The sequence below is a fragment of the Setaria italica genome, chromosome II (genome assembly GCF_000263155.2).
Source record: "Setaria italica strain Yugu1 chromosome II, Setaria_italica_v2.0, whole genome shotgun sequence".
Classification (NCBI taxonomy): domain Eukaryota; kingdom Viridiplantae; phylum Streptophyta; class Magnoliopsida; order Poales; family Poaceae; genus Setaria; species Setaria italica.
This window is the reverse complement of record NC_028451.1, coordinates 14,081,527-14,153,077: the sequence shown is the minus strand read 5'-3', so window position 1 is coordinate 14,153,077 and position 71,551 is coordinate 14,081,527. Positions and strand designations below refer to the sequence as shown.

At 45.2% G+C, this 71,551-nt stretch overlaps 4 protein-coding genes across 5 annotated transcripts; 2 read left to right on the top strand and 2 right to left on the bottom strand.

The window, feature by feature from the left end:
- Nucleotides 1-17,915: 17,915 nt before the first annotated feature.
- On the bottom strand, nt 17,916-22,916 carry LOC101759936 (heterogeneous nuclear ribonucleoprotein Q). 2 transcript variants are annotated; one of them, XM_004956065.3, is made up of 10 exons: nt 22,152-22,916; nt 20,139-20,228; nt 19,816-20,052; nt 19,499-19,720; nt 19,141-19,405; nt 18,770-19,050; nt 18,630-18,692; nt 18,491-18,550; nt 18,310-18,401; nt 17,916-18,217 (listed from the first exon to the last, which is right to left on the bottom strand). In XM_004956065.3, the coding sequence occupies exons 1-10, from the start codon at nt 22,683-22,685 to the stop codon at nt 18,088-18,090; spliced, it is 1,974 nt and encodes a 657-aa protein (XP_004956122.1). In that variant the 5' UTR covers nt 22,686-22,916; the 3' UTR covers nt 17,916-18,087. The 2 variants fall into 2 exon arrangements, with proteins under 2 accessions (XP_004956122.1, XP_004956123.1); XM_004956066.3 differs by having other exon boundaries at nt 17,916-18,214; nt 22,152-22,915.
- Nucleotides 22,917-50,349: 27,433 nt separating this feature from the next.
- On the top strand, nt 50,350-51,761 carry LOC101759527. Its single transcript, XM_004956064.3, has 4 exons — nt 50,350-50,485; nt 50,631-50,684; nt 51,329-51,398; nt 51,499-51,761. Exons 1-4 carry the CDS (start codon nt 50,405-50,407, stop codon nt 51,546-51,548), a joined length of 255 nt encoding a protein of 84 aa, XP_004956121.1. The 5' UTR covers nt 50,350-50,404; the 3' UTR covers nt 51,549-51,761.
- A 297-nt stretch (nt 51,762-52,058) lies between these two features.
- On the bottom strand, nt 52,059-55,671 carry LOC101759120 (atherin). Its single transcript, XM_004956063.2, has 5 exons — nt 55,108-55,671; nt 54,016-54,111; nt 53,887-53,935; nt 53,303-53,428; nt 52,059-52,436 (listed from the first exon to the last, which is right to left on the bottom strand). Exons 1-4 carry the CDS (start codon nt 55,618-55,620, stop codon nt 53,337-53,339), a joined length of 750 nt encoding a protein of 249 aa, XP_004956120.1. The 5' UTR covers nt 55,621-55,671; the 3' UTR covers nt 52,059-52,436; nt 53,303-53,336.
- A 12,103-nt stretch (nt 55,672-67,774) lies between these two features.
- Nucleotides 67,775-68,176, top strand: LOC106804152. Its single transcript, XM_014804694.1, has one exon. The coding sequence runs from the start codon at nt 67,775-67,777 to the stop codon at nt 68,174-68,176; it is 402 nt and encodes a 133-aa protein (XP_014660180.1).
- Nucleotides 68,177-71,551: the final 3,375 nt, after the last annotated feature.

Genomic DNA, 71,551 nt, shown 5'->3' with positions numbered 1-71,551 from the left:
CAAGGTCAAAGGTGTGAACGCATCGGACTAATTAACTGAGAATGGCTCTAGGATGCATGAGCAGCGTTAGCCGCTGCTGCAAGGTCAAAGGTGTGAACGCATCGTACTAGTTAACTGAGAATGGCTCTAGGATGCATGAGCAGCGTGACTACATGCTTATTCTTTGCTAATCACCAATTGAGTCAAGTCTTGGTGAAAAAGGATTGGGCATAAATTAACTCATCAAGCCTCTTGCCGGTCTTATAAATTACAGAAATACTAGTTCTATAAATTACTTTCTCCATCCCGAAATAATTAAAGTTTACATAAAAGAAAGAATAACATTTACTATATCAAATGAATATCATTAAACTTATTATTATTTTTAGATTAAGAATAATTATCCGGCCTCCAACATTCAAAAGAGAATGTGTACGGCCAATTACAATCACTGATCCACACCGGATACATAGGCAGCACTCAGACTGCTACTGAAGCAACTAGACTCCAACATTGTTCAGAAAGACATTCAAACTTGACTAAGAAAAGCTCTAAGCTTGTAATCTATTTCTGAATTTCCAACCAAAATTACTGAAGATCTCCATGACTGTAACCTCCGGCAGATGAAATTTTTCTTTCAGAGCAGCTTTCTCTTCCTCTTTAGACAGCAGCTATCATTAAATTTACTATGAAATATGTTTTTATAGTTTAGTTCTTTGATCACTACAAGTAATTACAGTTTGGATTGCACGAATATAATGAGTTTTCAGCTGGACATCAGTGGCTCTTTTAGTCGGTCTGTTTCCTGCTTATTATCTACTTCTGCCAACCCATGTGTAGTCTCTGTTCTTCCACTGTATGATTCCTGTTGTAATTGGATTGTATCCAAAATCATTACCAGTATGTTGGAGTGTGCTTCAATCTGCGGCGGCATAACCACGCATGATGATATGGTCTCGCACCACTGACGGGAACTGGGAAGGATACAGATATACTACAATCGTGCAAATAAAATGAATCAAACGCCTAACCTGAATTCTTACAAGCCTTTCATCAACACTGTGTTTATGGCTAACAAGTAAATATTTCCACTATCATATTTATTTGCTAGTTTGGACTTTGGACCAGCTGATGCATAATCAACATCCAGTACCATTAATACATCAATGAACTATTTCACCTATGTGCATGAGTTAATTAGTTGCATGCACTATGGATCCAAGGTAGTCCATGCAGGTGGTTGATTCAGACTAGGCTTGCCACTGGGAAGGTATAGGGAAACCCACTCTTGTTCACACCCAAATCTATATAATTATTATCCACTCCTTACCCTCCTCAATTCAACCCATATGCAATGAATAATTAACTTTATACTATATATATACACACACTGTATATCTATATTTCACCTGGGTGCATTCTTTGTACAAAATGCACCCAGGCCAACCAGCGCACCTGGTTTGGCCAGCCCGAGCCGCCCAATTAACCAGCGCGCAACCGCTTCCGCTTCTGAAGCCACCCGAGCCGTAACCGCTCCCGCGCGCCCGTGCGCCTAGACCAGATGCACCATAGCATTTAACTCCCCCCCCCCCCCCCGAGGGGCCCCACCCACTTCCCTATCTTCCTCCCCTCTTCGCCGTTTTTTCTCCGCCGCAGTTCTCTCCATTACTTCTCCCTCCCTTGCCGCGCGCGCTTGTCGGGATTCTGCCACGCATCGCTCCTCGTCGCCGGGGAAGCTAGTTGTCAGGGCTATAGGAAGCCCCCCCTGAAGGAGGGACAGGGTCTCGCGGTCATAGTTCCTCTCCCCGCAACCCCACGCCCGAGAAACAGCGCCATTGTCATAAGGATGTTGCATGCGGAGCAAGCGCCGCTGTTGTTGGGGGGCGCCGCCGCGATTTCGCAATCGTTGACGTTTCATTCATCTTCCTGAAGGTATTCCCCTCATCCCCCCTCCTCGGGTGCGCACCATTCTCCCAAATCGTGACCTAAGGTTTTGTATGATTTCCAATGTGTTGTTCCTTTTTATGCGAATGTTCCTAAATTAATCTCTATTTTATTCTCATGGTGACCCCCTGATTACTTGCCCTGTATGTTGCAATTTATGTTAATTTGTAGTTTCTAGTCACTGTATGATGGGACTGTATGATTGTGGTAATTCTAATGTTTTATTGTGGCATTTGAAATTTGTGTGATGCGCTGGCTTTTTTTTATTTATGTGTATGTTGCTTTAATGAATTTCTATGCCCTGGGACTGCTGATTTACTTGTTTTGCAAACTAGAGCATGTTGCAATTTGTTTTTGGTTATGTGTTGGTAGTTACTGGATTATTTTTTGCCCCTGTGTGTGTTTGATTATTTGTGTTTTTTGCAATTGCAGTTTGCAACTTGTACACCCATTAGTGCCATGCAGTTATGTCTTTTTAAAATCCTATTATTACATTGCACTCCCTATCATCATTTTTGCAAAACACACACTAACTGTTTTTTATACATAATAGCCCTCAGGATGGAGCCTGTGCGATCGTCCCCTTGTCTCAAGATGAAATACAGGAGGAAAAATCTAAGGCTTCCTGATCCTCCATACCCTCTGCCAAGCGACGATGATGAAGATGATGATGATGATTTCATTCCAGAACCCATTGAAACAGTCCCATCGCTCGATGCGCACGCCACTAAAAAAGGCAGCATGAGGAGGCCAATTCCAGCGTACATTACCCAGTAGATCCTGTTGAGGTAAAAAAAAATTTGATGTACTTTTTTGTTTATTTTCTATCTGAATATTTTATATATGTTCAATATTTGAATGATATTGCTTTTTTTTTGCACAATCCACATGACACAAACAACGTTGATGATGTTAGATAAGATAAGAAGATTAGGCCAGTCTCGCTTCGATGTTCTCCTTCCAAATTCGCAGAGCTTGTCGCAACAACTGATAGACTATGCGGCATGAGCTTTGGTGGGTTGCTAGAGTTCAAGCCAACCATATTGGACAGGTCCTGCTTATATGGCTCATGGAAAAATTCAATCCATATACTATGAAGCTAGAGCTCAGTAGTGGCAAAGAAATTGAAATCAATGAGCACAGTGTCTAGTGTGTCTTCCTGCTAAATAAAGTAGGAGATGACCCCCCATTCAAGGAACAAAAGGAAGCATGACAGATAAGCAATGATGTGAGGCTTCAGTTATATGGACAACCAGGGAGTAAGATACTACCCAAGTTAATTCAGGAGAAGCTGAAGTTTTGGACTCTTGCAGGAGATTTGGCAGTTAGGCCTTTTCTGATGCATGCATTCTGCACATTACTTTTTGTAAACACCGACAAGTACATCAGGCTGGATGATGTGGTTTGGACTGAGGATCTTGACAGAATTGGTGGCATCAACCGGTGCAAAGCAGTTGTTGACAATCTTAGGGTTGCTGCGCGGCTGTATAGGCTTAAAAAGAAGACGAAGGGCTCCAACGCACTCATCACTAGGTGTTGAATATTCCTTATTGTGAGTTATCTAACCCTTCTTCTTTTTTCTATCCCCATACATGCAATTGGGTTACATTCACACGTGCAATCAGTTAGTTTTTTTCTTAGCTTTTTCGACACATGCAACTATCTCACAGAAATTATTGCAACTGGTGCAGAATTACAGTTGCAACCGGCCATATTTTTTACACTGCAATTTTTTGTTTTGTAGTTTGTCGCATATATGCAATCTACTAGTTTTTCTTTTATAGCTTCGCAACTATCCCCACCCTAATCATAGAATTTTCTGGGGCAACTTCTATTTTTTACGGTTGTAATTGGGTTCCTTACTTTTTTTTTGTTTCTTTTAAACATAAATGCAGATGCTATATGTTGACCCCCTCCAGCATAGGCTAGACATAGACCAGGCCAGTTTACCCCGATGTTTTGTGCTGGACAACAAGATTATTGACAGAATAGCAACAATGGATCGTAGGGGAGATGTACCTTCTGGAGCGATCGAGTACGACAATCTCGAGGTGATTTTCTTTTTTTTCTCATGTACATGTTTGTTTTTGCAACCGCTTTGGCATTTGTATATTGCAACTTGTTTTTTGTATTTTTATAGTTGAAATTTGTTATTTTTCCACCCGTGCTCACTGTGCCTCTGTGTGTTTTTTGTTGACTTCAGTTGAGGATTCTATCAAGCACCTACTATGCTCCCCCACCTGCTGTCGCCCCCGCACCCGCCCCTGCGCCCGCACCCACCTGTGCCCCATCTGCTGTTGCAGCTGCTACTGGACCTTCTGCCCCTTCTAGCAACACCATGGACGCACCTGTTCTGTTCAACTATCCGAGTTTCTTCTCCAGTTTTGGCCAGAGCCTATGTGAGTTAGTTGGAAGAAGCAAGAATAGTCAATCTAAGAAGATTATGAGGAGCTATGATGCCAGCACTGCTAAGGCTCAGTCGATGATGAGGAAGGCTCATAATCTAACAAGGACAGCTGGCGAGCTAATGGCAAAAGCCCACCATGAGTGTTACATTGGCATTAAGAAACTCTTGAATAATGCTCGTGCTACGAGGTTGGCAGCCAATTTCATTCAGAGGAAGAAGGGGAAGAAGCATCATGTTTTAGGAGTGCAGAGACGTCGAGTGCAGCATGGCGAAGCATATGGTTCAGCACACACTGAAGGTGAACATCGCCCCTCAAGCCCACACATTGAAGCAGACGTTTCAATGGAAGACCAGCAAAATCAGGATTTAGAGGAATCCTTTAATCGACTGTTCGGAACACCCAGCCCAGATCCCCATCATGATATCCCCAATACCCAGTGCATGATGACAGCACTGAACAGCAAAGTACGGCTGATTTGCCATGCACCCAATTTTAATAAATTTGCATGCTAGTTTCTGCATCACAAATCCTTTTTCTTACACATTTTTTTCACTCTTGTATTTTTGTTTTTTTCTGGCAGCACCGCCTGCATTACGTGGGGAATCCTAGGCTGTGGAAGATATAATGGGCATGTTCCAATCTCCATCACCCTGCGGCAGTCAGGATGACCAGATTTCTTCTCTTTTATTTTTGCATTTTCCCCATTCTTTTCTCCAAATGGCCTTTTAATACAAGCGCATAGGATGTTGATGTTGAGAAGCAAAACAATGGTATTGATGGAACTGCATTTGGTGCGAAGGGTTTGATTTCATGGGATGCACATGACATCGTTGACACTGTAACAACTCTATTCTCTTTTTTTTGAAAAACATTCATTTGTTCCCTTTTTCTTTATCTTTTACTGTAGGCGTGCATGATATTTTTCTTTTTTTATGCCACTCAGGACCCACCGATGGACAAGGAGGCACGTGCACCATGACGTGTAGCTACCAAGAGGAAGGCTCCCGCAACCCCGATAATGAGCAACAGAGCGAATCCGAGGTAAGCACCTACTGCCAAAAACCTCTGTTTGTTCTGGGTTGCAACCAACCTTGTCTATCACTTTGCAACCACACACTCATTTATGTTGCAACTCTTTTTTTTGCCCAACTGTACACTAAGATGCAACTGGATTCCATCCAGATTAGCAACTAATCCTTCTACTAGTGTGCAGCTACACCTTTTTTCATGAAACCTTTTTTTCCACGCACACACTTTCTTTTTCAAGTGCATACTGAGATGCAACTATCTTCCCCCAAGATTAGCAACCAGAGCATTCCCAGTATTGCAACCATCATCATCCATTACTTATCAGAGCTTTCTTTTCTACACTTTTTAGGGAGACACAAACTAGGACATAGTGGAGCACGATGTGTCCCATGAGAACCAGATTGAGCAAGAAGACAGAAGTTTAGAAAACCAGAGTGAACATCATGTAAGCATGCATACACTTCCTATGCAACTCAGTTGATATTTGGGTTGCAATTCATATTCTTACAGACTTTTTTTTGCATTTTTTATTTGAGAAAAAAATAGGAAGTCAATGCCCCACATGTCTCACCTGAGAAGCAGTCAAACGCACCTAAGATGGACACATGCGGACAAGGAGCCCATACAGATGATGTAGCTGCCCTCACAGACAAGGCTTCTGCCCATGTTGGTCCCCAGCAAGGTGATGGATAGGTCATTGTCACATCTTAGGCATTAGCATAGAAAATGTAAGCATGACAAGATACAACAAGCAAGCAAGCAATCCAGTATATTATTGAGTCGCAACCAGGGTTCATATATTCTTTTTTTTTCAATTTGTGTATCAACAGGTAATTCTAGGTCTGCCCAGGATGCATGAGGATCCATCCAAGCAACCTGCCCAGGCTGTAGTTACATACATAAGAAGATTTGCACGAAGTACAAGGTCTACTATTGCTACAAACACAAAGAATGCTGAATCTGAAAAGATGATGAAGAAGAAGCAGGCAACTAAGATGAATGAGGAGAAGATGCGGGCAGCTGAGATGAAGAAGTTAGAGAGAGAGGAGAAGAAGCACAAGTTGAAAATGGTAGAGAGTTAAAGAAGAACACAGCTGGTATGAAGAAAATGGGGGCGAAAGGCAAGGCAATTGCAAAGAAGAGGCTGCAAACTCTAACTGGAAGAGAATATGCTCTCAAGCGTGAACAGTATGAGAAACTTTTGGAGATGCTCTGCTACGAAGCCCAAGCAGACATTGCTAAATTGAACAAGAATGTTGATCACTAGGCAGGCCCCAGCTCATCTACAGAAGAGATCTAGTTCCCAGGAGAGTCCGATGATGACATCAACAACTTGACACCACCGGTTCGACTCTCCCAAGAAAAAGTATCACAAGGTTTGGAAGATTTCAGTGAGTTTCAAAGGCTAATTTACAAGCAGCTTGGTGATAGACTACCGAAGAGGCCAAGGCAGTACATATCTCCTTTCAAGATCCCACGCAGTCGGCCCGACGTACCCCTGGAAAAGGCTATTGCATTGAGGAGGAAAATTGCAGAAGATCCTAAATTGCAATAGTATGCCCATGCACATTGTATCTCTTAGTAATTTATCCTTGCAATTCACACTCACACATCCTATTTTTTTTCTTTGTCATTTTTTTTAGTAAGACTTTGATACAGTTTGGCCTCCTTTGCAACTTTAGTGGCGAGGATCTCCTAGCTACCTTTGCTGATGATGCATAAGGCGAGTCGGAGATCATAGCTTTCCTTGTCCACTGCTTACGACACAATGACATTGTACACAAGGTGGATTCTATCGGCTACAGGGTGGTCGTCACCACTGCTTCTTATGTGAGTTATATTCTACGCTTCGCTTTATTTTTTCCATGGGTTTTTTCATCCATGTGGCATAACAATTAATATTTTGTGTGTGCTTTTTTTACGACCAGCCCCCTAATCCATTTTTGAATGATGTTTCTTTTTCACTCCAAACACAGTTCAATGTTTCACAGGCTGAAAGAATTTTGAACGATGACAAAACTAAGACGGTGGGTTCATTCTCATATGGAAAACTCTGCAGAGTGAGTTAGAGAATTATGACTTATCGAAGGCAAAATTGGTTAGCAGTCTTTATACACTCTGCTTGTTGTTCAATACACTAGCATCACTACCAATAGCAATCATTCTACGCACATATATGCAACTGGCACCTTTTTTTTTACTTTTTGTTGTGTGTGTGTTTCATGGGATAATCACTCTACTTTTTTTTCTAGATATTCATTGCAATCAGAGACAGATATCACCTTTTTATCTATTGTTTCAACATGATGCACCAGCGGATAGACGTCCTGGATTCAAACGACTACTTCTTGAAGTGCACTAACCAGCTAGAGCGTCATGAGTCTGTTTTTGCCAAGAACCCCAATATTGATGCTGTGTTCCGGAAGGTTTCCAACTTGAAACTACCTCGAGTTCACAAATGGAAGAGGCCATTTGTTGATGTACCAAAGCAGGGAGGCCCGAATGATTGCTTGTTCTTTCTCTGGAAGTACATGGAGTATTACGACGGGGAGTCCCTAACTAAGGAAATCAACCCGGTGAGCTATATTACTACCACTTTTTTTATCTCTTTTTATTTTGCATTTTTTTAGCTAGCCTGTTATGTAATATGTGGATTAACCTTTCAAATTCCTCTATTCTTTTTGTTTGGTCATGTAGTTCAAGGGGATGATATACAAATGTGAGTTGATGCACTACCAGTTGTTTCATCCCCTCAACCAAGCAGAGATTCCTGAATCGCTGGACAAGTTTAGAGTTGGGGGACGCTGGGTTGATTGGGATAGTGGTGGCAGTCAATAGAACTTTTCGGTTCTTTTTTTTAACATGGTGCACATGTGGCTAGTGGAACTAATGTTTGTGTCTGCAGAAGTTGTGCAGAATGATAACAGTGCTAGAAAACTGTCAGTTGTGTATATAAACGCGCATGTCACTTTTGAATTCCAAGCGCTTTAACGTAGGTTATCGTGTATATAAACTTGGGTGTGCTGCACTTTTTTCGCATGTTAATGTGGGGGCAGGGAACTATGTAATCACGTTGAACCATCTGGCATCTACCTATTTTTTTTATGTTATCAAGTTATTATTTTGTTTAGGAAATTTTTTTGTTTTATTTTTTAGAACCCACCTGCTTTTATTTGTGCAACTATTCTATCACACGAGTTGTAACCAGTCTACAATGCGATATCGCAACCAGCCTACCACACGAGTCGCAACTGGTCTATCACCAGGGTTGCAACTGGGGGTGCTACCATCGTAGTTGCATTTTGTGTACGACGAAAGTTGCAATCGGCTGATCAGCTGAGTTGCAACTGGTTTGTTTTCTAAAACTAGCAAACAATAGTTGCAACTGTGTATAAACAAAGCTGCAACCAGCCGACCAGTGGAGTAGCAACTGACCTACCCAACCGAAATTCAACTGGTATACCATTCCATCCTCCCCCTCCCCCCCCCACACACATAATATATATTTTTTTTGACATTTGTGTGTCGCACCAAGTCTACCATACGCTACCGCAACCAGCCTATCACATGAGTCACAATTGGTCTACCACTGGAGTTGCAACCGGGGGTGCTACCATCGTAGTTGCATTTTATGTACGATAGAAGTTGCAATCCTCTGACAGGAGGGTTGCAACTGGCCTACCCAACTGGAATGCACCTTGTATACGACCGAAGGTCACCAACATTCCGTCATTCCCCCCGCCCCCCCTCCATCCACAAACAATTTTTTTTTTGCCATTCATGTGTTGGACCAGTCTACCATACGATGTCGCAACAGGCCTATTACACGAGTCGCAACTAGTCTACCACCACAGTTACATTTTGTGTACAACAAAAGTTACAATCGGCTGATGAGCTGAGTTGCAACTAGTTTGTTTTTGAAAACTAGCAACTTGGAGTTGCAACTGGTATATAAACGAAGCTACAACCAGCCGACCAGTGCAGTTGCAATTGGCCTACCCAAATGGAATGCATCTGGTCTATCACACGAGTTGCATTTTGTGTACCACCACAATTTCATTTTGTGTACGACGGAAGTTGCAATCGGTATATGAGCTGAGTTGCAACTAGTTTGTTTTCTAAAACTAGCAACAGAGTTGCAACTGGTATATAAACGAAGCTGCAACCAGCCGACCAGTGTAGTTGCAACTGGCCTACCCAACCGGAATGCAACTGGTATACGATCAAAAAAGTTGCAACTGGGGCATCTGAACACATCATTTGCACACATAATAATAGTTACCACTTGGAGTTTTTGCAATTGGTATGACAACCAGAGTTGCAATTGGTGGGTTATAGTACATTCAGATTCAGTTGCAACCTTTTTTATCATTGGAAAGAAAACAAAATAAACAATGATATTATTATGGGGGAACATGTAACTACACGCATTTAAGTACATGTAGATTCATTCAGATTCATAGTCGTTGCCATCACTGGTTTCTTGGTAATTAACACGGCTAGATGTCTCATTGTGGCGGAACACCTCGAATTAACTTGGCTAAAGCACAACTAAGTCGCCTAACATGCGATCTTATGCTTTAATCAAGTTAACTCGGCAATCCGTTGGATTTCATCCGATAAAACACTTATACAGGACCGAGTTAGCATAGCTCACACGAAGATGAGTGGTTCCAGAGAATACAACAGATCATTCACTTAAACAAGTACATTAAGTTCTTCAATACTGGTTCGAAAATCAAAGTTTTACAAGTTCATGAGTAGCGAAAAAGGTAAAACAGAATGGCGGAATCTAGCGTCGGGTCGGATGTCCCTGATGAGGCTGATCAGGACATCAAATATACCTCTCCTCGCCATTCGAGGAGGGATCCCACTCGACCGTCCACCCAGGAGGAAGCTGGGGTGGCCAAGTGCCAATAGCAGCACACTCAGAAGCTTCAACTTCACCTGAAATAGATGCCACAACCAAGGCTGAGCTACTAAGCTCAACAAGACTTAACCGACCGGTAGGAAAACTGCTCCACCAACTTCTAGACATGCAAGGCTCTTTGGCTGAGGGGTTTGTTTTGCCAAAAGCAACTACAATAGGTCCTTACTTTCAATATTTTAGCTCCGGTTCTAAGTTTATTAACCAGTCTATATTTGCAACTTATGCTAAACAAACATAGTTTCCAAACAAGATATATATCAAGCATCAAGTTCATATCATCATCATGTTCCATCTTTACTCAATGTAGCATAGCGATCAAGCAGTCTCAAACTGTGAGAGGTAGATGAATCGATTCGAGTTTCTTAACAATGCATGGCAAACCTAATCTCACGACATCCGCGCACCACCGAGGGTCGCTTCCTGTGTCGGCCGTCCCTATCAATCCCCTGACCCGTGTTGGGCCCTCTTCTCTTGGTGCAATGTTCCACAGACCCAGCCTCTACCATTTGCCACCACATGCGGCCGCAAGGGAAACTCTGTTCCAGAGACAGTGGATCGAACTGCTCACGTCCAGTTTCAATCACGTACTAGGCTTCCCAATCCCATACTAGGTATGAGATTAGTACTTTCAAACACTTGATCACGAACACCACCACTTTCAGACCTTACAGATTTAGGTAGACAGATGGGGCGATCCACCGACCACCAAAAAGAGTTCACAAGGCCCTATCCCGTCCATCGTCCTTATAGTTGTAACCAGAAAGAGAACAAGCAACTCCTATAACTCGCGAGTGACAGGGAATCACTCGACTTTTACCGAGTCCTGTTAAGCATTGCAACTACTCGGACTTATCAGACTAGTGTTCAGATCAAGGGAACTGAGTCATGCATCTAGGGTTTCAACCAACTCCTATAATGTAAATGCACATACACACACAAGAAGGCATGCGCAAGTTTAGATAGTTGGGGTCATGCTCCGGGGTTGCCTTCGAGCGGGGCGGAGGCAAACTGGTCTTCAGCGCACTCGGTTTCAGCTCCTGCGGTCGGCGGCTCAGCTACCGCTCCGTCTTTTGGCACCGGATGCAGCTCGTAGGTGCCGTCGGCGAGATTTAGTTCTACATGAAAATGCAAATGCAGGGGTTAAATATTTAGATGGTTATTTCAACAACATTTGCACGCTTTAGCTCAGAAACTTGTAGCAAAGCTACAGGAAAAGGTGTGGAATTCCAAGCTTCAGTTAATAGAGAACAAGACAAAAGGGTCGAATTAGGAGAAACTTATGATCTGACCCTCAGACCTAAAGAATAACTGTACCAGGGTCCTCAGACTTAACACAGAGAAGTCCCCAAAATTTTACACAGATACCCTTGGGTTAAAGAAAAAGATACAGCCAAGCCCTCGGGCGAGGCGGACAAGGTTCGGCGAAACAGACAGGGTCGGGCGAGACGGAAAAAGGGGTCGGGCGAACTGGAAAGGGGTCGGCAGCTTACCTTTAGGCCTACTGGTGAAGTCTTGGGGTCGGGAAGGAACAGACTTAGGCGGAAGGACTTGAGGCGCTAAGGCTTGAGCGGCGGCGGGGTCCGGCGGTGCTCCAGCGGCGGCGGTGCTTCTTGTGGACAACAAGTAAGTTCTAGCACTGGGCGGAGAAAAACAGGTGGCTGGTGGGTTGGGAAAAGCGGGTGTTGAGCGGAGAGGGGAAGTTCCTCAAGAGCTTAAGCGACAGCGCTTGAGTGCGAACAGAAGAAGGTGCAGCTAGGTAACAATGGCGAAGGGAACTCCGGTAGAGGCTCTGGTACTCCCTTTTATAGCTGCGTAGAACAGAAGGAGTCCGAGCAGCGCGAGGATCGGTCGAAGGGGATGGAGTGCTCTGCCGGGGTGGCGATTCGGCGATGCCTCCATTGGTCAGTGAAGCGGAGCTTCGGGGATAGGGTCTTCGGTCATTGGGCACAGGAGACAGAGCTTGTGCAGGCGCGGTTTTGCCGGAGGGAAGGATTGGCGAGGGCGAGCGCGGTTCTGGTCATGTCAAGCGACGGATTGGGTGCGGCGGCTCGACTAGCGTGTGACAGCAAGGAAGAAAGGGGCACTGCAGGCGAGGGCGCTGCAGGCGAGGTGACCGAGCGAGCGGTGACGCGAGCAGGCGCAGACCAGCAGCTTTGCCGGGGCACGCTACTAGCGAGGTGGGAAAAGGAGTTGTCACTGCCGGAGCCGTGGTTGGCGAGGGCGGTATCGTCGCGGGGCACGCGCGTGGGCAGCGCGACTGAGGGGGTGACGGAAAAGCCGGAAGGCATCGGAATGCGCGGCCGGGGATCCGGGTGAGGAGATGTGCGCGGGAGACGAGGCGGTCTGGCGCGGCAGCGGCCAATCCTCTGTTGCAGCGGCGACAGGGCGCCTGGCGTGGCCGGCGAGGTTGCGGGCGGGACGAGGCGAGGCGGAAAGGGCTGCAGGGCGCTTCCGCGCGCGATTGGGAAGGAGGCGTGCTGATCTATCTTGTTGCGGCCGGCGACTGGGCGAGGCGGCGCTCGTCAGGGAGGTGGAGCCACGCGGCGATGGGACTCTGAAGCGGGGCGCATGCTAGCTCTGGCGCGCCTGATCTGAGAGATCTGTGAGATCTGTTCCGGGGTCCACCTTCCAGTCTCTGGCTCTCCCAAAGCTCCAAAGTTTGGAGGAACACTAGGTTTCGGGACTTAGAGAGAGCCGGCGGTTTGGCTGGGTTCGGGCTGAGAACCGGACTTTAGGTGATAAAGCTTAAGAAAAGTTGAGTCAACTGGATTAGGGACTTATCTTAAGATTAACTCGGCTGATTTAAACCTGGGTCGTTACACTCATCCTCCCCACTCTGGCCCCCCTTTGTTCTTCATTCAGTCCCCTCTATATTTTTGGCCAACCTCTCTTTCTTGGAGTCCCACCTTGTGTTTTGGCACCCCTGTTTTTCGCTCTGTTCTCTGCTGCTCTACTCCTGTTTGGGTTCAGCGGGCATGTTGTGCTATAGTGGCTAGTGTGTATGTGCTCCCATAGCTCCTTGTGTATGTGCTGTAAGAATTAACAGCTTCCTTAGCAGATTGACTTTCCATGCCAGGTTTCCTACCCTTTGTGCGCGACACCGGTGGCTCAGCCAGTGATATACCAGCTAGGTAGTTTGTAGAGGTTGGATCAAGGTTTGACTCAAGCTCAGGCTCATCGGATTCCACAACAGCTACACTACACTCTAGCGTCGATGCAGCAGCACCAACATTCTGGATTGCACCAACAGCCTCCAACTCACCACTTGCCCTCCCTGACGAATTGGATGGATTCATAGAAGAACCAACTTATGTGGCTTGGAAAAGCTCAATTCCAGGAGTGATCCTATCTATCTGTCTCACTGTTTCAGCTTAAGCGCGATCTGTTTTGCTTCCCGCTCTGCCAAGCCTCATTAACTTAGGTAGAAGTTTCGACATCGCGACTGCTCTGTGTCACCTCGTGGCCCAACTTGCAAAACATCATGTCTGTCCCATGGAACCACAGATCTCGCATTACCTGTGTATCATTTGATATTGTACTTTTCCAGTAAGCTCTGCACCTGTAGGTGGGTGAATGCCTTTATGATGTGTATGCAGAACAACCTTGCAGTTTTGCAGTATTTTTTGTTTAATATACAGAAACACCCAGGAACATTGATGTGCAACTGGATAGGTAACAAGGTTGCAACCAACTTACATGTGTGCTCCCACTGCTTGCATTCGCATTCATACAATCCTTCTCCCTTGTCCGCCACCACCCCGAAAAACATGTCGCACCCAGCAGAAGCTCCCCGTGCCCTTCTCATGCGTCACCAAGTAACCATTCCTCACTTCTAGATCAAGATTAGGCTCTATGACAAATGTTGTGTTGTTACCATATTGCTTTTTGTATTCCTGGTACACAACTCTCATGTACACCCTACTGAGCTGCTCATCGAACCTTGATTTGCAAGCTTGGATGACCTCAGCCTGCACAAATTTCTTTTGTGATCAAGATGCAACCAGCAGCATGAATGATTTGTTATTTTCTAAGAATAAAATACATGTGAGTAGTGCGTCTCACCAACATCCATGTGGTCTGTGTGCTGAAGCGAGTCAAGCACCCTCTTTGCAAACATGTGCAGGGTTGTACTATTGTTAACATAACCATCCTTCAGCACCTTGTTCTAGCTTTCTGATCTTTCTATGGATGTCATTCTCCCGCAGTACATCCCCTTGAAGTATGTTGTAATCCAGCTCTTCCTCTTTTCCCGCAGCGCAATTATTGCGGGGTTATCAACGATTCCACACTCATCTACTAGCTTCTTCCACTCCACCTCAAATTGTGTAGGTCCTAGCGGATAATTTATCAGAGATTCTAGCCTCTCCTTGAGGTTTTTATCTTTGTGTTGTGTGTACAGTTGGTCGACCTCATACTCCCAGACCCTTGTTATATGCCATCTGCAGTTCCTATGTTGTGATTTGTCGAACACTATCTTTATCGCTTCTCTCATTGTTGCATCCTCATCTGTGGCAGACAAAAAAAATATCAAACAATAGTTTCCAAAGGAACCAACAATACAATAGAGTTGCAACCCCATACAACACCTAGTTTGCAACAGGCAGACTCCATTTTATTGCATTTGTTCAATTATCAAGTATGTAACCAGGAATACATTATATGCGCAATTGGAGTAAAAGTCATACCAGTCAGGATCACATAGGGCTTGTGCCCCCCTCCATGTAGTTCTTGAAAGTTTCAAACAACCATTTGAATGATTCAATTATTTCATCCCGAAGCAGCGCTTTCCCAAAACTGACATTCTTTAGGTTGTTATTGGCCCCCACAAACATGCCTAGCGGCATGGCTTTTTCTATTTGTTTTATGGGTCGTGTCAAACGTGATCACATCACCGAAATCCTTGCACTCAGCTCTTCGGCTCGCGTGGCTCCAGAATATGCTCCTGAGAACCTTTGTTTTCGGATCAAAATCCACATCCCAATAATAGTACTCATTGCTCGCCTTGCTCTCTCTAAAAAACTGAAAAAGTTTATCCAGATCACCATCCCTACCCTCCCTTGCTTGCTCAACATTCCTGGAACATAAAAAGAAATAAGTACATTATTCTTTTGCAGCTATCAAGATACTTTTTGGAATTTTTTTTTTGATTGAGCACAGAGGGACCTACATGTTTTTCACATCCTTCTCTATGAATGGTCAGTTTTGACGGCCACCAAACAGCTCAGACATCACGTTCATCGCAGCCTAGTGCGCCACCCTATTCCTTGACATGATAGCAAACAAGTCATCCATTGCCGCCTCTCTTTGTTTATAGACATGCATGTACCTCACCATCCTGGGTGACGGGTGCAGCTTGTGGTTGTGTGTTTCCTCAACATGGTCAAAGTACCGTTACTTCCCTTTCTTATATTCCTTGACCTTAGCATATGCAGGGCAGCCCACTCTCTATGATGTCTTTTCAATCTGTGGTTGGTTATTCTCTTTATCTGTTTTCAGAAACCCCTCTCGATTGCAAACCTAGTGTATATTCTCCTTGCTAGTTCTCTTCACCCTCATACTAAACCTAGCCAGTCTTGCATAGTCAAAGTAAAAGAGGTAGGCTTCTTTTCTTTTCTCAAATGTCTGCCTTACCCTTGGAATAAATACATCAAGTATGTTTGAATCCTACGAAAAAAATATGTGGCGGTAAATATGAATGAATTCTGGCACATAACTAAAAACAGATAGAGTTGCAATCACAATATCACAACTAGTTGCAATCAAACTACAACTAATGTTGCAATCCTGCATCTAAAAAAGTCTTTGCCAGATCATTACCAAACATTGTCATCATAGATAGAGTTGCAATCACAATGCAGCCACTAGTTGCAATCACAATGCAGCCACTAGTTGCAATCAAACTATAAATAATGTTGCAATTCTCATCTGAAGTTACAATTACCACTAGTTGCATGCATGTACCTCACAGATAAATTTCCAATTAGACTGTAGCCATAAGTTGCAATCAAACTACAACTCATGTTGCAATTCTCATATGAAGTTGCAATCAACGCATCCGAAGTTGCAACATATATTAGGCACACCAGTTTTTTTAACCAGGTACAAAACAACCTATACACCACGATGCAATCCATGCAACTATTTTTTTTTTTACCAATTGCAACCAGACAGCTCCCCCAATCTACATCTAAAATCAATTTTGACTACAAACATCATAGTTTAGTTTTCCCATTTTGGGAGGTTGAGATTGTAATCACACTTCGAATGCTTCCAATCAAAAATCAAATTAAGCATGTCCTCCACGGAAATCGCAGTTACAATCAGAGGAGATGCTCACCGGGTGGAATCTCTAGCCAGGATCAAGTGTGATTAGTGCTCCATGAGGAACCGAAGCGGGAGGCGTCAGCATTATCGTGTGATGCAAGGGATCACCCGATCCGCGGGGGACGACCGCTCCCGTGACAGGCGTGATCGTCGCCGTAACTAGAGGAGTTGCGGCCGCAGATGTAGCCGCTGCCGGAGATGATGTGATCGGATCTTCACCGCCCACGACAACCATCACCATTTGCTGCTGTAGATTGGGCTGCTCAGCTGAAAGCGGCAATCCAAGCTGGGGTAGCGATGGCGGGGCCATTGGCACAACTGCAGATCAACTGAATTCCGAGGCTAGATTTTCCGGGGGGAGGGCAAGGTTAACGGCGGCGAGGGAAGGGAGGGGGCGAGGTTTGGCGGCACAGTTAACGGGGGCGAGGGAAGGAAGGGGGAGGCGCAGCTTATTTTCTATCGGAGTTCGGACTAGGGAGCAAGGATTCCTTTTTGTCCGGGCGGGTAGGGGGCGCGCGGGCCAGGCGGGCGCGCCGGGTCAGCTGATACATCTGAGTATATATATACATATCCAATTAATTAATCGTACCCTCCCCTCCTTATTTCTAATACATCCATAGCACTGACAGCTCTAGCATGTCCTCTAATACATCCATTGCACTGCACAGCTCCAGCATGTCCCGCATGCGCACGCGCACGGCCAAGTCGCTAGACGCTGCCAACTCCAACACGGCCCTGAGATCATCTTTGCTTTATCATGGTATTTTGTTTTTTGATTATTTGATGAAATGCATGGAATCCTGTACAAAGAATTCAAAAGTGACTGCAGAGTAGTATGGTCAGTTCCTCAATTCTTGTGCCAAATCTGAAACGGCTTATAATCTGAATGGAAGGGAGTATTAAACTTGACAAGAAACATTCGCAGCCGGTACTTAGATTTCACAATTCGATGCCTTGGAAAGATCGGTACGGTTTTCTTAAGATTGCAAGCTATCAAGCATCCCCAACACTCGTGGAACGGAGCACTCAGGGAAAGATGCACAACTTTCGCTCGTTTCTTTAGCAGCTACGAGAAATTTGTCTACGAGCTCGGATCAGGCCATTTTCTTCGATTCCACAAGTTTCTCGCCTGTTTGATCATGGTGTAAATGTCTTGTGAGTTCAGCTACCTCCGGTCATTACTGCTACTCTGAACAGGCCGCCATGGTCAGTTTTTCTTGTTGCGACGGATCAATGCGTAGCTAGTACACGTCACACATAAGTTCAGCATAACATTTCGAGAGATGCAACTCGCAAGCATGGGACCAAGAAAAGGCAAAAGATATTTGGTTATAACTTCAGAACGGTATACTGCTGTTCTTCAAGCAGATTCTGCAACGCGACAGGATGTCAAAAGCGCGATGATATCGATCATGCTACAAAATATCAGAAGCGAGCTGCTAGGAGATTTTCTTCTATCTTGTGACAGTTAGCCTATCTTGCTGGCCTATGGTGCTTCCTGGAGTGGGTACTGGACGCATCCCTGGAAGATGAATACCGGCTTCGGCTTTCCCTGACAGTGTACTCAACCTCAAAAGCAGACTGCTCATCGGGCGCAAGTCTGCTAGTAGACACAAAATATCGTAGCTACTTAGAACTCAGAAGTAATAGGAACAAATGCCATGATAACATGCTAACATTCTGAATGATACGCACCTCCGATGTTCACGAGAAGATTTGACAGACCGGCGATGAAGATTAGATCTAGTTCTAGCATGATCACTTGGACTAGGAGTTGACTCTTGTTCCTGGAATGCAAGTTTCAATTATAAGAATCTGTAATGCCATGGTTCGAGAAAATTCAAATGACAAAACAATGACTGCATATCCAACTTACAACAAAGCAATCATCACAATCACACATCACAGAAGAACTTTTAGGCATCAACTGATTGCCCTAACAAAAGTACGCTCCAATGGTTAGCAATAACATAAATCAAAGTATAACTTGTAGAAGGTAATGCTTATATACCAACCTTGCAGCAAGAATCCTCACAATGAGATGCTACTTGAGACGTTGAAGGCGTACGGTCACGGTCCTAAGAAACAGAACCAAACCATAATCAACATCGAGCTGCAAATAATAAAATACTAACAATTGAACTGTTGCCATTACCGTCTTATAGTAGGCCTGCTCACAACCACTGGTTGCAGAAAATTCCTCACCATTGGGGTAATCACAATTTTGACCACTCAAATTACATTCTGGGCAAGATGCTCCATGCACCCTGTCATGGTATGAATGTCCATATTTGCTCCTATGGTATGCATCTCGCTCCATATGTTCTTCATGCATTTCCTGCCTGTATCTTGGATATTTACTAGAGTATCGACTCTCCGCATAAGCTTCCCTGAACCTGGTTCCCGAATGTGTCCTTCCATATTTAGGGCTTGGGGCTGCAAAGACATCCGAAATAACTGTTAATTAGCATCAGGGGGTAGGAAGATGTAAACAAGTTTATTTGCTGTAGACAAAAGGAAACAAACCATAGGCTGCATAATCTCTTCGATAGTAATCTCTGTATCCACGCACAGAAATAGGCCTTTCATCAACATCCATAGAGCGGTGACGATGAGCATTATTATCTGAATAATCACGCCTTTCAAAATGCCTATATCTGTCTGAGTGGTGTCTACTACTAGAACTTTTGTCTACAAATCCTCTTCTGACACCTAACATGGAATTAGAGCCCTGCCAGGAATGCTTCTTGGAATTTTGTCTTGGCCTTTGTAAACAAGCTTTTATGAGAACCTGAAAATTTTGAACAAGTAATTATAATACACATCTGGATCAAATGGTAAGAAATGGTATCAGGGGTTAGAAATGGTACCAGAGAATAAATACCTTTCCACTGCCTTCACCAACACCCTCTTTATTGACCATTTTAATGCAATCTAAAGCTGACTTTCTTGTCGTGAAGCCGATGAATCCAAAATCTTTCCTCTTTGCTGTGAACATGTTTCTAGCAAGTTGTATGTTATCAATTTCACCAAATTTTCCAAACATTTCTCTCACTTTGTCTTCATCCCAGTGAGGTGGTAAGCCATCCAAGAAAACAGATTTCACCTGCATTGCATGATAAAATAAAAGCATTGTAATGCAATATCTGCAAGAAACAGATTCATACACGGTAACTAAATACAGATGGCTTGTTGCTGTACCTTTTCCATGATCTCATCATCTTGTGAAAGAGTATTTGAAAATGATATGTGTGCTCTAAAATCAGTACCAAGATATAGATCTCTTTCCTGTAGTTTCAGAAAAGCAGCCACAGCATCCACATGCGTTCTGAAGTCAAGAAATGCGTAGCCTCTGTTTTTCCCCCTTTTTTCTGGGTGCTCAATTAAGTTAATTCTATCCAGATTCTCCAACTCAAAAGGTTTCAGTTTCTCAGCTAACTGAACAGAAGTATCAAACATTACACAAAACAGAAATATGCTTACAGCAAATATTAGTATCATATCAAATAAGCAAGAAAGCTTACATCATCTCTTGACCAGTCAAAGCATATATTCCGTACATGAAGGGTCTCATTTTCACTGTTCTTGCATATTCCACATGCTTTTCCCTTAATCTGGAAAATGAAAGTAACATAAAATAAATGATATCAGAACTACTGTAGCTGTGCTGAATATATATGGATACAAGCATCCATTATGATAGCAAAAATCACAATGACTAGGAACCATTACTGAGTAAATATAGATAGGAAAATGCAATCCTTGTACAAGTAAAGAAAAAATATAATCGAGACAACAGAGAAATAGATACATCATGTTCAACTGACCTATAAACCTATTAAACATAATAAAAAAAATGGATTTGCATTCTCAGCTATTTCACCGGAATAATCTGTTCAAATAACATGGTTAGTATAAAAACACAGGTACCACAACTTGGACTTGCTACTTTTCAGCAGGGTAGACATCAGAAAGAGCTCATTTATGTTTATTGGTATCAACGAGGGGCCCACCTACTGCTGCCTCTCATGTTTTATCTACACAGATGCTAAATTGGGACATTTGAACCAGAACTGGATCAACAAGGATAGAAACTAGGATATCCAGAATTAGCCCTTCAATTTTGCTAGGATTGAAATTAGAACAAATGAACAATAATAAGTTCAGATCATGAACAATACCTACAGTATAAAATGTAGTGTAGCTTCCGACCTCTGCAAATGTTGGCAGAGTATTGGATGCACGTGTACCCAACTACGTGAATGCATGTGTACATGATTCTATATTAGGATATTTCAACTGCAATGAGGTGGTTGAAATGAAAAGGCTAGATACAGAAACGTAGCCTCATTTGATTTCTTTGAATTACACTGTTACTTATTAGGTATCACTAACTCAATTGAATAGACTACACGTGGAGTTAAAAACTCTGGCCGTGCTCAAAACATTTAATGAGTACAAATGCAGTAAATTTAGAAAAACTCCCCATTTTACTGGCCTAGCTTTGGATGGAGTGTAACTTCTGCCTATGTGCTGGAACAGATAAAAAACAACAGCCCTTTAAGACAACACATCATAAATACCAAAAGTTATTCCTGGCATCATTTCCTTTTTATTTTCTGTTCACTGCATATTACACACATCAACAATTCTGTCTATGGAGCATGAACTCATTTAACTAGACCATTCACGTAACAATACAGAAACCAGGTCCCAAATTCTTAAACTAACTAGACCAGACGAACCTTGCATTGATACAGTAATTATGCCATTAACATATGTTCACACTAGCACTTCCTAAAAACAAATGATCCTGTTACTATGATCCTTTGAAACTTCAAAGAAATTGATGAGGCAGCAAGAAACTATAAATCCACTCTTAAGGACGCTTCTAAGTGAGATGAAATGAACCAGCATCCGGTCCAGGGCATGCAAGCACGGTTGCTAAGGCCAAAATGCATGGCATCAATGCCAAGAGTTGCCAGCGGTGCTAACTGTAGTATGGAAAAAAATGGTAGAGAAACCACCTTAGCACCCATTATAGGATGCTACTCATGTACATGCTGTAAGGTACTACACTGAACCCCCGTCCAGACAGGGCAATCTTTTCAATATCCTATGCCTTGACAAACAAAGTAATCTGGAGGCTGAATGAGATGGCCAAATATTTGAGTTCTACATTCCAAATTACCAGCTCAAAAGACCTAATTTCACATCCATCCACTAATCTAAATCATGGACACCAGCATTCCATGGCATGAGACTGCAAGAACATATTTAATCTCAAAGTAGGGAGTAGTAAAACAATCTAAAAATCCTAGCTTTATCAGTTCCTGAACAAGACTGAATTAAGTAATTAACCCATTCCCCCAACCACTAGCGTAATCAATACAGAAACAACTCAGGAGGTAGCCAGAAGACATCAATCAATTCAACATCAGTAAATTCACAACTTTCCCCAACCACCTTGCCCAAGTTCAACATGCTAGCAATCGATGCGAATCTATATGTCGCGGCGGTAGGATTCGATGTCATACCGTAGCCTCGCGGAGGTCGTTGGCCGCCCAGCGCGCCTGCCAGGCGGCGGCGAAGCGGACGAAAGCGAATCCCTTGTTGAGGCGCTGGTCCGCCGGATCCCGCACGAGGCGCACCTCCTCAACGTCCCCGGCGTCCGCCAGCGCCCGCGCCACGTCCTCCTCCGCGGCGTCGTGCGGGAGCCCGCCCACGAAGACCTCGTAGTCCATCCTCTTCCTCCTTGCCCCCGGCTCCTCCTCCCCCACCTCCTCATCCTCCCCCATCACCTCATCCGATGGCTGCGGCGGCTGCGCCGCCGCTTTCTCCTCCTCCATGATCACCTCATCCGCGGGCTCCTCCTCGCGCTCGATCACCTCCTCCAGGACCTCCTCCTCGACAGCCGCCTCCTCGGGCTGCTCCACGGGGACTCCCTCCACCCCTTCCTCCGGCACTACCTCCTGGAACGCCTCCTCGGGCTCCTCCTCCTCGGGCTCCTCCTGCGCGACGTTGAGGTCAAAGAGGAACCGCCGCGGGGCGCGCGGCGGCGAGGATGCCATCTCCGTCGGCCGCCGCCGGCGGAGGCTAGGGTTTCGCGACGGGGCCTTCTCCCGGGTAGGGCTGCTGCTGTCTACTCCAGTCCACACCCCGTCCGTCTAGTGAGCAGGCCAGGCCTCGGCGGCGCGATGCGAATGCGGCGCGGCGGCGGAGGCGAGGGAGGCGGCTATATAGCGGCCCGTGCCGAGGAGGTGTGGTGTGGTCGGTCGCCGGAAAAACGGAGGAGGGTTTGGTTCATTTCGGCCAGGGGACGGCCAGGCCAAGCCTCAATCCAGCCAAACAATAGGTGGGGCCGCGAGCGCACGAGGCCCACATGTCAGTGGCGGCTCAGGGTGGGGAGTGGGGTACGGCTGTCAGTGGTGGGCGCCCGTGGACTTTGGATCACCGCGAGGGTGCGTGGGTGGCGCGTGCGCGTGGACGGCTCTGGCGGCGCGTGCGCGTGGTGGGTGACAGGTGGGGTCCTCTGTAAAGGCCCACTGTCAGGCACGTCATGGTCTTGGAGTCTATCTGTGGGCAGTTCCGTGGCAGGAGTTTTGGTTTGATCTCGTGGATGGAAGAGGCGGGTCGATCCAACGTGGGTCCCACTGCCCAGAGACCGAGGCGTGCACGCGAACAGATCGCGTTTCCTCCCGCTCACGGGACCATCTCACACCTAAAACGGGCTCGTCTGTTGGGTTGGAACATGTTGAAAGAGGCCCAATTCCGTTTTGCAGGGATGGGTATTAGGCCCAGTTCCTTTGTCGTAATGGACCGTGCGGGCCACAAAATAATAATCAAGTGCGCAGTTATGTAGATGCATGCTCACCGGAGGGTCCCAGAATTTTAATTGTCATTTCGATTTTGTCATCGGTCAAATTTCAATCTTTGTATAATTTAACAATAAGCAAAGTTTTATATTATGAAACTATTTCTCATAGCGAATCAATATTATGGTTTTAAACTAAATAAACTATAAAGATAAAGAAAATATTTTCACAAAACAAAAATAGAATGATAATTAATTTGAAACGGAGCGAGTTTAAGAGCAACTCCAACACATCTCCTTTTCCATCCCTTTCCACTTTTCAACCATAAAGGGGATTGAGGGGCAGAAAAACCCCTCCAACGATCCCCTTTCCATCTCCCTTTCACCTTTATTTTTTTCTCAAACCACTTTATTTCTTTCCCTCTCCCCTTTCCTTCTTTCTCTCCACAACCGTCCGATCTTGTTGCTTCGCAATTTCCTAGGCACTCGATGTGCCCCGCTTTCCACCCATGCATTGCCACCGGGAGACGTCGTGCGTTGGCCGGGTGCCACAGGCTAACGTCGATCCTCGCGGGTCGAGCGCCGCCCCCTACCACGGACAAGCAGGCACGCGCCATCGTGGCCCTTGCCAGGGGGGCAAACCAAACGCTGCCATGGCCTCGCCCCACGCACGAGCAGCCAAGCACCGCCATGGCCCTGCACCCCGCGCACCCACATGCACGAGCAGCCAGGCGCCTCCATGGCCGTAGCCAATAGGGGGGGCAAAGGAGAAGAGAGGGAAGAGAAGGAAGAAGATGATTTGCTCCCTGACAGTAGGCCCCGCATGTTAGTGGATAGAAAAGGGGAAAAAGGATCTATTGTGCACTCGTCCTCAAAATCTAAAAACTGTGAAAGGGAATTCCCCTGCAGGAGGATAAAGGGGAAAGAAAAAAGTCAATCTCTTGAAGTTGCTCTACTTTATGGTTCATACATGGGTTATAATAATCATTCTTGGACCTTTGCGGTCAGGGGCGGATCTAGGAAAAAGATGGGGGAGCTAAAATAATTAGAGCTATATAGGCACAAATACGGATATGATACTTGTATTAGCATTTAGCTGACACAGATACACTATTTCCAAATAAAACTATACATGAATAGTGTTTCTATTTTTCAAAAAAAAGTAGCAAGAAAATGGTTTTTCAAAAAAAACTAACCATGATAGCAAGAACATTGCCATGAGGGAGTCTCAGTAGTAATAAATGCCTAGTCTCAAGCTCGCTGCTCCTACAAACTAACCAGAGCTCGCCGAATCGATGTAACCATTTTCAATGCAACAAGCGCTGATGAGCTGCTGCTTGGACGCCCGGACCTATCTGTTTAACGTCGAATAGAAAATGAAAGAAAGATGATCTGAGAAAGGGAAATGGGGAAGCTCAACGAGATGCCGCTTGGAACAGCACGTCTGTGCGCTCTTCTGGGTAGGGAATAGATAGGTTGTTGCCTGCTAGGCTTGCTTGTGGGCTATTGCTGAAGGCTGAAGCCCAATAGCTATTCCTCTTAGCCTGCTGGGCCAAGGAAAAAGAATAGGACGCTCAGGGAGGCCATACGACACCACAATTGGGTGAAGGATCTAAATGTACTTGAGTGCTTAACAGTGGGCCACCTCTAGGAATTTTTGGAGATACGAGCCATTGCTCAAGAAGTTCACTCGCAGATGATCAGTGGCATGGAAGCTGACTCCCACGGGGCTTTATTCGACAGCATTGGTTTACCGTGCTCAATTTATGGGATCCACGTCTTGCAATCTCCGATAACTAATCTGCAAACTGTGGGTGCCTTCGTGTAAATTGTTTGCATGGCTAATAATTCACAATAGAGTATGGACAGCAGATCGGTTAGCTATACGAAACCTACCAAGAAACCATGTCTGCCTTTTATGTAGGAGTGAGCCTGAGACAGCCCACCACATCCTTGCTGAGTGCCGATATTCTAGACGGATTTGGTTCATGGTGGCCTCTTGGATCTCCTATAATCAAGTCAACCTGGAACAGTGGGCACACGCGTCAACTGTCAAGGATTGGTGGACACGCATGGGCACTCTAGCGGGAGTTTCCTGGAAAGGACTGCGCTCCCTCCTCCTGCTTGTTTGTTGGCAGCTGTGGCTAGAGAGGAACGATAGAACGTTTCAAAGAATCGAGCGGCCCATGTTCTGCTATCACATATCAAGGACGAAGCTCGTATATGGGAGAGTGCCGGCGCAAAACACCTGACTGCCTTAATTGAAGAGGCATAGCCTTTCGTGGTGTACATAGTTCGGGCGGTTGCTTGCCCTGTGCCTTTTTTTTTCCTTTTTTTCCTGTTGATCAATACCTGTAAATCTCTTCTATATATGAATAGAAATGACACGCCGTTCGTTAAAAAAAATTATGCAATTTCTCCTCTTCTTCAACCTCTACCGAGGTCACTATCTCCATCCTCTCTACCATGGTGTTAAAAATTTCCAAAATTTCAGGGGGATCCTCTCTCACTATTTCCAAAAGTTTGGAGCCAGCAGGGGGGGGGGGGGGCTCGAGCCTCCCTAGCCCCCATTGGATCGGCCACTATCTGCTGTGGCATAGACACTATATTAGCCCTTAGTGGTAGCCGTCATTTGCAGTAATCACGCCATGACTATTTGTTTGCGTAGGTGATGGAATTTTCTCTATTGTCTGCACGGGCGGGAATGGCACACAGCCGGCCCAACTGCGGCCCATGTTCCATTTTGTTTCCTTTTCTTGCTTGTCTTTCATCTCCCTTCATTTCATTTTTCATTTCTATTCCTTTACTTCTTCCTTTTCCATTCTTTCCTTTTATCCTTAATTCTCAAATATATGTTTTTTTATCTCCTTTCATATTTTTTTGGAAGAGAATGCCGCTACTCCTATTTATAAGAAAATATTTACAAGTTACAAGACCATAGGCTCAAGAGGAAAAAGAGGGAAATTACATCAGATTGCTCAGCCCAATGGTGATCTTCTCGCTGACCGACGGTTACGCCCTTAGGGTAGCCGTTTTAAGATCATCCACAAAACAACTCTTCCAATGAGCAAAAGAAAGTGTGCGAGCAGAAGAAAGTGTGCCACCATCAAAGATGACACTATTTCTGTGACATCAGAGGGCCCATGCAGCAACAATGACAATTTCGCTGAAGATGGTAGAACCAAAACTCTCTCGTGCATGGATGATCATGTCTAGTGGTTGCAAAGAAGTGTCCCAATGAATATCCAAGAACAACTAGCAAACTAGCACGCTTGACTAAAAGGACAGTCAAAGAACAGATGGTTGTCCTCTATGTTTTTAATACAGGGAACACAGCTATAACTATCCAGATGCATATGCTTTCTTCTCAGAAGGTTCCTAGTGTTCAACCTATCCCTGAGGAGCAACAAAAAGAAGAACTTATGTTTTCTTTTGGAGAAATTTTAGGTTGATCGAAAAAAATAAGAGTCATCCATCCCGAAAAATCTAACGATGGAAATAAGGAAGTACCTCGAAGTGTCTATACCAAGAAATACCAAGTTAGTGGGACCAAGTAAAAAAAATAGTTTTAAATTTTTTTAATTATTTTTTCAGATTAGACGGTGGAAACATAGGAGGTACCTAACACTGATTGGTACTTTTAAACCACCGTAAATTAGCTCTTTGAACAAGGGGAAACCTGGGAAGGAACACTGCAGGCATTCATATGCTTTCTTACTTGTGTAAACACTAGAGCCCCAAATATATGACCAGACATCATTGTGAAGTTCATTCAGGTTCAACTGCCCAAGCCAGAGTTGGAGTTCAGACAGCTGAGAAGAAGTTGAGATAGAGGCAACTAGAAAGTTCTACTTGATCTCCTTTTACAATTCTTATAATCTATTTGTATTTGTATTTTATCATTTTTCTTTGGTGTTCACAATAAATCCGATTTGTGGTCAGAACATTTTCCTCACTTAGAACACTTCTTTTTGTTCAGAACATTTTTATTGCTGCTCAAAACAATTTTCTATTTTTTATTAAAACCTGTTGTTGGCTCAAAATATTTTTCCTTTGCTTAGAATGTTTTTCATTTGTTTGAAACATTTTCCTAGGTGCTCAAAATATTTTTTTTGTTAGATTCTGTTTTTATGCTTAGAACTGTATCATCTTTGCTTGGAGTATTTTTTTTCATGTTGATGGAACATTTTTTAAGTTATATTATAGAAACAAATAGCATCTATATTTTTAAAAGAAATATTTAACCTAATTATTTTTCTCATGAAGCTGAAATATCTTTTTATTAAACTAAAACATTTTATACAAACTTCGGCCAGATCCCTTCCACCTAACTTGGACTTTATGTTGGCGGATGGAACAAAAACAAGTAAATTGAACTGGGTCGGAACGGGGTTTATTGGTCCCCTCGTGTTTTTTCTTTCTTCGTAGAGCACTCCCACGCACTAGCCTTCAGCAACAAGTCGTGTCTCTGAAATTATCGCGGATACATTATCGTATTTGCATCTATCTACCACTAAATTAAGACAAGTACTCCGTTAGATGGGATCGATCATGGGAGCGAAAGATCCGAGGCAAGAGACAACCCAATGCAACCACCTACGAGATGAGTTAGTAGTTGTCAACATTGCTTTGACCTAAGCCGAGTTGAAAGCACGCAGACTGGGTCTGGTCCCCTGCACCGTTGGCAAGCCTTTAAGCAAATCCTGAACGTTGTTTAGCACATCCTAGAACCTAAGCGAAACTAAGATATGCATGTGAATCTGTACGGATCTCACGAAAACAAGCAGCTCGCATGTGGCGATCCCTTGGGCATCAATACCGTGAAATATGTTACGTGTAATGGCCTTGGATATGGTATAGAATGATATCCCTCTGAATTGGGTATCCTTCTTTATACACGCTTAGCTGTTCACAAGCTTGAAGTAGTATGATGTCAGAGGTTTGATAAAAAGGTAGTAGCTTCACAGGGTTGTAGGATATTACAGTGGTCACGATGCAATTAATACACTAGTTGTATATTACTATCAAATTGGGATTGTAAAATTGTTCTTGGCTGATGGTGTACTCGGGGATGGAATTGGATCGGATTCTTATGGAACCGGATTAAGATATTAGACTTTTTACCTTTTTTTTACTCGAATACGAATTCGAATTCAGATGTTATCGAATGTTGCACTCATGATGGAGTGTAAGTCGACATCCTGCACTCTTAACATGAGCAATGCCGATTGCTGACGCTCTCACTTATATCCACTTCACGGCATATAATGCCGATTAGCTGCTCACAAGCCTAAATTAGTAGTGTCATAGGGCCGTTAGGGAAATATTCGTATGGATGTAGCATAAGATAACAACAGTGGTCACAGTGCACATTTTTAATACACGCCCTTGTATATTATCAAATTGATGTGGCAAATCATTCTTCTCTAACGGTTTTGACCCTGTTGTTGCGGCACCCTATGTTCACTGGTGTATTCTGGCTGCATGTTTATCCAATTTCACTTGCCTTTGAACAAAAATGAAATCTGGTTACCATTTTTTCTACAATAATTCCTTGAAGAATAGTATGCAGAGAAAAAGGTCTGAAAGCTGCTGGAACTTATTTCTCTTTACATCCATCGTTAGAAAGTGACATGTGAATAACAATAATGCAGATCAAGAACACAAGATCAGAGGAGACATCGATTCTTCTGATTAGTTATGCAAGTGCCAGAATCAGAGGAATATATCCAATCCAAATCTGGGCAACTGAAAAGTAGGACAAAATGCACACGGTTACATAATAACATTGTACAAGTTTGTCACACCATATGGCATTTCCCGATTAAGTAACACGTAACGTGACAGTTGTGCTTTATGGTTAGGCAGCAGCATAGCAGCCTCCCACAAAAAGTATGTTAGTTGAGGCCAGTGAATTTTAACAAAGAAATGGTCGGTTTGCTTTTTGGCTAAGTTATCCCGACCAATTCACAACGGGACAACACACGGCCGGCCTGAAAAACTAGTCACTGACCCTGTCAAAAGCAACGAAACAGAGGCTTCGTTTTCGCAACACACTTCAGCTCCAACTTTTTGTTGCCTTCTCGCCAGCAAGAACCGGACTCTAGAGGATATTTCCAAGCTCTTTTGAGTGGGTGCATTTGTTTGAGAGATTCCTGCAATGCAACCCTTGGAGTCAACAGTCTAGCAATTTGATACAAAAGGTTTCAGGTAAAGAATAAGTCGAGTAATTTCTTACTGGATTCCGGTCGAATTTCCAGCTGTTCCATATGACGGTCCAATCCAGTGTCCATCTCAAGTCTGCCCTGTACCAGGCAGGGTAAACAGACAACTGTCATCTTAAACTATTGATGGCTGCTCTATAAAGGCGACCCAAGTGATGGAGTGAAGGAGCATTCAGGCGAAGAGAGCCAAGAGCAAAGAATGAGAAGACATGGCATGGTATTGACTTGGCTCATCTCTCAGCGACAGCGAACTGCACGAGCGCCAGAGGTGAGCCGAGCCAATATCACTTCATGTCATCTAGCGTTCTGTGACTGCAAAACTACTGTAAGTCCATCTTGAGAAACTCTTGTTGCCTCTTTTAGAGCTACTTGGTTTCCATTGACACCATGGTGCACTTCACCCTCACAAGAACAGAAAATTAAGTGGGAGAATGATCCTCTACTGGACAAAGCTGTAAATTTGTGATCTTTTCTTGGGGTTGTCATCTTGGTTGGTTCAATTTCAGAACTTCTGTTCATGGCTCCCAATTTTCTCTCTTTGTTGATTCAAGTATGTGCATTATACATCAGATATAACTTTGACTTTCGCAGATTTTCTAGGGTGTCCACAAGAAAAGACAATTAGGTATGAAACCATTATTTGAACAGAATTTACCATGCCCTAATGAGAAGTCAGCTGTTGCGCCTCCGAAATCTAAAGCTCCCAAGCCAGGGTTGCCATGGATCTTGCACGCATAATGACACAATTGCACCAGGCCTGAATTCTGTTGCAAGAGTTCACACGGATTAGTTTTTTAACGGAACTCCATGACCTTTTTTTCAATAAAAGAAATGATATTAATTAGTTGCACCATGTTTGTAGTAGATAGCGAACATCAGAATAGACAGGAGATATTGGCAATAAGATTTTTTTTGAAAAAGCACAGGTTTGCTTTCAAGCATTTCCCCTGCATACATCGGTTCTCATTCTCTTGCTCTGGGTACAGAAAATGTGCTATTTGTACAGCATTGACACCACGTGGAATTGTATCTAGTAAATATTGATTACGTTTTCATAGTTATCACAACTGAAGTTCATCCTCACCCCCGCTTGCTTTCACTAAGCAATCAATAACTTGATTTTATGACCACATAGTGCAAAACATTATAGGAAACAAATAAGATAAGCACAAAGATCGTAGTCAAAGTTTAGCATAGTGTTAGTGTTCCGTACATTTATATCTGTATGGTTTACTAGTATTATCTTGTTGCAAATTTTGAGGCGTGAATGCCTTTGCTGCTATTTTATATCTTTTTGTCCTTTCCTAATTATTCATCGTTGTTAACCACATAACCTAATCTCTCACACTTCCAAAGCACTTAAAGGAAGGGCAAACATTATGTTTAATGATTTTATTGATTAGCGTTTCAACTCAATCTACATTCCCCCAGGTAACATGAGTAATAACTAATTTGTTCAGATATGGTACCAAAAAAGAAGACTTGAAGGTTCTGGTTGTGGGCTTGTGGCTAGCAACTACCAGCCAAGGCATGGCATGATAGGCCCTCATTTTTGAAATACTGGAGCAAGATTTCTTGTGCTATAACTATAACTTCCCGGAATTTTTCCAGAATGTTAATGTTTGCAAAAAGGTGGGTTTTCAAATTTTTTCTTGTTTTTTGTGCAATCTCAAATCATAAGAGTGTCTTCTTTGAATCTCTCCAAATTCCTAGAATTTAATTGCATTAAATTGAAAACCTAGGCTCATATTTTATCTAGTGTGCAATTTGAATTTTATTTGGTTTTCTTTGGATTTTTATTGAGTGAGGTTTCCAATCCAAATTCAAAACCTAAACAAACTAACTACCCAATCTAACACGGGTCAAAACCCCCCCTAACCAGCCCACCTAGCCACCTAAACCCCAGCTTGACCCACCAAACCGGCCGGTTAAAATCGCCGGCCTAGCTTCCCTTGTGAAACAGGCCATCAGCCCACTGGCCAAGCCAAGCCGGCCTAGCAACGTGGCCCAAAACGTCAGCCCGTCTTCTTGAACCATCCCCCCGCCGCCACTTACCTGCAGATCCCGCCCGTCACCCGCTGACGCCCTTGTTCCCCTTTCCCCTATCTCCTGACGCACGCGCCGTGCACGCACGTGATAACGATGGTGCCCCTACGCACTGCTGCTAGCTCGCTTTCGTGCTGGCCCTCGCCGATGCGCGCCACGCCACCCCTGCCGCATCAGTCGCCATCCATCTTGTGCCTCAAAACTTTAGCCCTCGAGCTATTTAATCCCCTGCGCCGGCTGCTCCTAGCCGCAGCCACGATTGGGGTCTTCCTCGCCACCACCAGGGAAGGAGAGAGGAGAAGGAAGGAGGAAGGGGAGGAGAAGGAGTCTGCCGGAGCACCGGACCCGCAGAGCTGTATCGTTGTCGCCTCTATGCCCCGATCGACTCCATTGATGTTGCATCGTGCCCGGCATCGCACCAACCCGCCACGGCCTTGCCTCGTCTCTGCGTCGCGCCCATCTCCTTCAAGTCGCCAGGTGAGCACCGCGACCCCGCTCACCTGGATAACTTGTCTAGGCTTCGACCTGCCGTGACGCCGCCGCAGCTGTCCGACCTTTGAGCCGCTGCGTCTTGTCTTGCAGGTGCTGCGTGGCACTGCCTCTTCATCGCCATAGCTGCGTTTCCCTGAAGTCATGCGTGCCGCGGCTCTGGAGGACCAGGTGCCCGCGCACGTGACACGACCCCACGTACGCACTCGCCTCGCTGCCAACCACCAACCGAGCCGAGCCAAGGGAGCCAAAGGCTCCACCTTTTGCTTCGCTGTAGGCGCACTCCGTCGCGGGCCTCGCGGACGCCGCGCCACCGGCCCTGAACCTCGCCACGCACGCTACCCCTTTCTACCGCGCCGTGACCCAAAACTGGCCAAGGGCCGAGTCCTTGAAGCCCTTGACCTACCGTAGACCTGCCTAAAGGTCGACGGAGTTGATCACCGCCGGCAGCTTGCGAACCACGCCGCCCAGCCATGCACTATCACCGCGGGATGCCTCTGAGGCAAACTGTCGAACACCCTACACGCATCCAAACCGACCAGTAGGGTGCGGCCACACCGTGGGCCACATGTTGAAGTGGCGACACGGGCCACAGAAGATCTGCACCCTGAACCAACCTAGTGGCGGCCACGTTAGCGGCGTATGGATCGCCACACAAGCTTAACAACTAGCCTACAGCCATCCTATAGCCACCTACCGAATACACGTGGTTGCTGAATCAACATCCGCGTGGCAAACACGCAAGTGCCACCTAACTCTAACAACCGGCCTATAGCTAACCTACAGCTAGCGTGGGTGCCACGGCAGCACATGGGCCCACAAACCAATGGACCCGTTGACCGATCAACGTTGACCCCGCTGACCGTTGACTCGTTGATCGAGTCAACGCTGACGTCACCCGGGTCCAGTGATGATGTCAGCAGGACGCGTGGCGCGCTCTGGTGCTGCCACGTGTCACTCTTTGTTTTTTCTGATTTTCGCCAATTATTTCAAAAATCCAGAAATTGATTTAAACTTCAAAAATTCATAACTAATCCCTGTTTGGTTTCATAATTTTTCTAAAATCATGAAGCATGCAATAGACTAGTCCTTGTTCTTGTTTGGGTCTTCCTTGAGTCTCTTTTGGTTTTTCTTTGCAATTAGATCCTCGGTAATTATGGTATTACGTAATTAGAAGCTGCCGGAAACTCGGAGCTGAACCCGGAACGGGACTACTACAATGACAACTACGAGGAGGAAGATATTAGGGATCGCCCAAAAATCGAGCAACCTAGACAGGCGTTCGTAAGCAGAAACTTCCTAACCTTACAAGATCAGGGCGAGCGCATAAAACTCAGTTAACTTCGTAGGTTATGAAACAACGTTAACCTTGCAACCTCTTTCTTATTTTGACCACAAAGCTAGCAGTTATCGGCTGATGGTTAAGTTATAAATCAACTTACCGTCGAGTGCTCGAAGCTAGTCTTGAGCACCGAGCTTTTCACTTTGTTCTTTACTTAGGATCGGGACTGAGCCGTACGCCACGAGGTTGGACATTTGCTTCGACCTCGAGAATGAAGGCATGAGGTTATGGAGTTCTCTCAACGTGAGGCTAAGGGTGCAAGGTTGAAGACTTAAGATGACGCAGAGAAGAAGTCCCGAGGTTAAGGACACAAAGGCGTGAGAAGCGTGACTACAACGAGGTGTGAGAAACGTGACTACAAGGAAGCGTGAGATGCGTGACTACGTAGAAGAATTCAATTTATACATGTTATACTAAAGACCTTAATGTACGACATATCCTAGGAATGTAGTAGGTGAGAAAGGACATTTACGGTATGTAATATGACCTCCGGGTCACTATAAAAGGGGAGCCCTACCCTGTTGTAAAGGGAGACTCATGGTTTTCAAGAGATTGCAAGTGTTTTTCCCATTCCATCTGTTGTGCTCAAATCCTTTTGAGACCAATAGAAAACCATCGTGTTCTCAGCCACGAAGCAACCCACGATGCCACCACAAAAGAAGAAGAAGATTGCCAAGGGTGAGAAAGAGCAGGAGACACAGCTCGTTCCTGTTGAGCAAGATAACACAGACACTCTAGAAAAATTAAAAAGAATAGAAGCCAGCTTAAGACCAAGGAGTGCGAAAAAAAGAGCCGAGGCGGAGATCTCGGGCCAAGCACAACCACAAGCAAGCACACAAAATGATCTACTTGGAGAGATGGAGAAGGAGTTAGCCTCGGTGCTAAAGCAACTTGAAACGTTGAAAAAAAAAAGAAAAATTCGTCCAAGAGCTACGGGCACAACAACTAGCAACAAGCAAAATAGCAAAATTAAATGAGGCAAGAAAACAACTAGTGGAATTGCAAGAAGAGCTGCAATACCTGTACGCCACGCCATCACAACCACCACTTCCAGGACAACACCTACCCCACACGCAAATCCCAACCCCGCCGAGCATAACACCCCAATGATGACAACACCTACGTAACAATTGACAAAAACTCTCCATTATCCTTAGGCTTGCAAATAGCTCCGTGACCTACAACTTACAAGACAGTCACACTGCAAAAATTCAATGGGTAAAATGACCCTCATCAATTCCTAATGAGCTACGAGGTTGCAGTAGCATCCATTGGAGGAGATGATTTAGTTTTAGCCAAGTCCCTAATCACAGCCTGCGAGGGAGCAGCGCTGAACTGATATTCACTACTTCCACCACAGTCAGTATACAGCTGGATAGGTCTCAAAACCAAGCTGATACAAAATTTCCAAGGTTTCCATCGGGCAGTTTCTGACCCAAGTGACCTATTCCATTGCATCCAAAAAGACAAAGAGCCCTTGGCCAACTATGTCAAAAGATTTGTACAATTGAAGTCACAAACTCCTGATGTAGACGAAAGCGTAGCCATAGCTACCTGCATCAAAGGGCAACCTCCAAGCCCAATAGCCTCGCATCTAACAAGAGAAAAACCAAAAACCATGGAGGCTTTGCTTGCTGAGCTGGAAAAGTATCACAGATTAGATGAAGATCACAAAAAAAGAGTGATGGAAAGAAACTGCCAAAGGCAAGCCGAAGAAGATCAAAACTGACAATCCTCGAGATACAACTATGTGCAACACCACCACCCATACCCAGCTCAACAAGTACAGTCAATTGAGGGTGTTCAATCCTCACAACAACAAAATCAAAATCATAACAGGCAGCCTCAGCAGCAGCAACCACCAAATTTTGGTAGTGGACAGAGAGGCGGCTACGCCGGAAGAGGAAGAGGCTGAGGCAAAGGACCTCCAAGGCCGCATAACCAGAACAACCAACCTCAAATGTTCTACTGCACCTTCCATGGCAAGCAGCTAGACCACGCAACTGACTTTTGTCCAGAAACCAAAAAGACCTTCAAAATAATAGCTGAAGAGAAAAAAGCTGTTGCGGCGCCCAAAACCACCCACCATACCTCTTTCTGGCCACAGCAGCCATCCTTCCCAAACACCAACCTCGCAAACTTTCAACACGCCATGATGTGGCAACATTCACCACAATTCCAGCCTCAAACTCAACAAACCTCGCAAGCCGTGAGCTTTGCGCCTTCCCAGCCTCTACACGAGATACCACTACACCAAACCTACCCAACCAAATACCTAAAGCCGAGCCCAACAACACACAGAACAACAACCCCAAAGCTTTACCCACTTATGGCATGATAATGCTAATATCAGGAGGATCCTCGCAACTCAAACACACAGAAAATAGTCCAAACGCCTTGCCCACCTACGGCATGATAATGCCAATGGCTGGAGGATCTTCTCTTGAGTTCGAAAATAAAAGAGAAAAGAGAGATTACTTCAGGCAAGTAAATACCATTATACATGATGGACCTTCAGCCAAGCCAGAGTGGGCACACATGCCCATCTCTTTCACAGAATAAGATTTCAAATTAAAAACAACCTCGCATAAAGATGTGATGGTGATCAAAGCTATCATAGCTGGGTGGAAAATTGAAAAAGTCTTAGTTGACAACGGAAGCTCCGGTATCATTTGGAAACCTAGACCACGCCAGAACAGAATGCATAACGTTCGACGTTATCAAAATGTACTACCCATACTTTGCTATCCTTGGCAGAGGGTTCATCAATAAGTTTGACGCAACAATAAGGCAATTATTCCTGTGCATGAAGATCCCAGCCTTGAAAAGGGTCATCACAGTTTATGGCGATCAGTAAACCACCAGGAATATTGAAAATGATGCAACCCCGGGCCAGAAAAATGTGCACCATTTGAGAAGTCCCAACGAAGCTAAGCAACAAGAAAAGAAAAAACCGTACGTTGAGCCTAAGAGGGACAAAGAAAAAGTGAAAGTAAGCGCAGATGGCGAAACAAAAAGAGTACTGTTAGATGCTTGCATCCTAGATAGGGCTATGACAATAGGGGCTAACCTCGAGCCTGCGGAAGAGAAGAAACTGATCGAGTTTCTAAATAAAAATAAAGATGTCTTCGCTTGGTCTGCAAGTGACCTGCAAGTGGTCGACATAAGTATAATCGAGCATGAGCTCGAAATAAAGAAAGGCGCGAAACCAAAAAAGCAAAAACTCCAAAAAATGTCAGAAGAAAAAGCACAAGCTGTAAAATCAGAGGTCCAAAGGCTACTTGATGCAAATGGCATACGTCCAGTCATGTACCCGGAATGGCTAGCTAACATGGTAACAATCAAGAAGAAGAATGACAAATGGAGAATGTGTATAGACTTCGCTGATCTAAACAAGGCCTGCCCAAAAAATGACTATCCATTAGAAAGAGTGGACAAAGTGGTAGACGACGCTGCAAACAGTGAGATGTTGTCACTACTGGACATGTTCTCAGGCTACCACTAAGTCAGAATAAAGAAGGAAGATGAGGAAAAAACAAGTTTCATAACTCCATTTGGAACTTACTGCTTCGTGAGAATGCCTGAGAGGCTCAAGAATGCGGCACAAACTTTTACGAGAATGACAGGAATAGTCCTATGCAGCCAATTCCGAAGAAACATCCTAGCTTATGTTGATGACATTGTCGTGAAAAGCGACAAGCGAGAGAACCACATCCTCAACCTCGCAGAAACTTTTGCTAACTTGAGAGCAGCAAATCTAAAGTTGAATCTAGAAAAGTGTGTATTTGGAATCTAGCAAGGCAAAGTCCTAGGATGCCTAGTTTCAACAGAAGGCATCGAGGCCAATCTGGACAATATATAAGCCCTTCTTGACATGAAAGAGCCAACCTCGGTAAAGGATGTGCAAAAGCTAACGGGCAGAATCGCAGCTCTCAACAGGTTCATCCCAAAAGCCGCTAAATAAAGCTTGCCCTTTTTTCAAGTGTAGCTCCAAGAAATATGAATGGAGAGAGCAACAGAGCAAAGCCTTCCAACAACTAAAGGACTACTTAACAAACATGATAAAGCTATGCCCGCCTGAACCAAAGTCCCCTTTGCTGCTATACTTGTCAACCTCGAGCTCAGCAGTTAGCGCCGCCTTGGTCCAAGAAAAAGAGATCGATGGAAAGATGAAACAAACTCCAGTTTACTTCGAAAAGAAGGCGCTATCAGGCTCAAAACTATTCTACTCAGAGTTGGAAAAAACTGCATATGCTGTAGTTATGGCAGCACGCAAGCTAAGGCACTACTTCGAGGGTCACAGAATTGTGGTAGTCACCAATCAACCGCTACATGATATCTTCACAAATAGAGAAGCCTTGGGAAGAATAACCAAATGGGCATCAGAGTTATTAGAGTATGTTGTGGATTTCGAAAAAAGATGCGTAGTCAAATCTCAAGTCTTAGCAGACTTTATAGTAGATTGGACATCCCCATGTGCTAGCCAAGCTGAGGTTGAGGTCCCTTGGATCATGCATTGTGATGGAGCCTAGTGTGACAATGGGCTGGGGTCTCAGCTATGATCACCTCACCGTCGGGTGTCAAAATAAGATACAATGCAAGGCTTGACTTCACAAGCGACGCGAGGTCCACGTACAACACCACCGAATATGAAGCATTGCTTCTGGGGCTAAGAAAAATAAGGGCCCTAGGCCAATAAGTATTTATTGTAAAGACGGACTCCAAAGTAATTCAAGAGCATGTTGAAAAAAATAGCGAGGCTAGAGAGCCAGAGCTCATCAAGTACTTGGCCGCGGTAAGAACAATGGAGAAATACTTGAAGGGATTCACTGTGCAACACATCCCGAGGGCGGAAAACGATGAGGCAAATAGGCTAGCAAAAGCAGTAGCACAGAATCATCCTATGCCTCTTGATGTGTTCCCATTTGTACGCCATCAACAAAAGAGCTAGCCTTGAAGGTTGTGAATGCAATCACAAGATTTGATTGGAGGGCCTCAATCATGGCCTATGTCAGAGGACATTTTGAGCCTCATGATGAAGCTGAGCTAAGTAGAATGAAACAAAGGGCCAGGGGCTACGCAATAGTCGATGGAGAGCTTTACAAATCAGAAATATCATCTCCTTAGCTACGGTGCATAACCATAGAAAATGGAAAAGAGTTACTAGCTGAAATTCATCGAGGTTTTTTTGGTTCACATAATGGAACCAAAGCTTTGGTGGGCAAAGCCATAAGATAAGGATTCTACTAGCCTACTACAATCCTCGATGCTTGAAGCTTGGTAAGAAGCTGCGAGGCTTGCCAAAAAATAGCCAATCAATAAAAGGCACCCTCGCTTCTAGTACAACTCATACCGCCAACTTGGCCGCTGCAAAGATGGGGCATGGGTTTAGTAGGACCACTACCAACCACTCAAGGCAACAACAAATTTGCGGTGGTGGCAGCGACTACTTCACCAAGTGGATCAAAGCTAAGCCATTAGCAAACATAATCTCAAGCTTCGGAGTTCCTAGAGAACTAATAGTGGACAATGGCAAGCAATTTGACTATATTGATTTCAAGGAATTCTGTGCAAGCATTGGCACTAAAGTAAAGTTTGCCTCGGTGTATCATCCTCAATCAAACAGAGCTGTAGAAAGAGCAAATGGTATAATATTTACAAGCATCAAAAAATGTCTGTTTGATCAGAAGAAAGTAAAATGGGTAGACGAATTCCTGAGGGTAATATGGTCCCACAACACCACAGCATCAAGAGCGACAGGTTTTACACCTTTCCGGCTCTTATTTGGTTCTGAGGCAATGACACCTGAAGAAATCAAGAATGAAAGTGTGAGAGTGCTGAAAATTGAGGCTAACTCAGACAATGAAAAAAATCAAAAAAGACATGATAGAGCTTGACATACTACAAGCAGCAGAAAACCTTAACAAATATCAACAAGAAACAAGAAAGTGGAGGGATAAGAAAGTGATCCAAAAAGAAATCAAGGTGGGAGATCTCGTCATCAAGAAGAGGAAAAACTGGGAGAACCTCGGGAAGTTGCAAGAAACTTGGAAAGGACCATATATTGTCACTCAGAGCAACAGGCCGGGATCTTTCTACCTCGCAGACTAGCTTGGAGCAGAGTTGCCACATACATGGAATGTGGACAATTTATGCAAGTACTATCCTTAGTCGTCACATTTAGCAAAGCCATCGACTTGTGAAACTATAAACAATGTCGAGAGCACCAAATTTACTTTATCACATTTACTTTTTTGCAAACGAACCGCACTCTTTTACTTGCTAGGAGGGCTCCACCTTGGAGGCAAGGTTTTTAACGAGGCGGATCCATGTAAACTTTTTATTATTTAATGAAATACAACTCCCCCAATACTCTCAATTATAAAGTCTCAAAGAGGCTATTAACTTGCGCTACCTTGCAAACATATACACTTTCAAAGCAAAAATAAGTTGCCTAACCTCGCATTTCTATGTGATGAAAACTTGCGTTTATGTGCAAGAACATTAAAGCAACAACAAGTTGCCTAACCTCGCATTTCTATGCGATGAAAACATGCGTTTCTGCGCTAGTACATTAAAGCAACAAGTTGCCTAACCTCACATTCTATGCGATGAAAACTTGCATTTCTGCACAAGTACATTAAAGCAACAACAAGTTGCCTAACCTCACATTTTTATGCGATGAAAACTTGCGTTTCTTCGCAAGAGCCACATCAAAGCAATAGCAAGTTGCGTAACCTCGCCCTTTATGCGCCTTGTATGCGCGAAAATGCATTTCTATACAAGAGTTATAGTAAAACGGCAGCAGGCCGCAATACCTGAACCTCGGATTCCTACACCATAAAGAATTCCATCTAACCTCATAGACTTAAAAAAGTCATGAAATTGGGTTTATAAAAATCTACTTCACCTCGATATCTTATAAATTTTATGGTCGAAGCAACCAAGAGTTGCGACATCGACCAAGCTCCCGCTAGATTTCTGAATCAACAAAACTCAAGAACAAGTTTTTGTCGACTTATCTCAAAGCTTCCTAAGCTATAATTTAACCTAAAACTACAAAGGCACAAATCAACAACTTTCACGCAAAGGAATAAGGGGGGGGGGGGTTGACGTTTTTGACAAAAAAAATGTTTTTCATCCCTTTATGTGAAAAATATACTTTTACCACAAATAGACGCTATAAAACTTTGATTGCCCAAGCAAAACCTTTGCACAAAGGAATAGGGGGGAGGGCATTTGACATTTTTCAAAAAAGAAAAATGATACTCATTCCTTCATGCTATGGGTTTTGCTACAAACCCGATGATGGTTTCTTATCTCATAACCAAACATTGAGGCTCGAAACCCAACGGCCTAAAATGCATTCAATGAAACAGATCTCCAACTACGAGCAAACACCGCGAATACTTAACAACCTCGGCAAAACTCCCACACAAAGGAACAAGGAGGGTGACATTTTTTTCTAAAGAAAGACGGTGCCCATTCCTTTATGCTACAAGTTTTGTTATAAATCCAAGAAAAACTTTTTATCCAATCAACCACGAAGTAAAAGGATTCACACGAGTGCATAAATTGAAAAAAAAAGGCGATCAGCGCAAATACTTAGCATCGTTAAAACAACTAAGGTTAAACAACCGGCATTTAGACCAGAATTTACAGCCAACAAATCTTACAGGCACCAAGTGTTTCATTGCATACGCCTAAAATCGCTACAACAGTCATTCCTAACTTCGAGCACTATTCCTCTTGACGCCCAGAGCCATCACCTTCATCTAAAACCCTCAAGCCCTCTTCCTTGGCCTGGTTCAAAAGCAAAATAGAATCAGTTAAAAAACAACCAAAAGAAAATGCAAGGCCAAAACAAAGAAAGATAAAGAGCCCTAACCTTGATGAGACAATCTTGGGCAACTAGCCTCGCATGTTCGCGCCTAGAAGTAGCCCAAAGTTGTTTATAGAAATTCATCTTCACAATCCTGATATTTTTGGACATTTCCTGCTCTTCAAGCTTCGAGGCCAGAGGAAATTCATAGCTGCGCACCCTAAACTTGAGAAAATCGGAGCAGCCCTCTTTCTCCAGCAGTTTAAGCATGCTCTTAATTCAAAAAGAGGCGGCACAGTCACTAGCTCCAGTTATAACCGTGGGCAAGTGCTCGAACTCTTGGTCCATGCAATCAAACATCTCCTTTGCACCCTCGTCGGTGGGAAAAGGAAGAGGTTCAGTGCCAAACTCCGCCAGAGCCGCCCTATATCCTTTGTAAATTTCTGTAAATCTGTTCTTTAGTACTTGCTCTACCTCATCAATAAAAACCTTTTGCTCTTCGAGGTTCTTAGCAAGTGTATGAACCACTGTATCTCTTTCCTCGCAAGCTTTATCCTTTGCAGCACAGGCCTTCTTCAAAGACGAGATAGTTGTTGAATCTTCCTCTATAATATTTCAGAGCTTCTCCAAAACACCAAGATTATCTTGCGAGTTTTTCTCTAAACTCTCCACCCTCTGAACGAGGTCGCTGCATGTCTTCGCAAGCAATTCCTTTTTCTTTTGCAGCTCAGCATTGGCTTCAAAAACCGAAGTCTTGAGATTGTTTAAAGCACTGTTCTCTTTCTTTAACCTCGCGACCTCAGCCTCGAGTTCCATGACCTTGGTGCTACGGCTAAGTGTGTCTTTTTCCTTCTCTTGAAGCCTCTCAACAGCGACCTTTCCAGCAATTATAGCCTGGAAAGAAGAAACAACAAAAAAAAAGTAAAAAACCAAGGGAAGCAACAAATTTATAAAGCAACTAAAGCCATGTCCGCCAACAAAACGACACCTTATATCCAAGGGTAGCCATTATCCTAGCCAGATGATCAGGGTCGAAGCAACGAAGAGACTTCTCATATTCTGTCAAAACAAAGGCCAACATGTAAGAAAGCAAAGCAAACAAAGAACAAAACATGTAACAAGTCAAGAAATAAAAGACACTAACTTGCAGGATCAAAAGCTCTGCCTTCGGCATCTTCCTCAGATAGCTTAGCCGTTGTAGAGGACTGAGGAATCTTAGCCTTTTCCTTTTTGCCCTCCTCACGAACCTCGTCCTTGTTGGCCTTAACCTTGCCCAAAGCCGCTCTTGCTGTCTCATCTACAACACGGAGTGAGTCCTTAGAGCCCCACTACAATGGTGGATTGTAAGGGTCGTCATCCTCACCTGATCCGGGCACATGAATAGACAACATTTCTTCTTTGATATCGGTGCCAAAAGCCTTGTTGTAACTAGCAACTGACGGAGGCAAAGTAGAACCCTCGGGTAAAGGTTCCACCCTAAGAAGCAACGGGGGTTCGTGGTACGCCTCTCCAGCTGTGCCAATAGGATTTTACAATTCCATCAAAAACTTAACAGAAGCACTGCTGAAATCAACAAGGCCAAATTTTTACCTGGTTCAACAGGTACTAGATCAGGCTTGTCTGTTTTATCAGCAGTAGCAGCCTCGGGTTGTACCTCTTTTAGAGGAGACTTAGCTTCAGGACGCTGAGAGACAGCAGCAGCCTCGAGTTGTACCTCTTTCGGAGGAGAATTAGCCTTAGCTCCAGGACACTGAGAGATAGCAGCAGCCACGAGTCATAACTCTTTCAGAGGAGACTCAGCCTAAGCTATAGGGCGTTGAGACGAGTCCAAAGACAAATCCTCATCCAAAAAACCTGCATACTCCTCTTCATTCACGGCCCTAACAATTCTAGACCCACCAACTGACAACAGCGCTGACAATTTCCTGGTCTTTTTGCTGGCTTTCTTCACCTTCATACCAGCAAGAGCACCAACAGCCTCGAGTTTCGGCCTTGTAGCCACTGGCCTAGCCTTGGGATTGTGAGTTGCGAGCGCAGAGCTCTTAACAACCTCGGGTTTTTCACCAAGGACGCTTAGCTGATCACTAGAACTTTGGCCGAGCATGCCTTTCTTCTTAAGAGCCTTGAGGCTGGAGGTCTTGGACTTCTTGCCAGCCTCGCTCACGGGCTTAGAAGCCAAGTCCTCAACTTTCTTCCTTTTCCCCTTGCCACCATTCCCAATCTCAACTGAGCCAGTAACACCAACCTCGCGCATTCGCTTGGAAGGCTTGCAAGGTTTGGTGCGAGGCTCGACCTCAATGCCCATCTTAGAAAGAACGCGGTTCACTCGAAGACCGTGTGTAACAAATATACAAGCAGACGTGTACTCATTCTCGTGACAGGGTCCGATAATGTTCACGACCTGCCTTTCAACTTCGTCAACAAAAATGCCACATTAACCCCTTTGGAAAACTCAATCCAAATATAGGATAGGGGACCGGGCTAAAGTACCACGTTACAAACTTCATTACAACCTCCTTTGGCTCCCATCCGTTGGAAAGGGGCCAAATGTTTGCTGCCAGAAACTCCTCAACTAAATCTTGCCCAGTAATCGACGACGAGGCAAGGACAAAAGCATTTTCGCACTCTCGAAAAGCTTTTGACTTCATGAATAGAGGAGCGGTTGTAACATCCAAAGGAGCCAACGAGGTAAAAGATGGATAAAACGGCTGACCATAGCTGAAATTTTTGACATATCCATCATAATATAGAACCAATAGTTGAGCCAGTCATTGTCCCATCTATTCTTTTGTGCCAAAGAAAGCTCAACCCTAGTAATCTTCTTGCTTCCATCCTTCCTTCGAGTTGTGAACGTGCAGGAACTAAATTGTGTTTCAAAAACTCCATCCTCACCATCAAACTCCACTCTTTTCTTCTGAACATGGAGCTCGAACAACCTCACAAACCCATCAGCATCAATTGCACCTCCAAAAGTGCGCTGAACCCAATAGAACTTAGAAAGCGCAACAAAAGAGTTCGGGGGTAAGCTAGTGAAGTTTGGCGTTGTATCTTTCCAAGATCACAGGCAGTGTTTTGTCGTAGGGAAGCCGCATGCCGGTTGTAAAACAGTCCCTAAACACCACAACCTCGCCAATCTGTGGTTTCAGCACTAACTTATCACCAGAAGGCCTAGCAATACCCTTGGGGAAGTATCCTTTGCTCATGTAGAAATCAATAATATTCCGCGAGGCCAATGATCTTCCAAAGCGCAGGATAGGAGGATACTCTTCCTTACTAGCCATCAGTTCTGATAGGTCAGCTTCTACGTTTGAAAGATCCTCCCCACTATCAATATCAGAAGAAACCAAAAATTCACCAGCCTCGTCATACACTTGTCCCTTAGCAGCATCGTTGCGTATCCTCGTCTGTTCCGCTTCTTCTTCGGTAGACATCAACCTCGCCGTCTGCTAATCCGAGCCAGCTAAAAAAATAACAAAATAGAAAATCAAAAAAGATAATAAAACAAAGAGTTAAGCAAGAATGAAACATACAAGCAACATCAATACTTTCGAAGCCTTGAAGCTCAAGGAGAACGGCAAAACAAGCACGAATCCTAAAGCACTTAACGGATGGTGCGCAAAGTATCAACGAGATGCGAGGGTAATCTAAAAGCGACTCGCACCCCCCGCCTTTTATAGGTGCGCTAACGGGCGTGAAAGGGTGTCTCGAACCTCGAACCAAAGACGAAGCGTCAGCCAATCGAAAGTCGACACGTAAGGCGCAAAAGGTAACCGTTGTCTTATCTCTCCTCCGACGATCGAGGATGATGTTTTTTGGTAAAGCGATCCTTTGTCGCGGGTTCAACTTATCGGAGTCGACCCTCGCCCATGAGGGGGAACTGTTGGGGATCGCCCAAAAACCGAGCAACCTCGAGCGACGTTCGTAAGCAAAAACTTCCTAACCTCGCAAGATCATTGGCCAGCGCATAAAACTCATTTAACTTTGCAGGTTATGAAACAACGTTAACCTCACAACCTCTTTCTTATTTTGACCACGAAGCTAGTGGTTATCGGCTGATGGCTAAGTTATAAATCAACTTACCCTCGAGTGCTCGAAGCTAGTCTTGAGCACCAAGCTTTTCACTTTGTTCTTTACTCAGGATCGGGACTGAGCTGTACGCCGCAAGGTTGGACATTTGCTGCACCTCGAGGTTGAAGGCACAAGGTTATGGAGTTCTCTCAACATGAGGCTAAGGGTGCGAGGCTGAAGACTTAAGATGACGCAGAGAAGAAGTCCCGAGGTTAAGGACACAAAGGCGTGAGAAGCGTGACTACAACGAGGCGTGAGAAGCGTGACTACAAGGAAGCGTGAGATGCGTGACTACGTAGAAGAATCAATTTGTACACGTTATCCCAAAGACCTTTATGTACGGCATATCCTTGGAATATTGTAGGTGAGGAATGTCATTTACGGTAAAGGGAGACTCATGGTTTTCAAGAGATTGCAAGTGTTTTTCCCATTCCATCTGTTGTGCTTGAATCCTTTTGAGACCAACAGAAGACCACCTAGGTTCACGCCCATTCTGAATTGAATACCCATTAGGCATTACTTAATTAGTATGCTAGTACTTTATTTCTCGCATGATGATGATGAACCCTGCATAGCCTTATTTTATGCCTTATACCTTGATTGTCCTACTACTATACCATATATGCATGTATATACGTTGTGCGATGCTTGCATGTGTATAGGATATTGTGAGTAGGATTCTTGGTGTGAGTGGGATAAAACCGGCAGGAGAAGGTGTTTTTGGAATACTTGACGGGGGTGAACTTTACACAACCCAATCTTTGGATTGGGGGCTTGGGATCCACTCTCGAGCGTTCCCTGTTTGGTACTTGTTGCAAGTACACAATTGAGGAGCATAGGAGTTGGTGGCAATACCTGTTATGGGTGCAGTTGTGGACCACGTTGTGGAGACGCTTTTGGGAGTTAGGAGCTCACCCCGATCTGAAACCGAGTGGATCAACTTGCTTCATGGGACTATGTTAAACATGCACACCACTCACCGACTATGGGTTTAGGCCCGGGTCGAGACTAGCAAGTGCGGTACCATACTTGCTGTAGGATTGAGTATCAGTGTAAGGGGAGTGGTGCTGACCTTTTGCCCTCTGATTTGCTTTTGCCCTCAACTGGCCCCAATTGGAGTACTTCACAGTTCCGAGGTGGTCTTCTGCGGGGAACCACATCCGAGCCCGGATGCAGGATGGTATCATAACTCTTAGGTTGTTCGCCCGGTAGGGTGACGTTCTCTCGGTCGACGGACCGTTTGGGCTCGCTCCGAAATGGGTCCAGGTGTACACACTCTGCAGAGTTAAAACTATACATATAGCCACGTCCTCGGTCATGTACAACCCTTTGTTGCATTCGTTCCTCATATTTTGGGAAATCTCTACCTCCCCCTTTAGCTACTTGCGAGTATTGTGAGCCGCAATTGCAGTTGAGAAGAGGGGAAGTTGCTCCCTTTTCCTTTAGGATCCGGCTCTGATTGTTGAGATGCGAAGAGGGGGAGTCTTTGCGTCGATCCTAGAATGAAGATAGGATGATGGTGATAGGGACCCTGGTGTGCAGGAGTGCCCGTTGTGATGAGTGATGGGATGATGGATATGGAAGTTTACTCTTTATGCTTGTTGTTGCACAGGAAAACCCGTGCCTATTCCTTGACTATTTTTTCATATTAGAATTAGGCCACTTAAAGCTTGCATACGGATGGTGATATGGACCTGTCCCATTCCTCGGGGACAGTTTGTGCGTGTGCAGGTTTGGACTTGGAGAGTAAGTCTGATCACAAAGAACTCTTGAAGAAAGGGATGCGTCGCTTCGCTCCAGGTTGCCTGTGGTAAAGATTGGAGTTGAAGACTTGATGCCCTAGCTACCAGGATTTCAACTTGTCATTTAGCCCAAGGGGCTTGTACTATAATCGTATTCCGAGATGTTTCGGAAGTAAATATTCAATATTGTACTCTAATTTTCGTTGTATGGAAATGATATTATGTTGAAATGAGCTCTGTACGTGATAGCTACTGATCCAGGGACTATCATAAGGGTTCGGGAGTCGGATTCTCAGAAATGAAACTCCGGTTTGTTTCAATAACTTTGGTGGATGGCAATGTAAAACTAGTGCATGGCCCAGAGGTTCTACATGAATGGTTAGAAATAGGTAGCACAATTTTAAACCCTTAATCATTGGACAAAAGAGATAGGTGTTGCAACTATCATTTTTCTTGTAGTACCACACATTTATCATACCTGATCATACATTCCTGACAAGAAATCATTGGAATTTGAAAACAGTAGCAAACCATATCTTCGAAAAAGAGTGCTTCTGACATCACATCTGAAAAACAAGGATATACAGCATGTACCTATGCGTTTTGAAAAAGTTCTGAAGAAGAATATTCTATGTAGCAGAAAGGTTACTCAAACAGCATGTACCTACGCGTTTGGAAAAGTACTGAAGAAGAATATTGTAGCAGAAAGGTTACTCAAACAGCTGTTGAAAGCACGCATTTCAACATCTCAGTTACTGGGCAGGTAAGGTAAAATAAACTTCAATAGAATATTCCCTGTTACAACGAACCCATTGAACAACTTGGGCAGATGAAATGTAGTCTCATTTGAAATTTGTAATTAGTTAGCGTGTTCCATGTGCATAAATCTATACGTCATAACTGCTATGGATCTGGCTCAGTGAATTAACAGCAATAATGATGTCCAGCCTTATTCTGCCAAGATTATTTATTTATCTCACAGAATTGACACTTCTTTTTTTAGTGGTACACCACCCCTAGAATTTCATTTGGTGCAAGTGATTTTAAAAAAACTTGGCTCCTGATAGCCAGTTGGCAGTTAGCCAGTTCGCTTGCAATGGGGAGTGCCCCTCATCCATGACAACAGAGCAAGTAACTTGTAATTCCTCGGCTGAGAGCTTTATAGCTCCTTTTGCAAGGATGTCAGCTATTTTGTTTTCCTCTCTTGATCAGTTTTAAGTTTTAACTAAAATTGATATATTATTTACATGTCAACCAACTTTTGTTTTTTGCTCCATTGGTTTCTCAAACAACTTGGTGTTATTTTATCACTAAGAGTCTAAAATAAGCACGTCATACGGTTGGTAATGAGACCTATACGCTTCAAGCATTACCTGAAGATTAGCTTCCAAAATAAAGTATTGACAGGGTTTGACCATCTTACTTACAGACTGGCAACTTAACTACTCCAGGCTCCTGCTATTACTCACATCAACACTGGAAGTTCGGAACGAAGCCTATACAACAATTTATTGCATCGCCGAACTTCCTTAATTTTGATTTTGGACAGCCAATATATACTACTGCCTTTATTATTCTTTTGTTTAACGTCGTAGAGTCCATGCCGGCAAAGTAGTTTAACCACTAATATATCTAAAACTGATCTATCTCTCAAAATGCTTTCATAAAAGTAAAATTTTATTGACATATATTTATGTAAAGTTATAAGAAGTAGATATCAAAGCTGCATATCATAGACAAGAAGAAAGTGGAAAACATCACACATAAAAAGAATAAAGAGAGTACAAGATTGATTATACTGATCATGTGAATATAATAATATTATTGTACAGTGTACTTTCAAAATATATATTTTGTGCTTGTTAGTTGTTACCATATTAGTATATTACTACATACACTAACTGTTCTTATTTATTGGCGATCGCATCTTATCCAAAGGTTTAGTATTTTTTGCACAGAGGGGGCAGCAGCCAAAGTCCTTCCAGTTTTCTATGTGAACTGTGATCATATCTTAGTTTCGCCACTGACTGAGATATGCACGTATCAGTTCATCTTGCTTTATGCTCGGTAGTTGTAGTATCTGTTGATATAATCAGATTTTCATTGCCATTGCTGAAGCTGGCTGGCTACATTCTCCCTCTTATTTAACATTATCTGACACTGCAATGAACTATGGTTTCGTAGAACTTAACACGAGCTTGGCAGGATAGCTCGAAGAACTTGTCTTGTATTATTTTCCACATAACCTATTTAAATACACACTTTTGCAGTTAAATGAACCGGTATGAGTGGCGATTTTTTTTCCCGGGTCAAATGTATGAGTAGCAAAATTAAGGCTACGTATCACTACAAGTTTCGGATCGAATTTTAGCTAAGCTGAAATCATATGCATCTTTGTTTCCAAACAGAAGCACGCCCCCTGGTAGCATTGTGTTGACAGAAACACATGGAAATTCACTTCTACCTTCAGAAGATGTACTTGCATCAATAGGAGCTTCAAAACGAGCCATCATTCATTCGTTCCCCTCATTTACTCCAAGAATCATAAAATTAACACCGAGGAATTCTATGCACATACATTTTGGAAGCAACGGCAACCTGGTAAGCTGTTCCTGAAGTCTGAACAACTGAAGCATGTAAAAAACAGTGAGCGTCTGAATCAAGAAACTACTCACCTAGCTTGCTCGCTGGCCGCTACTACACGGGAACGCCGCACCATGGACGCGTACCGGCCTCGCCTTCCTTTCCTCCTCCATCTCAACCACCTGCGTCGCCAAGGCCGCGAGCCCACCCCGCCCGCTGCGGCGGACCGGAGGCTTCCCTGACCTCTTGTCCCGGCTGCAACTCATGAACGTGGCTGCTACCTTGCGCGACGATGACTTCGTCGGACTGCGTCAGGGTGTAGCCCGGAGGATGAGATGGGCGTAAGTTCGTCGGCGGTGGGTGTCTGGGCTCTGGGGGATGGACGGAGGTCGGAGCGGCGACGTCGGTGAGGAGACGCCGAGACGGCTCCAAGTCACTCCCATTGGTGGTTTTCTTGGGCCCTGAAAGCCGACTAGTTGGGCCGGCTCCAAGTCAATCCAATTGGTGGGTTTCTTGGACCCTGAAAGCCAAGGAGTTGGGCCTGGGCTGCCGTGCCATCCGGCCTCGTTATTATTACACTGGACTTCAATGTTGTTTCTCTCTTGCGGCTGTGCTCTGCAGTTCTTTCCGGCGAAGGGTTTTCTCGGAGCGCGGACAGAGATGGCGACGGCGGCGGCGGAGACGACGGGGTCGGCACCGGAGAAGGAGGTGGTGGAGAAGAAGGTGGAGCTCATGAAGGAGGTATGCTCGACCTCTCCATACTCTCACACCTCTGTTGGTGCTCCGTGTAGTTTCCTTCCGAGCTTCGTGTTCTTGTTCTTCGAATTCGGCTGGTGAGAGCAGAAATAATTTTCCGCTTGGATTTTGTCTGGTTTTGTCTGCGAAGATACGGGCGCACGAGGTGGCGATCGCGGAGCTCGACAACCTACATCCCTCCCGTGTCAGTTTCTTCCCCTGTGCCTACCCCCCTACCCCCTACTTGCTTTGCGATTTTTGCCAGCTGCTGAGATGGTACCGAATCACTAGTGTCAATTAGGGTGTTGGCGAGTGATAAACTGATGCTACAATTACATAGAGGTGTTTGGATACCACCCGCTAAAGTTTAGCATCTGTCATATCGCATGTTTGGATATATCAGATGTTTGAATACTAATAATAAGTATTAAACATACACTAATTACAAAACTAATTGCATAGATGGAGTCTAATTCGCGAGATGAATCTATTAAGCCTAATTAGTCCATGATTTGATAATGTGGTGCTAAGTAATCATTTGCTAATAATGGATTAATTAGACTTAATAGATTCGTCTCGCGAATTAGACTCCATCTGTGCAATTAGTTTTGTAATTAGCTCATGTTTAGTCCTCCTAATTAGTATCCGAACATCCGATGTGACACTGCTAAAGTTTAGCACCTGGTATCCAAACACCCACGTCGCCTTGTTTCAGTAAGTTTGTTACCAGATGACAAGCACAAAGTACTGTCAGCAATAGCATGGATATGCTTACTGAATCAAACTTTCAGCAGCTTGCTGTGCCACGACCTGCCCGCTTCGCGCTGACAGTTTCTTGGTTTGCAACAGGCGGTGTACCAGAAGGCCGGCAACATCTTCTTCCGCAAGAGCGTTAAATCGGTGGTCACAACGGAGCAGAGTACGCTGAATTGCCGATTGCATCTTTCTCCGGTTCTTTTCTCTCCTAAGCCTGCACTGCCTAACATTACTCTGGTTTTATGTTTCTCTGTGGCTCCCAGAACAACTTGACCTGGCCAAGGCTCGGTTGAGCAAGCTGAACCAGGCCTGAGGATGGCAGAGCATGCAGATTTGAATTGTGGAACACTTCGTCATCACCTCGTTGCTCGATTTTATGGTCGTGCCTTGTGGGCCTAATCCATATGTAATGCTACTCATTTTGCTTGAGATGCAATACTGTTGTGCTCGTGATGCTACAAGTCTGCTGATTGCTGAAAACAGGGACATGCTTTTTTTAAAAAAAAAAACAGCGACAGAAAACAAACTCTGACCAATGTAGAGGTGGTTTTGGGAAGAGTTTGTCTACTGCCAGTCTGGGAAGTTCGCAGGTTTCCAGCCCTGGTGGATACGAATCTTTCTCTGCTGTCAACTTAACTGTCTCGCTCTCACTGGCACTGATCGTATTTTTGTTCCTTGCCACTACGACTACGGCAGATGTAACAACGCCAGGAGCAAGTTGATCCAGCGTTGCTGTCACATAAGTCTGATTCAGATTTGTTTGTTTATGGGACAGCTATATGGAAACCACGAAACAATGGTGTATCAGCAGCATGCAAATCAATGGAAGTTAACTGGAGTATGAATAGCACGTCATAGAAAAATTGATCCTCAATCTTCAGGAAAATAACTGGGTAATAAGCAATACATTACGCTGGCGTTGACAGTTTTGATGAAGCCTCTCCGTGGGAACAACAGTTTAGCATATGTTGGACTGCTTCTCAACTGACTGAATACATACTAAAGTCAGAAGGGGAAAAATGGGATAACGAATTGACAAAACTGATAAACTCTCTTGATATTAGGCACTTCACTATGCCGATGTACTCTACCATTCGATGTTTCTATGCTCTGTACTCTACTGATATTATCTACATATGTCGAAACAACGACCACACCACCCCCAAGGATTCAACGGTCCGATTGATGTGAAGAAGGCTATCTGCAAAGGAAAGAAAATACAGGATCAGATTCCAGATAGAATTAGTTGCCCTTACTGTCGAATGGGAAAAAATTACTATATCATATATGAAAAAATTATCCCTGCATTACCCATGAGCTTCAACGAAATCAATTTGATAAAAATAGGATACTACAGCATCTATATGCACCTGAGAGGTGAGAGCACATTGCCTTGGTATAAATGAAGCTTTCCATTCGTTGACCAATATAACTTTTATAGAATGGAGCAAGATGAAATAGATCATAATATTTGACCTCAAGATAGAAGAAGTGACATCTCTAAGAGTGTTCACTACATGGCCTAACTTGAAAGTGTTACGCAGAACAAGTTATAAGTTGCACTGTATTTCAAACACTACTTACAACAACATGACTGAGAGGAGATAGCATTGTCTTTTCGTGAACCAGAATCTCCCAGAAGCTAGCAGAGAGGAGAGAGTAGATTATGACCTGGGATTCTTGAAATATCTAGTACAATCCAATCCGTTTGGAATAGATTCTGATTATTTTAGCTGGATTCAGATTATTTTAGTAGATCCAAACAGCCCATAAGTTCTAAACACAACTTACAAGTTACAAATGTGTTGCCAACAGAGGTTATTACATGGAAATTTTGCATTCCTGACTTGTTCATTATGCAGATTGGAAATGATATCAGAGCATAACAAAGTTCAGCAAAGGTACAATAACTAAACAACACATTAGTGATATCTAAGATTAATAAGTATCAATCAGAAAGATAAATGCATCCACATACAACTAATTTAGCAAAAGGGGTCATACTGAACTAAAGATTAGGGATAAATCAATCATCAATTCATCAGACGGTAAGTAGTTGGTACTTACTCAGAAGTGCAGTGAATAGAACTTGAACTGGTAACTAAGCTGGCATTGAGATATTATAACGGCTACGCAGACCATCAATAGCTTTCTCCACAGATTTTGTCATCTCAGGGATAGTCACCTTGCACACTAATTATTAGAGACAAATGAGAATGAGAGTGGAGAAAAGCCAACACAACATTAGAGTTGAGACATTCTAGTAACATACAGGGAATAATGACATGTTAACAAAAACAGAATAATGTCACAAATTGACTTTTTTTATGTGATCATCAGTTCACCTTTACTATATAATATTTATATTTGGGGGAGAGGCACGATGATAGAAACAATTCAACTATTCAAGTTAGGACATTCAGTCTCACTGTTCAAAACGAGAATAAACATTTAGTGCAAGACACTTTAGGATCAACCGCATCAAGAATGTTAAACCAGAGAAACACAACATGATGATTGACATACCCTGCCTTCCACCTATCACATATTTAGCTATGACAACATTCTCCAATCTAGCAGCAGTTAATTTTGGAGGCAAGACAGTGGTTTTAAGTGGAAGAGATAAAGATTTTGAAGCGTGTGTGTAATACCACGAGTTGTGCAAGACTGTGCCTCTGCGATGATCTGCTTGTACTTTGCCTGAAAACGGCACAGAAACATTAGGATCCAAATAAAAGAATAGGAAACTTACAGATGCTGACAGGCCTAACAATTTGTACCTTGACAATCTCAGAACTTTCTTTTATATTATCAGACATCTTCTTGTACTCCTTGTCAACTTCATCTGTTAGTTGCTGACAGGCCTGATTTTGGGTCTGAAAAGAGAATTAAGATCTTACATGTGTTAGAGCAAATAAAACACCAGAAGCACAGAAAATGCATTGTATGTGTATTAACTGCTTCCGTGCATCAGAGGTGTGTTAACATTTTGGGGTGGAAAATGCAAGCTCACCAAGCCATTTAACAAAATTTAACCTACATGAATGAACTTCAAGTGAGGACAGTGAATGAAATCTATTTGACCATGTTATTGTGCCAATTGCAATTATATTTCAATGGATCATGGTCTTCAATTTTCACTGAAATGGAAATTTGCCCTCTGCAATGGATTGGCAAAAAAATATACACACATTGGTCCTGAGAAGTTTAGAATATAAAGAAGCTCACCTTATTCAGTGCCGTTTCATGCTACAACACTACAAAATGTGAACTGTTGCCAACAAAACCCATGTATACTAATGCTGCAAGCTAAAGCGAAGAGATCCAGATACACTACTCGATTTCATGGATTCCAGTGGTACGAATTACAAAACATCTTCTATATCAGATATCTCCACCAGCAAATTACATATATTGAGCTTGTTAAATTGCAGAAACTCAAATATAGTAACCTCATATATCAATTGTAGAAACACAGACACAGTAACCTCAATTCTCGTATACCCATTGCAGAAACTCAGATATAGTGACCTCATATATCAGATGTTCAACACAACAAAGAAATTTTCAGATATGCTTATAAACGAAGTCTTGCTAAATCTACAAATCAACAGGGATACATACAGCAAGCAAATGAACCAACCTAGGAGACATGATCATGATATCTGGAAATGACACGAAGGTAATTCATGTGACCAGCTTTATCTCCAGTTCCCCTACACGCTAGCGCTCTACGGCATCAACCAACAATCTGGAGCACTACTTGTCTGTTGGCAGAAATCGGGCGAAGCAAACCACGAAGCTCGAAATCGAACCCTAACGACGCGATTGGGAGAGAAGTGGGGTGCACGAGTGGCTCACGGCGGGCTCACCTTGATTCGCTTGGAGACGCGGGAGAAGGACGCGTCGAGGTCGGCGTGCGCGCGGGAGTGGAGCGCGTCGAGGCGGCGCTTGAGGCCCTCCATCTGCGAGGCGACGGCGCTCCTGAGGTCTCCGACGCTGGACGCCCCAGCCGCAGCCGCAGCCGCCGCCGCCGGCGAAGGCTGGGGAGACGCGGCGGGGGAAGGTGAGGGGGAGGCGACGGTGACGCGAGGGCTGGCGACGAGGGGCGAGCGCGCGGCGGGCTTGGCCCTGGCCCGGGGCTTCGGCTTGGGCTTCGGAGGCGAGGCGGAGGAGCCCGGCGAGGAGAGGAAGCCGATGCTGAGGTCGGCGGGCGAGGAGCCCGGCGACGACGACGCGGGGGAGGAAGCACCGCGGCGGACGGCTCGCTTGCGCGATGCGGGCGCCGGCGACGCGAGCGGGAAGAGGAAGGAGGGGTCCTGCTTGGGCTTGGGGTTGCGCCTCGGCCTGGAGGCGGCGGCGGGGGTCGCTCGTGGTCTCCCCATGCCTCCGCTGCCAGTGGGGTGGCCTCCGCTGCGCTTCGTCTTTCGAGGTTTGAACTGGGGTCTGGGCACGGAACGGAACGGAAAGGAAAGGAAATGAGGGGCGGGGTGGGGCCCGGCCGCCCGGGAGATCGGAGAGCAGCGCGGGCGCACGTCTCGGTCTTGCCACGACACCGTCCGGGGTCTGCCTTTTTCCGGGACCACATATCATCGACACAGCCTTCTCGGTCTTGCGCACGTATGGTTTTACCGGGTGCAGCCCTGCAGCCTGCAGTGCAGGTGTGCCGATCGCGTGGGGGACGCCCGTACCACACAGGCTTACCTCGGTTGGTCCACCAAATGCCTTGGTACCACCAAATCTGAAGCTGGTTCTCTTGTTTTCAAAAAAAAAAAGAAGCTGGTTCTATCAGTTTCTCCCAACTTCAGAAATTTATTCCCTCCAAAATCCCAACTTTAACACTATGCAAAAAGAAGATTCCCCATCACATCAAACTTGCGGTACATGCATGAAATACTAAATATAGATGAAATCAAAAACTAATTGCACAGTTTTGTTGTACTTTGCGAGACGAATCTTTTAAGCCTAATTAGTCAATGTTTGGACAATAATTCACAAATACAAATGAAATGCTACAGTTGCGTATTTATGGCAAAATGTCAATTTTACCACTCCCAGGTTAGGAACTAAACAAGATCATGACCGAAATAGCGTTTGGACTGAATTCTTGAACTTTGCACGCGCAAATGAGTCACCTGCACTAAACTATCACTAAATTTTCTAAGTGGACCGGCTAAATTTACTGATGCACCAACTTATCTAGTCATGTTAAGATAGATACAATAATGCAAGGGCATATAGTATAGTTTTTACTAGGGATGATCAAGCATCAAGTCAGTCAAATCAGGTTACATGAGGTCGAAAAATTATATAGGCTCAAACCCAGACCAAGCCTAACATCGAGCTTGAAATTATGTATCAGCCCACCACCCGTTGGATGTGTTGGTCACATTTTTCTTGGGTTAGGTTGTGTCCGATTTGTTCTAGTTTTGGGTCTGATTAGTGGTTGCTGTGGGCTGAAAATCACACCATGAATTTTTAGGAAAAAGTCCTATTTACCTTCCTGGACAATGGGCAAGTTCATGTTTTCACCCACGACTCCAAAACCACCCGTCCTGCCTCCTCATTCTTTCAATACCGAACATGTGACCTCCTCGATCCGATTCTATCCTGGTTTTGCCCTACATGGTGCCATGTCACTTATCACAAGTGGTAACCTGTTCAATTGGCCCACATGTCAACTCCTACAATCTTCATCTTCCTCCCCAGGGCCACGGCCTCCTCTCCTCAGCACTGCGGCTGAAGCTCGTCGAGGGAGCTGCGCCGCACCTGCACCGTGAAGGTCAGAGGTCCTATATCCGCATCCGACGAACCTCTAGACGCCCTCCCGGTGGCGGTCCTCGTCGTCATCCCGAACTGCGTCGTGGACGCCACCAACATTAACGCAAGCTCACAGAGCAATCTCTCTCCCACTTCTTCTCCTTTCCCGTTGCGCTTTCTCTATCTTCTATGCTCCAGTCCTGTACCTCCTCTTTCACCCTACCATGTTCCGGTGGATGCGTGGCTGCCAGTGACTCCTCGCAAACGCCAGCGATGCGGTGGGCCTCGAAGGCACGCCCGATGCTTCTCGCCCATGAGTCCTGCCCCATCGGAACGCTAGCAAGATTGCCTACCGATGCACGGCCATAATCAATCGATTGTTAAAATTGCAGGCAAAGCTGACAAAAATCACCTCCGGAGGTGGGTACCGGAGAGGTGGTCTGCCGGTCTGCCCTTACCATTGGATCCAAAGATCAACGAATAGACATAAAAGAGGGAGCCAGTAGATTAGGAAGGAGATATTTTCTTAATTACCGACCCATTTTCTATTCTACCGCACAACCACCGTGTCTCTCTATTAAAAAAAACCCTCTGTGTCTCTCTCACGGTCGCGCCTCTCTTTCTTCTCCGGCAACACAACCGACGCTGCCAGCAGGTCCCCATCTTCCCTGACATCATGGAGGCGAGACCCAGTCTGGCGCCGGCGTTAGTGATCAGTCAAGGAGGACCCCACGGCCGACTCGCTCGGTCTCCCCGGATTTCTATCTTCCTGACCTATGGCGGCTAGATCCGGCAATGGAGAACCTAGGATCCTTCAGATCCGTGGCTGTCAGATCTACTGGATCCATGGGAGATGAGGAACGGCGGGTACCGTCTCCATCACGGTAGCACGAGGTACTCATTCACTCTCACCTACCCGTTGATCCATTCCGGAGGCGGTCAACGCCAGCCTTCCTCGTTGACGGTGGCGAGCTCGACATCACTAGAGAAGGATGCGCAAGCAGGTGGAGGTAGGATCTAGTGACGGCGTGTGGCTCCTCCGGTGTTGTGATGTGTTGTGAGCATGGTAGTGCTTACTTGATGTTTCTTGCGATATTTTCGTTGAAAGATAACTTTTCGCGAGATTGGAAGTTGTGTGATGGACATTGCTTGTGCAAATCTTGAGAACTCAAGATCTGAAATTTCGCATTCCATATTTTTGAGGATCTGAAAATTTTCTTTTAATTTTTTGCTGTCCGTTCATTCTTGCTAATGTCCCATACAAATACAAGAATGTATTTCTTTGATTTTCATGTGCTTGTAAATTTATTGTGAAATTCTCCTTGCAACATTTGTGGAAAATTAAACATGTGTTGAGCAAATGTTGCATGGTATGTATAAAAAAAGTTACATTCGTTTGCAGATGGATATTTTGAATTAATTTGTCCAAAAACTATGTGCAAGAATATGTAGGATCCTAATAAACTAATTTTTTAACGATATTTTGAATTTACTTTGTTCAAAAAATCCGTGCAAGAATATGTAGGCGACTGGCAAACTAATTTTTTTAAACTAAATGGCAGAGGTCCACCGGTTCCATGGTCCCTCCTCGTTAATCTCATAACCACCAACATTAACTAATACACTAACCCATTCCTCATATTCTCTCTCCACTACGTGTCAACGATAGGAAGATGCCCGCCGGGGTTGATAAGCTCCGAATTGCCTTGTCTCAGCGCTGATTGGTCAAGGATCAGAAAAAATTATGTCCGTTTCATCTTTCGATTTTGCAGCTGTGTTGGTGAATGGTAAGTAAGATTGATGCTCGAATTTTTCCTCCTTGTTTTCGCTGGTCTGGAACTTCTCCTAATGGGCGATGGAATCAGACCTCGGTGGTTCATTGGCCGCGGCATGGAGGTAGAGGCAGACTTCTTCGCGCCGCACAATTGCTGGTGCTACAACACACGGCCGAAGACCACCACGCGTGCCAGCTGGGCGCAAGCCGCACGAGGCGTGCACCACGTCCCCGTGCGCACCATCCAAGCCTGTCGCCGCCCCTCCCTATGCTTGCGTGCAACGCAAGGCGCCGCTGCCCATCCTAACACGACGTACTCCACATTCCAATCCACAGCAGACTGCTGTCGTCAAGCCACTACTATGCAACCGCTCATTCCCGACTGGATCGATCCAACGGCCGCCCTACCTCGGCCCCCTCCCGGTGAGAGTCCGCTAGCCACCACTGGCCAGGCGCAGCCAAGTGCCCCATGAACAAGCAAGCCGAACCCTCTCCTATTCATTTTTATTTTTCATCCAACCTCTTTGATTTAGATATTAGTCTCTAGCATGTGGGCCCGTGCCACGTCAGATTTTCTGATGTGTCGCCAAGTTGGTGGAAACCACTCTGGATTCGAGTCAAGGGGTTGCGCAACCGGTTTCGCTAGTTGGAGGACTCTAAATGGCTGGTTTTGGTGTCTCTAGTGGAAATGCAGATTCAGCCTATTGTCCAGGAAGGTGAATAGGACTTTTTTCTTTTTTTCCATAATTAGGCCTAGTTTTCACGCAGTCGGTGCAAATTGGGCTGATAAATGTGAAATTTTGGCTTGTCCAAATGTGCTTGAATTGAGCTCTACTATCATAGCACCTTTTCAAATCCTTAACCAAACAATTCACTTCCTTTTTCAACATTTCATTTTCCATGATGAGAGAAGAATCACAAGAAAAGCCATTACTCATGCAAGACATATCACTTGAGCTACAACATGGGTTAGATGAACTAGGTGCATAAGATTCATCATTTAGAATATCACATCCAACAACCATGCTCACTTTACCTTTGACCTCATGTGCAAGAGAAGAGTTATGAGATTCCTCAAGCTTCTCATGACTTTCTTTTAGATTCTCATGAGAGGTCTTTAGCTCCTCATAGGAAACTTGAAGAGATTGGTATTTCATCTTCAAGTCCCTCAACTTTTATTTTTCTTTGCGCATGTAGTCATCGGTATCATTGAGCATTCTCACAAGATCATCATAAGTAAGTTCATTATCAAATTCATCATTGTGTGATACCTTTGTGTCACCTTTTGCCATAAGACAAAAGAATGTAGAGAAGAGTGATGAAGCTTCCTTGATGGCGATGCTGGCAATTCTTTTTGAAGGCTTCTCCTCCTCCTCCTCCTCATCATCCGAGTCAGAGCTTGCATCGGAATCCCATTCAACATAGTAGGCTTGACCATTCCTCCTCTTCTTGTATAACTTCCTTTTTCCCTTGTCATCACTCATTTTCTTCTTCTTCTTCTTCTTGTTTGGATAATTCATGGCAATGTGACCAATTTCATCACACTCAAAACATTTCTTATCTTCAAATGGATTCTTCTTTGATGATTGTCCCTTCTTATCATAATTCTTGTTCTTCATGATTCTTTTCAACCTTCTAACAAAAAGTGCCATTTCTTCACCGGAGTCATCATCATTGTCATTTTCATTATTATTGTTCTGTTTTGATGATTGAGCTTTGAGTGCAGTACTTTCTTCCCATCATCATTTGCTAGACCATGAGCTTCCCTTTGTGATTGCTTGAAAATATCATGAGTGAATACTTCACCTAGCACTTGTGTAGGTGTCATTGTCTTCGAGTTTGATCTCACAAGCAAGGTAACAATTGTTTCATATTTCTCCTAAGAAACTTGTGAGAAAAATCTTCATCCGAAACATTGAAACCAAGACCCTTGAACTCATTCACAATATCATTCAACTGGTTGAACATAACAGACACATCTTCATCCCTCTTCATAGCAACTCACTAAACTTTCCCTTGTATACATATAATTTTGCTTCCTTCAAGGTGGATGTTCCTTCATGAATTTCCATAAGCTTTTTCAAATTTCGTGAGCGGTTGTGAGATTTTTCACCCGGTTGATCTCACTAACCTAAAGAGCACCATAAAGCACATTCATAGCTTGATCATTGAGTAACTCATATTCATCACCAGTTTTGGTTTTATTCTCCCCATCTAGAATAACATATCCATCATTCACAATTCTCCAAATATTTTTGCCCATAGCCTTAAGATGAACCATCATTCTAGTTTTCCAATAATCATAATTATTCCCATCAAAGTGCAGTGGCTTCCCCACATGAACATTGTTGTCACTAGTCATTTATCCTACTCCGAGATGGTTAAATCCTTGAAATACGAAGACCATGGCTTTGATACCACTTGTAGTATCTAGGATACCGACTAGAGGGAGGGTGAATAGGCGGTTTCAACTAAAAAGAAACACAACACTAAATAAATTTAATTAGTAAAATAAGAGAAATACTATTCCTACTCTTTCTAGAACTAGGTGAAGGTTTGCAACCTAGGATGACAAGATACAATTCAATCTCTAGAAATGTAATTGCTCAAAGTAAATTGCAATAATGAAATTGAGCAAACAAATAACCAAAGACAAGAGACGAATTTATCCCGTGGTGTCTATGACTTGCCGGTCACCCCTAATCCAGATTGAGGTGGATTCAATGTTCCAACTGCTCCTCTATCAAGACTCCGCTTAATCTTGAGCTAGCTTGAATCAAAGAACCTCTCCATACCTCAATTCCACTAGAGTTACTCTTCACCGCTCTGGTGAGGTGAGCACAAGAACCTCTCACAAAAATAGTCGAGGCTCCTTCACAATCTTCTTGAAGGGTTCAACTGACCAACAATCTCCAAGCTGTCTAGGAGGCGGCAACCTCCAAGAATAACAAGCCAATGACACTTGCTTGAAGACTCCCTAGTTCCACAAAGCTCAAACTCTTGATGCAATGCACTAGGATGCTCTCAATCTCACAAGAATGCAATCTCTAAGCAAAGTGAGTGAGAGAGAGGAGAAAGAAGGCTCAAGTATGTCAAGAATGCTTCCCAAAGTTCCAAGAGAGATTTCCCACGCCCTTGCATGAGCTATTTATAGAGTCTTGCCCCAAATCTAGCTGTTATGTTTAAAACTCGTGAAAATAGGGGATTCGTGGACCTTCTGCCTCTATGAGCGTGGACCGTCCGCCATTCATCCCAACAGCTACAACCGCAATAAATGCAGGCTAGAGATGATTGTTACAGCATAGGCGGACTGTCCGCCCTTATAGGCGTGGACCGTCCGCAGTTTGAAGTTTCACCCTCGCATGGAGCTGCTAGACATGCCAGCATTCGAAATTAGTGAGGCGGACCGTTCGCCCAAATATGGCAGACCGTCCGCCAGTCATTTCCGCCCAATGGCAAGAGCTAAACTAGTTCTATCAACATCTTCAAGTTAGTTGGTGGACCATCCACCTAAGAGGGCCAGACCGTCCGCTGTTGACGATGAAGCCCAACACTGAACCAAGAACGGTTTTGTCAAAAACTTATATCATGTGGCGGATCGTCCGCCCTTAAACTTTTTCGCCCCACCAGAACACCACTTGTTCTATCAAACTCTTGAAATTAGCCGGCGGACCATCCGTCGTTCGTGTCTAAGCTCCTCACAGAACAATAAGGGTTCTATCTAAAAACCAAACCAAGTGGCGGACCATCCACCTCTCAAGGTCGGACCATCCGCCCTTTCATTTTTCAGCGCAACAGAACATCTTCGAAGAAAGGATAAGTCAAAGTGACGGTTCGCCTTTACAAGGGAGATCGTCCACCATACACACCCTGTTAGCCATTTTCAAAAGACATTTTTACCATCAATTTCCACTTTTCAAACAAGATAAACCTATATGCATGCAATGCATTTTGTTTGAGCAAAGTGGCACTATAGAACTGTCAAGCAAATGGAATTGACCCCTCTTGATAGTATGGCTATCTAGCCTATTAATCCGGTCAATTATCATCCACTAAGCACCTGTTGACCGGTAAAATAGAAAAGCCCTATCATATACCTTTGCCTTGAGCTTTCCCAAACGAATTCTCCCATGCTAACACCATAGCATCCTTTGAAGCTCATTTCATTCCCAGGACTAACCTCTCTATATCTCCAATGAAATTGTTAGTCCACGAACATTGTCATTAATTACCAAAATCCAACTTAGGAGCCTAGATGCTTTCAAGAAGCCAGATGTCCATCATCTGCGCACATTCGGCTGCATCATCTATGTGAAGAACACGACGTCGCACTTGAAGAAGCTAAAGGACAGGGGCCTGCGCATGATATTTGTCAACTACGAGTAGGGCACTAAGGTGTTCCGCACCTATGATCCCGTGACACGGCACGTACATATCACTAGGGATGTGGTGTTCGATGAAGGTGCCCAGTGGGACTGGAGTAGCGAGAGGGAAGTGGAGTAGACATCGATGGCTCTTTTACAGTGGAGTACATGGTCATGCATGGGCACGATGAGCTCAATCGGTAGTCTGTAGCAGCGCCAACATCTCCACCAGGCACGCCTGTGGGAACGGCCATCATGGCATTGACTACAATAGCTGCCACTATGACGCCGATGTCTCCACCAGCATCGCCCGTGGGAGCAGGCAGCACAACACCCACTCCATCCTCTACACTAGCAATCCAGTTTGCCTCACCACCTATGGAGTTAGGCGATGAGCTGGACGTTGACCATGACGATGATGTACCTCTACGGTTCTGTACTGTGGACGACATTGTTGGGCCTACATCGCCACCTGGGTACACTGTCTGTAGTCTGGGTAATGATAGCTATTTGCAGCAAGCGCAGAGGAGCCAACGTCCCTAGCAGATGCTGAGCGGCAACCATGCTGGCGCAAAGCAATAGAGGAGGAGCTGCAGTCCATCGAGGAGAACCGCACCTAGACACTTACTGAACTCCCACAAGGTCGACGAGCAATTGGCCTCAAATGGGTGTTCAAGGTGAAGGAGGATGAGCATGGAGCAGTGGTGCGGCACAAGGCGCGGCTCATTGTCAAGGGGTATGCGCAGCACCACGGCATCAACTATAATGAGGTCTTCGCTCTGGTGGCACGTATGGAAGCTGTGCACCTTTTGATCTCTCTGGCCGCACATGAGGGCTGAGAAGTCCATCGCATGGATGTCAAGTCGACGTACATGAATGGTGACCGCCAGGAAGAGGTATTTGTGGAGCAGCCGCTAGGTTTTCTGATAACTGGCAAGGAATATAAGGTACACAAGCTCCACAAGGCTCTGTATGGTTTGCATCAGGCTCCAAGAGCATGGAATTAGATGCTGGATGATAGCTTGGCCTCTCTGGGTTTTAAGAGGAGTCCATCAGATCATGCTATATATTGCAGAGGGGCTGGTAGTGAACGTCTGGTGCTTGGAGTGTATGTGGATGATCTAATGATCACATGTAGCAATAGCTCTGGCTGAGGGATAAGGGTACCCCTTGGGTCCCCACTAACCAGGATACTGGCTGGACCTAACAAGTGGGACCGCCCAACCAGGGTATACGGGCCAAGGGCATGAAGATACTTGGAGTACACGTCAAGGAGGCCGGGTGATTCAAATCAGCCCGGATATTGCAGGATACGCATTATAGTCCGACTCAGATTACTTTCCATGTAACTACCAAGTAGATTAGATTTAAACCGGCTTGTAAACCTAGGTTGTCAACCTATATAAGGCGGCCAAGGGTACCCCTCGAGGGTATCCCATCTCAACTCTCAAGCAATACAAGCCACCAAGTATACATGACATAGGGTATTACTCTCCGGAGGCCTGAACCTGTCTAAAATCCTCATGTCCCTCGTGTTCTCGCAATCACCTTCGAGTTCTTTGTTTTGCGATCCCCCCACCTACAAAACAACCAATTGGGTAAGCCCCTGGTGGACTACCAGGCTTATAAATCCGACAGTTGGCGTGTCAGGTAGGGGTGATTGTGAGATCCTCCCTAGCGAGCTCGATGGCATCCCACCCTAGCGTTGTCTTCCCTGAGAGCATGAAGGACTTCCTCGCTAACTTGATCCAGCTCCGCTTTGGGAGCATCCAGTGGATTCCGACTCCACCACGTCTTCCGTAGACTCGGCGTTCGCCACCAGCTTAGCATCCGTCGGATCCGCTCCGACGGGACAAGACCTCCACCCAAGGATCATCACGCCACTTGCCCAGCAGGTTGGTAATCTTTCTCTCTCTCTCTCTCTCTCTCACTCACTCTCTGAGAGGATTCCAAGCATCCTAGCTGCGACCCGGCCACCCACGCCCTCCGACTTGATCGCGGGGCTAGATCGCATCAACAACACTATTGTTTAGTGCATAGATCTCTCTAAGGTGGCGCTACGCTCAACCAGGTCGGCGTAGGGCCCTTCCCACGCCCCCTTTTGCCTGAGGAACTCGGTTGCTGCATTTTTCACAACACTCGCACAGTCCTTCCAGACCAGGTCATGATCCCAGAGATGGAGCCGACGCCCACGGCGCTGCAGCCCGACGCCAAGGTCAAGAAGATCTACCTCGACCTAGAAGACCCAACCAAGACGGCTCTCATAGGGTCCGACCTCTCTAAGAAATAGGAACTCGCGCTCACCAGTTTCCTTCGGGAAAACTCATACATATTCACGTGGAAGCCATCCGATATGCCCGGTGTCCCGTGGGAGCTGGTTGAGCACTCCTTGGACTTGAGCAAGACTGCAAGACCGGTCAAGCAAAAGCTTCGCCGCTTCACCCAAGATAGCAAGGAGGGCATTAGGGTAGAACTTAATAAACTCTTAGCCACCAGATTCATCTTTGAATGTAAGCACCCCGACTGGTTAGTAAATCCAGCCCATGTAAAAAAGAAAACTGGTGAATGGAGAATGTGTATCGATTACACTAACCTCAATAAGCACTGTCCTAAGGACCCCTTCCCTCTTCCGTGCATCGACCAAGTTGTAGACTCTACGGCTGGGAGCATCCTTTTGTGCTTCCTTGACTGCTACTCGGGCAATCACCAGATCGCCCTCAATCCTGCCAACCAAGACAAGACGGCGTTCATAGCGCCCTTCGGCATCTACTGCTACAACACCATGACCTTCATGTTGAAAGACACTGGCACCACCTACCAAAAGGCAATCCAGAGTTGCCTCACGACACAGCTACATAGGAGCGTCGAGGCCTACGTTGACGATGTGGTTATCAAGACCAAGGATGAGGAAAGCTTCATAGCCAACCTCGTGAAGACCTTCAATAGCCTCCGGGCCTATTGCTGGAAACTCATCCCGAGCAAGACTGTCTTCGGTGTCCCGTTTGTAAAGCTCCTAAGCTTCATGGTCAGCCAGCGCGGCATCGAAGCCAATCCCATCAAAAACTATGCCATCAGAAACATGGCGAAGCCAACCAACAAGAAAGACATCATGAAGCTTACTAGCATGATGGTGGCCCTCAGCCGCATCATCAGCAAACTTGGAGAAAAGGGTCTGCCCTTCTTCAAGCTAGTTAAAAAGGCGGACAAGTTCGAGTGGGATGACGAGGCCAGCAAGGCACTTGAAGAGCTCAAGGCTTTCCTCATCACTCCCCCCGTCATGACGGCCTCGGCCGACTAAGAAATGCTTTACCTCTACATCTCTGCAACGACCCATGTTGTCAGCATCGTGCTAGTTGTGAAGCGTGAAGAGCCTGGCCATGCCCACATGGTGCAGCGATCGGTGTAATACATTAGCGAGGTACTCAGTGACTCCAAGATCCGCTACACACAGGTTCAGAAATTGCTCTATGTAGTTCTGATCTCATCAAGAAAGCTGCACCACTACTTCCAGGTGCACAAAATCCGCGTGGTATGCTCGTACCCCATCGACGAAATCCTCCACAATAGGGATGTCAATGGCCGAGTTGTCAAGTGGTCCGTGGAGCTCGACGAGTTCGACCTTGATTTCTGCCCGCGTCATGCGATCAAGTCGCAGATCCTAGCTGACTTCATGGTCGAGTGGACAGAGATCCAGATGCCACCCTCCCTGGAGAGGCCAGAACACTAGACTATGTACTTTGACGGCGCCCTCAACCTTGAAGGATCCGGCACGAGGGTCCTCTTCATATCCCCCAAAGGCGAGCAGCTCAAGTACGTCCTCCAGATCCACTACAAGGCCACAAACAACGGTGCTGAGTACAAAGCTCTCATCCACAGCCTCCGCATTGTCGTATCCCTCGGGATCAAGTGCATCCTTGCGTACGGCGACTCCAAGGTTATTATCAAGCAAGTCAATAAGAACTAGGACTACACCAAGGAGTCCATGGATGCTTACTGCCCAAAAATCCGCAAACATGAGGCCCACTTTGATGGTCTTGAGTTCCACCATGTCCCCAAGGACCACAACATTGTCGCCGATGTCCTATCCAAGCTCGGATCCAAGCGTGCGTAGGTTCTAGCCGACATTTTCATACAAAATCTCTGGAAGCCTTCCATCAAGGTTCTGTACCCGGACCAAGTCAACAGCAGCGCTAAGGCTGCGATTGTACAAGCTCCTATTGGCGTCATGATGATTGAGGCAAAAGAAGGCTCATAGCCTTGATCACCAACCAAATAGTGCTAGAGGACAAGATAGAACATGAAAAATTAGCTTGGCGTAGTGCAAACTACGTCATCATCGGCAAGGAGCTCTACAGAAAGGACACATCCAAAGGCATCTTGATGAAGTGCATTTTGCGTAGCAAGGGCATCGACCTCCTTTACGAGATCCAGTTGGGAAAATGCGGGAACCACGCCGCCTCGAGCACTTTGGTCGGCAAGACATTCCGCTCTAGCTTCTACTGCCCAACAGTGGTAGCCGATGCAAAGGAGCTCGTCCAAAGGTGCAAAGGGTGTCAGTTCTTCTCCAAGCAGCAACATCTACCAGCCTAAGCCCTGTGCACCATCCCTCAATCCTGGCCCTTCGTATGCTGGGGGCTAGACATGGTCGGACTCTTCAAGACCGGTCTGGGTGGCTATACCCACATCTTCATGGCAGTTGACAAATTCACCAAGTGGATTGAGGTCAAGGCTATCATCAGCATCAAGTTGGCTAAAGCCACTCAGTTCATGGAGGAAGTCACACGCCACTTTGAAGTGCCAAACAAAATCATCACCGACCTTGGCAAGCAGTTCACAGGCTCCGAGTTCTGGGACTTCTCCCAGGACAACCTCATCAATGTGTACTACTCCTTAGTAGCGCACCCGTGCTGCAACAGTCAGGTCGAACATGCAAATGGGATGGTCCTCCAGTCCCTCAAGTTTCGCATCTTCGACGACACGTCCAAGTACGCCACCAAGTGGCCACGTGAGCTACCCTATGTCATCTGGGGCCTACGGACTTAGAAAAGCTGGGCTACCGGCAACACCCCTTTTTTCATGGTGTACAGCTCAGAAGCCATCCTGCCATCCGACATGGCCTTTGGCGCCCCATGCGTCCAGTACTACGAGGAAGCGAGGCAGAAACAACTCGGCGGGTCGATATCGACAGCCTTGAAGAGCATCGCGTGGCGGCCCTCATCCAGCATGCACGTCACGAGCAGCAATAGCAGCGCTACCACGATCAGAATGTTAGAGAACGCTCTTTCAACGATGGTGATTTGGTGCTTCGCTGGATCTAGTCCACCAAGGACATGAACAAGCTAGCCGCTTCCTGGGAGGACCCCTTCATCATCAAAGAAGTCATCCAGCCAGGTACCTATCGACTCCAATGGGCGGACGGCTCAGGCATCCCCAATCCGTGGAACATTGAGCATCTACGGTGTTTCTACCCTTAGATCTAAAAGCTATGTGCTCTATTTTCTCTTTTTTATTGAATAAATAAAACCTCTGAGGTTCTTTGCGTACCTACTACCTTAATGTTCCTATGTTCGAGCTATTCCTGACACTCAGGGACTGTCCGACCTGTTCGACAGACCACTCGCTCTCAAGCTCGGGGCCTTCCCCAAGGCGCCGACCTCTGGGTCTCGCATCCTTCTCCTTCCCCTCTCAAGGCAATATGAATAACTCGTATGGTCGGCGTTCTAGCTCGTGAAACCTAGACAACCTTGCGTTCATCCCTCCTACAAGCTCGAGATCCGCTCTCAGCAGGACACCTGTCAGGCAAGGCTAGGTGCTTGGCGGCTACAGGCCTCAGCTACACGTTATCTTGTCGTATATACCAAGGGAGGGATGGAGCTTCCTTTTCTCCGCACACGATTAAGTTCATTACATCACATGTCCTATCTTAAAGTTTAATACACCATAGAGTTTCACTGTACAGGTTAGTCGTTGACAATGTTCTCTGCTACGTCATGGTATTGGTCAACCAGTTCCGGAAGTAAATCCGCATTGAAGTCCACTGTGACTCCTGTTGCAGCACGCTCCAAGGGGATCCGCAGGAAGTGTGTTGCCACCAGCGCCAAGACATTCTTGACACACTCCACCGCGGTGTCCTTTAGTAGCTTCTTTAGCCGACTAGGTGCGACTTTCAGACGATCGAGCAGTGGCATTGGCACGGTTGGGTTGGCCTCTTGTTGGACCATTTCCATCACATAGTCGGCCACCTTGCGAAGATCCTCCAGCTCCACTTCCAGCCCTGCAATCACATGTTGGTCATGCTGAAGACTACACACAGCAGCCTCTAACCAGCACTCAGTTTCGTTTCCTTGCACGCATTGGCTTCATAAGTCAGCTTCTGCTATATGGCATACACACGATGAACCGCCACATCATGCTCTTGCTGAAGGCGCGCATTGGAATTCTCGTACTCCTTGAGGTGTCGCTTGAGCCTTTGCTCCCTCACCATGGCATCTGCTCATTCAAACAAGTATATCTCAGCACCAAGACTTCAAGGACAAAATCGATTCAATAGGTCAATACAACGTACCGTTCAAGTGTGCAGTAAGAACTTCTTTCTCCAAGGCATGGTCCAGGTATTTCTATAGGAGTTGGTTGGCATGCTTTGCGGCGTCCTCTCTTGCCTTCTTGAGGTCGCCCTCGAGTCGCTCCACCTTTAGGCGATAGTGCTCAGCTTGGTGGATTGCGTCCTCCCTCCTCTGAGCACACCTGGCCAGACCCTGCATACATCTTAACAATCAGAGCTCGGCAAGGAAATTGGAAATCAGCTACAAGTCCTCTAGGTTGGTCAACACACTTAAAATTAATAGCTCGGAAATCTCCGAGGATGACTACCGCTGCTTGGCAAGATCCTTCTTGTCCTGCAACGCGTCCCTAGCAAGGTCGAACCCGAAAAGGTTCAAGGTCTCCGGATCTTCTTCACCTTGTACGCCAACGTCAGCGTCCCCTCTGGATCTTGCCGGCAACTCCTCTAGGAGAGGCTCGGCTCTAGCTTCCTCACCAGTCACTTGCTCGACCCTGAAGTCGACCACAGTAGCATCCGTAGCCCCGAAGCTGACTGTGTCTTCTAGCAGCACTGGATTTGGCACGGCTTCCCCAGCACGACCATCCTTATCTGCCCCAGCCTTTGGAGGTGGTGGCTGTTCAATGGTGCAGCCGCTCGTCCTCTCGGTCTAGGCTGAGCAACTAGTCATCTGCGCACCAGCCTCATCATCTAGCATGGCACTCCTGTATTGTCGATGCAAGTAGTCATTTAAATAAGACAGGTGGCAATAATACCAGCAAGGCAGACAACATAATCAGATTGCACTTACATGGTGCTCTTCTTCTTTACTCAGAATTTGAGGCGCAATCGCGTTTGCGGCACTGACGCATCCCTACTGGACCCCCCATAGATCTTCGCTTTTAACACCTCCTTGACACGCTCCGCGTCGGCCGTGGTCGTCTCAACGAACTCGAACTTTTTCTTCTTTGTGGGCGGGCTCGGTGTGTCAGACTCCTTGTCCGCTTCGCTGGCCAACCTAGCCATGGAGGTTGCGCTCGGGGCAACCTTCTCCGTCTCCTTCCCCTTATTGTCGGCCATCTTCTTTCTCTTGAAACTTGGCTTTTGCGACTTGGAGGCGGGCTGCTTATGCACAGCCTATCGTGTCGGACGTCCAACCGACGTAGCATCTGCAGCCTGGCCGACCTCTTCTAGCACGCTCTCGTCTGACCCGATGGAGGAGTTAGATTCCCACTCAAGGTCGGCCAGCGGCTCGTTGGCCTCAACGGTCGAGCAAACCTTGTGCCGCTGTTGCTTAGCCCCTCCAGGAAGCGGCACTAGGCAAAAGAATGTGAACTCATTGTCCTGGTCAAATCCACAAGTATTGTCAGAAACAACAAAACAACATAATAAGTATGCTACATCAATGCCGTGAACATCATACCAGGTTGGCCGGCGGCCTCTTCAGAGAATAATCCTTTGGGTAGCTCCTCTTTCTGATAACACCTCCAAAGAATTTGGACACCCGATTCACAATTTCATCCTTGGGCACCTTTCGCTGGACCTCCCAGGTCGGGTCCTGCGGCCCTGTATACTCATACACTGGGTGCACTCTATTTTTTATTAACTACGTCAGTCTCCAACAGAAATTAATGCTGACCGCTCTGGCTGTTAGACCACGCGCCTTCAAGTCGGCAATCTTCACCAACAACTGATTCACCTACACCTGCTCCTCCGAGGTCAGCTGGTTCGACCACTCGAGCATGGTCACTGGCCCGTATCTAGTACGCAACAGGAGCTCGGGCTACTAATTGGCTATTGTGAACCACTCTTTGTGCCAACCTTTGTTTGATTCCTTCAACTGGAGGTCAAAATACTCTTGCACTTTCTTCGGCCGCAGT

Coding starts and splice junctions, on each gene's coding strand:
- LOC101759936 (XM_004956065.3), bottom strand. CDS start 22,685: ATGGCATCCTCGCCGCCGCGCGCCCCGCGGCGGTTCCTCTTTGACCTC. Junction 19,406..19,498: donor TTGGTGAAGGCAGTGGAAAG/GTATTTATTCTC, acceptor CAAAATTTTCAG/GTTCTCATAAAAGCTTGTTT. Junction 18,402..18,490: donor ATTGTGATGATTGCTTTGTT/GTAAGTTGGATA, acceptor CTTGCATTCCAG/GAACAAGAGTCAACTCCTAG.
- LOC101759527 (XM_004956064.3), top strand. CDS start 50,405: ATGGCGACGGCGGCGGCGGAGACGACGGGGTCGGCACCGGAGAAGGAG. Junction 50,486..50,630: donor AGGTGGAGCTCATGAAGGAG/GTATGCTCGACC, acceptor TTGTCTGCGAAG/ATACGGGCGCACGAGGTGGC. Junction 50,685..51,328: donor ACAACCTACATCCCTCCCGT/GTCAGTTTCTTC, acceptor GGTTTGCAACAG/GCGGTGTACCAGAAGGCCGG.
- LOC101759120 (XM_004956063.2), bottom strand. CDS start 55,620: ATGGGGAGACCACGAGCGACCCCCGCCGCCGCCTCCAGGCCGAGGCGC. Junction 54,112..55,107: donor GCGTCTCCAAGCGAATCAAG/GTGAGCCCGCCG, acceptor TTCTCTTTTCAG/ACCCAAAATCAGGCCTGTCA. Junction 53,936..54,015: donor AAAGTTCTGAGATTGTCAAG/GTACAAATTGTT, acceptor TGCCGTTTTCAG/GCAAAGTACAAGCAGATCAT.
- LOC106804152 (XM_014804694.1), top strand. CDS start 67,775: ATGGTCGGACTCTTCAAGACCGGTCTGGGTGGCTATACCCACATCTTC.